This window comes from Bidens hawaiensis, unplaced genomic scaffold (assembly GCF_021521415.1).
Source record: "Bidens hawaiensis isolate Kalapana, Puna unplaced genomic scaffold, B.hawaiensis_p1.1 tig00037899_1, whole genome shotgun sequence".
NCBI classification, from domain to species: domain Eukaryota; kingdom Viridiplantae; phylum Streptophyta; class Magnoliopsida; order Asterales; family Asteraceae; genus Bidens; species Bidens hawaiensis.
This window is the reverse complement of record NW_027505509.1, coordinates 89,729-161,817: the sequence shown is the minus strand read 5'-3', so window position 1 is coordinate 161,817 and position 72,089 is coordinate 89,729. Positions and strand designations below refer to the sequence as shown.

At 35.9% G+C, this 72,089-nt stretch overlaps 1 protein-coding gene and 1 pseudogene across 1 annotated transcript; both read left to right on the top strand.

The window, feature by feature from the left end:
* The first annotated feature begins 26,937 nt into the window (after positions 1-26,937).
* On the top strand, positions 26,938-32,034 carry LOC143613636 (respiratory burst oxidase homolog protein E-like). The gene is given in 14 exon segments (XM_077087291.1): positions 26,938-27,842; positions 27,994-28,153; positions 29,005-29,053; positions 29,132-29,245; positions 29,326-29,748; positions 29,824-30,207; positions 30,307-30,373; positions 30,376-30,401; positions 30,492-30,607; positions 30,685-30,855; positions 30,941-31,292; positions 31,367-31,495; positions 31,591-31,669; positions 31,752-32,034. Coding segments are annotated over 14 exon segments (2,754 nt in total). The 5' UTR covers positions 26,938-27,268; the 3' UTR covers positions 31,862-32,034.
* A 904-nt stretch (positions 32,035-32,938) lies between these two features.
* On the top strand, positions 32,939-33,506 carry LOC143613635 (pectinesterase inhibitor 3 pseudogene; annotated as a pseudogene).
* The last annotated feature ends 38,583 nt before the right edge of the window (positions 33,507-72,089 follow it).

The window sequence follows — 72,089 nt, the reverse complement described above, 5'->3', positions numbered from 1 at the left end:
ATTCCTTAAGTTTCATATTTTTAGAATTCGGATACCGATCATAAATCTAATTCCGAGAGTTTATGAGTTTACTAGTAGGACTCCTTGCCTAGGTAGTTGTTTCCCCTATAGAAGTTTCAACCCGATTTGTTCGTATATAGTTCCGCGTCAGTTTTAGTTTAAGTATCATTTAGTTTATAGTTAATAAAAAAACATAAAAATCAATTAATTCAATATATTAAGTTATTAGTCAAAGTCTAGTTTAGGTGTTGCTAGTGTCCTGTGGGTTTGACATCCGGACTTCATTAGGCTTTACTACAGTCGATAAGTACACTTGCCTATCTAGTGGTCTAGCATTAGGAGAGTCTAAATTTATAAATTTAAAACTAGAGTGTATAAGTTAGGTTAGGTTTTTATAGACCACGTTTTGCACATCACTTCCCAAACATCTTTCGGTCCTGAATACTTAGGCATCTGAAGCATCACGTCTTCAGGTAGGGTTTGGAAGATAACACCTAACGCCATAAACTTCTTTCTTTCTTCAATTTCTACACCCTTTTCTTTATCAATCGCATCATACAAACCATTCGCACCCAAAATAATTTTCACCATAACCGACCATGATGCGTAGTTGGTCGAAGTTAACTTCGGTGCTTGCAAAACAAAACCACTTATTGATTCTTTTACTGTTCCTGAGCTCTCTGCTTCTTTATCACTGGCCATGACTCGATGATTAAACTCAAAAAACTAAACCCGATAACCAGATTTTATTCTTTGATATCTTTCTGATCGAAAAAGGGGGGGAAAACAAAGCAATAATATTGCTTTTGGTCTTCCTGTTGGTCGATAAACACATAAACCAGGTATGGTTTGACTTTGTGTGCTGTACAAGGAAAAACACAATCTGTCTTAATTATTTAAACAAACCAAAAAAACCTTTCTGTGGTGATTTTTGATAGTCCCTAAAAAAATATATATCACTAATTTTAATTCTTGGTCAACAAAAAAGGATAAAAGGAGCCAACCTTTTCCATCTTTGGTGTAATGGGTGTAATTGTTTCTTCCGATGTAACAATTCTTACTTGTGGGTTACGAACGAACTTAATAACAAAACCTCTCAACCAAACAAAGCCATCAAAGATAAACAACACGAAACTTTACGTGAATCCGAGCCGTAGTTCTGATACCAATTGTTGGCCCAGACTGATCAAACAATCAGATCAAACACACAAACAAACAAACGAACATGATATATTCGGGTGACAACCCGAGACTCTTTTCATATAACCAAACGAACTTCACGAACATAACAAACTTACATGGAAAAGAGACTTTTTGATTCACACAAATAAAACTAATAATCTAGACCCTATTTATAGACCTACTAAACTTGCTCTCCAAGCCAAACTTAACTTGGGAAACAAGACAAACTTATTCTAGAACAATCCATATTAAAATAAACTTACAAAACAAGCCCTCAACTTTATTAATAATTCAAGATTATTCTTCAAAAATGTTCTTAGTTAGTTACATAAATGTATAAATTGGATGTGGTTCAATGGTAAAGCACTCACTTTACTAGTGAGAGGTAGGGGGTCAAACCTCACAATCAACAATTTATATGGGAGATATGAGGGATGACCCTGGCTTGCCAGGGTTCGAGTCCTTATCTTACCCAGTTTTACTGGCTCCTCGCTGTTTGGCGGGCGTGGAGGTCGGGTTTTATCCGGGGAATCCCTCAATAGGTAGACTGCTAGGGGCTCCGTCCGTCCGGACTCATGACCGGCTCGGGCTACCTTTAGCTAATGGGGTCCGCGTACGAAATATCCGGCGTTACTTAGTTTGTCGTTCAACAAAAATTACATAAATGTATGACTTTCCAATGGATGAAACTTTTATTGAATTTTTTCCCAAAAGAGTGTTGGTGGGAAAATTATTTACCAATTTGGTGTTGATATATTGGTGAATCAAGCCATATAAAACTTTAAGCTATATAAGCTGTAACAACTCGGGTTTTCCACATACGACCATGCACTTATTACCCGACCCGTTTTACATTCGGGAAATTTTAATAAAAGTATCGCGCTTATCGAGAAATCATTTTACAATTTATATTTATGTAACATATATAAAACTTTGGAAAATGTTCATTTTTAACCCAAAGCTAAACCTTAAACTTATAATGTTCCCACCTCAAAACTTAAAGGACTACAATGCAACTTTTACAAAATCTTTTATAACCCAGTTACCCAGACCCGTATACCCGTATACCGTGACCCGTTTAGTTGCTTGAGCCTCAATTATCGTTGTAAATTAAGAATTGAATCGTGTTTTTGATTCTTCGTGCCATTATCGGCCAAGCTGTCTTAGTTAATTAGGAAACAATATCAAGGGTTACGTATAATCGATATATAATACACCGACTTAACCTAGAATTAAATTATATAACTTAGGTGTGATCATAAATCAATTGTTCATGTCTGCACCTTCTCCGTATCCCGGCGACCTAAACCCCTAACTTTAATTGCAATAAGATTGGCCGCATACGCTCTGTTCGTGATCTTTGACGCCGGCTCTATTAACTACAATTGATCCATGTTTAATCATTGCATCAGATAATAAATCATATGGTTGTGTTCGGATTGATGTGCTGCACAATAGCCCTAACCTTATTAAACAAACATTGAACAGATTAAGCGATTGATGATTCTAGGGTTCTTGGGTATAATGTATGTTCTTTATCAAAAATCTTTTTTAGTGTAATAACAGACAAAACCCCCTAGGGGTGTGTGGTGTTAGACTCTGGACCGGTGACTGGCGCGGGTTCGAGTCCCGGCCAACCTATATTTTTTGGTTGTTTTTATTTTTCTTGTTTTTAATTAGTTTTAATAGTTTATAATATATTCTAATTAATATTTAATATTAAATAAACAATATTTTATCTAAACCGACATCATAAAGTTAATGTTTCGTGTCGACTAGTGTCGTTACAAGTTTTCGTGTGTGTGTGTGTATATACGTATATATATATACACGTATATATACATTTCTTATTAATAATAAATCGTTATTATTTTACTTAAAACCGACACTAATATTGGACTCATCGTTGTTAAAGTGTTTTCATGAATTTGCTCATATTTATTATAAACATATAAAATACGTGCATATATAAATAAATATATATATATATATATGTATGTATTATTTTTAAAACAAAACTATAATAAATGTATTAAACGAATTAAGAGTGTTAACCATATTTTACCATCAAATTACGTTAAGATTTCCAAGATATAAATTTTAAGATAATTATATATTTAAACGTATATTTTTATAGAATATTTTGACTCATATTTATTTAAATTAATTATTTGCAAACCCGGTTTTATGACAAACAATGATTTCTATAATTAAATAATAATAATAATTCGTAGAGATCAATCGTTCAATCCGTAACATACCAATCATAATTGTAACTTAAATCACATCGAAATCTTAAATTCGTTATACATATTATATCATTATAATTCACTCATCATATAATTTAATTAGGATTCTTGTCGGTAATTCTTGAAGATCGTGATTATGGCTTTCTTGTCGTAATCATTCCCGTTTGGCTTAATCGATAAGGTGAGTTTTATCATTCCCCTATTTTACTCGATTTTCATAAACGTTTTGGGGACATATGCGTATATAATACTATATATACATATCTATATATACTTACATATAAAAATAGCAAACGTGTAATTGTGTGTGATTAATCAAATCTACTTGTTATGTGTTATTGTATTGATTCGCTTGACATATCCCCTTCATGCTATTGACCACCACTCGATTCGCTTGGCAACGGTCTTATTCTTATTTGCTCCTGTTTGATTACCGGCGCCCGATTCGCTTGGCAATGGTTTAATCGACAACTTAATTGCTTGTGGTTTGGTTTCATTGTCGCATTTATTACGTTTTGCTTATTTACCATATTATCACTATTTTGGTGTCAAAACGTGGTGGTAAACTCACTCGACATATTTGTTGACAAAACTCCATTTTCTACGCATATGCAGGTTGTTTGAAGTTGAAGTATGGACACTTAGAAAGACCTTAGGGTTATAGTGAAGACAAACTTGAAGTTAAATGATTGTTTATATTTATTTGATTTGTATGGTATTGTTGTACTTGAATATTGTGTTTATTGAATTAAATAATTAATTAGATATTGTCACATTTTATATATGATAGTATCTTCGAGCTGTAAACAATCGGATCACGCACCGGCATTTCCGCTTTAGGTTGGGGTGTGACATAAGCAAGGTTTTAAAAACCGGTATTTTACTCGTACCGGATTTAGTCTAAAAATGATACAACCGGTTGAACCGGAATGTATCGAGAGGTTCAACCGGGTTGAATAATTTACTTTGTAATTCCATATATATACAATTTCAATTCAAAAAATAACCCAAAAGTATATTAATAAACATCACACTTGAACCAAATATCACGCATGAACAATGGTCGAGTTAGATTGAAAGTTTGTACTTTGTATGTGAAATCAGTTAGTTATAAAAGACGTAAATAAACCAACATTGGATTTGCATAAAACAAAATTGGCTGATTAAAGAATTGTCATTTACTATGTTTACTCGTTTCAATTTTATCTCGCTATGTTAAAAGTCATTTTTAAAAAATATTGGCCGCAAAAAATGTAAAAAATCTCTTGGGTTTAAAACCGGTTTGCCGGTTTAAACCAGTATTTTTAAAAAAACCAGCGGTACGATGTTCTAGCAAACCGCCCAAAAATACCGGGCTCTAAATACCGGTCGCCTTACGAAAATCCGGTTTAACCGCCCGGTACGTACCGGTTTTTAAAACATTGTATATAAGTAATTTTATATATGTAATTTTTATATAATGGTGAATCAAGCTATATAAAACTTTAAGCAAAAAAATAATTAGACAAAAATAATTAGGCAATAGATTTCCCTGGAAAACATAACACTATTTTTTTCCTTAAAAAATGTCCACCAATCTAATGGTTAAACTTCTTTTATATACATTTTCTTTTGGCAAGCTTTTTAGAATTTTTTTTAAAATGCGACGTTTATATCTTTTTCACACACAATGCGAAGTGAATAAAAAGCGTCACGGTGCCATTTTTACAATTACATGAATTAATGTGTAATTACGCTACAACATATTCTTCAACTAACATAATTGTACTATGCTAGTTCATTTTGTTGAGTTCTATATTTTTGTAAATAAACTTGAATTATATATTTAATTATTTATTTATTTATATATGTGTGTGAAAAAGATTTGAAAATAACATCTTGATTAAAAAAAACTTATTGAAAGAAAATGTATAAAAAAAAGTTTAATCATTTTTTGTAAAAGCATTAGTGAACGTTTTTTATGAAAAAAAAAAGGTTCCATTTTTTATGTTGTGCTAGGAAATTGATTTGTTTTATGCTTAAATTTTTATATAGCTTTTGAGAATTAAGTTTTCATTTTTTCAGACCCATAAATATTATTGTGGATAAATTTTGATTGACCAAATGTATAAAAACATCTGATTTATTTTACTAATACTAATTTTTATTATTCATGTAAAATTCATATTTGGTTGAAACAAACTAAAAAAAAGGTTTAATGGTATTAGTTATAAAAATACAAGTTACCTAATAAATTTAGGAGAGAGAAAGAAAAAATTTATCTAACAACACTTTTTTAGTAAATAGTTTTGAATAAACACCAAATAAGTAAATATTTTCACCACCCCTTTTTGAGAAAAAAACTCACTTTTATTTGTCCTTTTTAGCAAACCAATAAACAATTCAAACTGATTCAGCCAAATTATTGTTTCTTGATTCCCCCAATGAAAGACACATTCAAACCAATTGAAATGAAGCAATTAGAAAAACAATTAAATCAGTTTAAAACCACATAAAAAATCATCTTGTTGCGTGTTCATGTTCAAACTTCAAGGTTTCCTTCCCTCTCACGCTTTCAAAAAACTGGGTTCGATAATTCCTTCCTTTTAAAATTAAAATTGTCACATTGACCCCTTTTTTGGCCATCCTAATAAAAATTTCTAGATCGAATTGGTGTTTATAAGATTAGTGAAATAAACATTAAATAAAATAACGGTAAATTATATTTAATCTTCATTCAAAAGATGTCGTGTGTTGGTCGACTCATGAATATATATACAAGGCAACTTCCATGACCTCGTTAGCAATAATATTCAAACATTTTACATATATATATTATATATATATATATATATATATATATATATATATATATATATATATATATGTAAAATGTTTGAATATTATTGCTAACGAGGTCATGGAAGTTGCCTTGTATATATATATATATATATATAAATTAGAAATGTGATCATTAATAGGACATTTCTTATTTAACATTAAAACATAATGTTAAAAAGGGGGTTGCGGCGTTTTTAGCAGGATTGGCTTTGCTGTTCAAAAGGGGGTTGCGACGCAGCTTGTTGCCCGTTTGCCTGCCACTTTATTGTAATCGTTTTATAGTAAATTATATAAAACTTCGATTTGATTTAAAAAAAACATAATATATATTACCTTTATTAAAACTTTTCCTAGTTATTATAACATTATAATGTAATGATAACTTATTTAATTGGCAATTTATATTTTTATTTTAGTAAATATATTTATTTATTATAATAAATAACGATGAATGTTGCTTGTTGTCTTAAATAAAGAATTAACCTAAAATATATATCGTATTATTCTGTACTCAATCATTTATTGAATTTCAAAACAATTTGTTGATAGAATACTTTTTTGAAGTTATGATTTATATAGCATGTTACATGATTTAAAATATAGCTCAAACTAAAGATAATATATCCTTTTAAGTGGAATAGAGTAGCTTTACTTGTTATAATTAATTGACACATTATTTGCTCTAAGTTGTCCGCTATTTTTATGTATAATATGTTTTCTGAGGTTTGTTTTTTTCTTTTTCGAAGTCGATCTATTTTTCTTGACCAATTTTACCATCAATTCAAACTGACCCTTAAAACTCAACTTGACAAGGTTTTGTCTGAATATTTTTTTATATCAAGGATATGATACAATGAATATATAAAAGAAAAAAAAGATGACATGTCAAACCAGACTCGATACCTTATATAAAGCATTACGTACCATACCAATTAAAAACATCATCACATCAATATATATATGCAATAAGTTCCTCTCTAGAGAGGCTCATAGCAAGCGAAGGATTAAGAAATTCTTTTACCTCTCTATTATTTTTCAGTCTTCAATTACCCAAGGAACTTTTGATGAGTCGGTTCTCAAAGTTAATTGACTTGATTTTCATAAATAATGTACTGTCTACAAAAAGAAATACACAATAATAATCACGTAAAAATGACCTAACTATCGTGCCACACTTCATTTCTAAATTATCGCGCCACCGTCCGAAAATATGCATATTGATGCCCAGTACTAATCATGTAGATCCGCCATGCATGAATCCAGTTCTCCTTTGATGACCCGATTCAGCTGAATAAAACGTATGAAATAAAAAGTATTTTTCCTATTCAGTTATGACGTTAATAACTAAAACTAACTCAGAAACCAAAATACTTGGTTTTAGTTCAAATGGGATGTCAGTACTTTATAGCCCACTTTATATAGCTTTATCCAATTTATTTGATGGATAATTTGATTTCAAGCCATTTCCAGGCAAGAGTGCAAGACTGAGTTTTAAGCCCTGTGAGGCTCAGCCACACTCTCTAGGCCTAAAGGCCTGTTAAAATTGGCGGTTCTTACTACTTGTAGAACAAAAGGGGTAACTTGTAAGCTTTTAATATTATTAAATGGATCGTTAGAGTCGGCTCGAATGCTTATTTTTTAAATACAATGCATTGATAATATAGAATTCTTTGAAAAAATAACAATTTTAAAACCTTTATGCATTTGCATACACTTGAAATATGATCTATTATCACAACAAAAGAAGTTTAGTTTATTAGTTAAACTTTTTGTGAGCTTTCGCTCGTTAGTTAGTAGCTTGTAGCCCGGCTATATAATTTATTTGTAACAAATTAACTTTAGTGGTCAGTATGAACATCATATCGCTAGATTTTTACATGTATACGTGTGCATTTGTGTTAATTAACAGAGTGGACGCCTAGCCTAGTAACTAAAACGTGCACCCAATATCAAGCTCACATGCGTTCGAGTCTTGTGGGTGATCGATTGTTGAGTTTGTTTTATGCTCTATTTATTGTTAAACTCGTTTTGAAGGATTTTTTAAACTTTCTTATTATTTAACACAAACTTAACAATAGAATTTATGATTTTGTTTATTTTTCTTTTTAATTTTAGTTTTAAGAAATGACAAAAAAAATTTATTCTTTTATAGTTATTCAACTAAATAACTTTCGTCGTTCAAAAATAACTAAATGGCGTCCCAAGTTTTTTTTTTTTTTTTTGGTCATATTACGACTTTGTTTTGAGTTTTTCTCATTCGGTTGCTATAGCAAGTACCTGGCGGTAGCGTACTGGTATATCACCGTTCTCCTAATGATACGAGACACCGATTAAGTGTTTTTCTATGCATAATTATATTTACGCTAGTTCAATAATATTTTAGCTAGCATAGTTACTAATTATGAAATTGCCAATACACTTTCTTCTTCAATTTACTTTATACGATTCCAGTGTTAAGAATACTTGCACAAGATCCAGCATGAGAGAGAGAGAGAGAGAGAGAGAGAGAGATAAGGAGATGTCGAAAGTTATAACCTACAAATAATTAGTTTTGATGGTTTAGAATTAGAGTAGACATTAGATGGAGCAATTTGTTCTTTATTTAGAAATAACTGAGGACCAGAACAAAACTATTTTCTGAAGTCACTTAAAATCTGAAAACAGACATGCCATGATTATGAAATTAATTTCACAAGAAGATCGATGGATGATATGATACAACTTTTTACGTAAATTAGGTGAACATTAGATTCATAATTAGACATATGACTTTTACCATTCCACCACTTCTGTTTCGTTGGTTGAAACTTGGCTTTTATTCCAGACTTTTCTAACCATGATGTCAAAATGAGATGCTTAGGTAGGCACTAATAACCTTTTAGACCTTGAATACATATATTATTATTATTATTATTATTATTATTATTATTATTATTATTATTATTATTATAACATCTAGAATTACCACTACCATCCATCTAGTTTAAGTAGATTGGAAGCAAAATAATACAAGGTTTCAAAAGAAGATGACTGCACATTTACGTAAACCAGATGAAGAATGGATTCACAGTTAAAACATGTAGCACTGCAGTAGTACCATTCGCCCGTCTTTTTCCACCTTTTCATGTCGGTTTAAACTTTACTGTCTTTAATTAATTCCTAAGTAGTTTAAACTCATGCATGCCTCACAAGATCAAGTGCATAATTGTCGTGGGGTTACTCGTGATGCCTTAGATACCACAAAAAGGTTTCTTTGTGGGTTATATTTAATTATAAACATATACATGAATATCCGAATCACATTGACAAAACGGATATTCCGTATCATATATATGCGACTTTCATCACTAGCTGGCTAAGATATTATATTATAGGAATATAGGATATTCCATATCATATACATAGAAATCAGTGGGTGCGTCTGATTTTCCTTCTAGATATAAAGATAGCTTTCGGCTAAGTTTAGTTTTTATTTTATTTTTTCTAACGTTTGGAACTAGCCCAATACCTAAGGGAGCTTTTCTGACTTTTGAGACGAGATATTAACCGTCTATACTGATTTTGACGATTTAGGTCTGACTCACCAGAAATACTAGCAATGACGAAACTCACCAATGTGAGAAAATTCCATTGAGTCAAGTTTTGAACCCGGCATTTCAAGATACCAGGCCTTGACCAACGTTTGGCTAAGATTAGTTGCGTAACTCTTACCTTTGAGTTCTCTTTTAAATTGTTATACGTTTATTAAATTAATTAAAAACATATCTTTTGAGTACTCATCTAGCTTAAATTAAACTCATAAAAGGACGGAAGTAAGAGTAGTACCTGATATGCACCAGATTTTTCATTGCATGTACAATTCGATCGATATGCTCGTACTCCACGAACTCATCATTACGCATCATCATTATCATCATCGTACTCAGTATATCCCACCAATAGCAATCCTATGGTAGGGTCTGAGGAGGGTAAGATGTAGACAGCCTTACCTCTATCCCATAGGGATAGAGAGGCTGCTTCCGGTGAGACCCCCGGCTCGATAGTAGTTTTGAATCAAGCCTTGGACATAAGACACATAACACTCAATCATCGGGACACCGGCTGATTGGTGCATGTGCCCTTGTCTTTCGGCTATCAACGCCACCACATGATGCCTGATTAACCTTCCGCCACTTTTAACGTTATTTTCACGTGATTAGTAAAATAACGTCAAAATTAGTGCAATTTTATTTTTGCCCACCCAAGGGTTCACACATATATACATTATATGTGCGCACCGCAAGCAGGGCGTATCATCATTACGCATGTAACTTTTTATTTTACTTTTATGAAAGCAACTCGCCAACTCTTTTCTTTTGTTTTTTTCTGTTTGAATGCATTGCTTCACAAAATTTTAATGTGTTTATCTATATCTAAGGATGTTTGAATATGTATATTACAGTTTCATTGGTCTTTTAAATTAAATTATATTTAGATAATCATGTGATTGAATTTATGTGTAGTTTATATAATAAAACAAATTTCTGAATATCTTTTTCTTACAACCACTTCTTACCTAGAAGTAGAGGTGCACAAATCGGTTTTTTTGAAAAAAACCGGTTCGGTTATTAACCGGACCGGTTTTTTTTATCCAGAAAAAAACCGGTTCGGTTAATAACCGGACCGGTTATTAACCGGTTTTTGTCAATGAAAACTCAAACCGGCCAAACCGGTTTGGACCGGTTTAGAAACCGGTTAGAACCGGTTATTAAACCGGTTTTTTTACAACCGGTTTTTAATAACCGGTCTAACCGGTTAACCGGTTTTTTTTTTTTTTTTTTTTTTTTTTTTTTTTTTTTTTTTTTTGCTTTAGGGTTTAGGGTTTAGGGTTTCGTTGTTAGCATTCTTTGCTTGGAAGATTAAAAACACATAACTTTCATTTATAGCTTTTACATTAAAAATACAAACATTAAATCGTTATCGCATATTCGTAACTCAAAAATACAAACATTAAAGAATGCTTAGACACGATTACATTAACAAGTTGATGTTTGTTACTCATTTTCTTCGCTACCCGATCCCGAGCTATTCCTTAGGTAATCGTCGTACGCGGCTTCTTCATCGGTCATTGGTTGAGTGTGTCCTTGATTGACCTCGTCTTCATACAAGGCCGCCTCATACTCCATTTCCCCCTCGAGTGAGCGTTGATGTTGTGCCCTATCTAAAGAGTCCAAGTAATCCTTGTAGCAAATCGACATCTCTACAGCTGGTGGAGTGAGTCGAGTCCTCCTAATCGATATAACCCTGCCAGAAACAGAAAAAGCAGACTCCGAAGCTACCGTGGAAGCTTGGACCGTTAGTAAATCTTTGGCCATGGCGGCGAGGATCGGAAACTCATCCTCCTTACCTCTCCACCAAGCCAGCATATCAAGACTTCTAAATTCATCCGGAGTCATGTGTTTCACAAAGTTGGTACCACCATACCTTCCAAGTTCACTGCTTGGGGTGTTTACCCTTTGACGTTTACCGGCGTCTTCCCAAATCATGTAGTACATCCCCATTTCAAGGTCGGTTTGGGATTGGGATTGGGCAACAGCTCTTAACGAGTCATGAATTTGGGAAGACGACCCGTGTTTTGTAAGGTAAACATCATACATGTTTGCCAAGGTGGTGTTGAAAGCATTCTTTAAAGTTTGGTTATAATGGGGGTTTTGATCGTCGTTTAACTCTAGCTCATCACAAATTTTTTCTATTAAAGCTTCAACACCACCAACATTGATGCAAGGGTTTAACGCAGCCGCACAGGTCAAAACAGCGGGTAGTTGTTGAAAATATTTTCTAAATTTTTCTTTCATTTTTGCACCCATATCAAAATAAGGTGCACCCCTACAATGAATTTCAGTCAACTTTGTGCACATGACAGCAATTTTTGGTAAAGCAATGGGGCTTGTTGGATAGTAAACCCCGGATAAACTAGTTGTGCAAGATTTAAAAATTTGAAGAACCTCCGTAACGATCTCAATCAATAACCAGTTTCTAGGATCGTACGGTGCACATTTACCCCTATTTGACAAAATTTGATGAAACGCAATTAACGATTGTTTTTGTTGGATGGCTTTCTCAAACATTTCACAAGTCGAGTTCCATCTTGTTGGACAATCCCAATTAGGCCCCAACCATTGACAGTTAGCTTCTTCACAAAATTTTTTGTATCTTGAAAATGTTGAATTGTTGCTAAAAACATCTCGTAACATTCTTTTAAAATTGTTTCTTTGCGTTTCGATCACGTTTAACCCATCTTGCACGGCCAAGTTGATAATATGTGCAATGCATCGGCTATGAAAAAACGCTCCATCACAGATAGGTTTATACTTTAATTTTAAATGGCCAACCGCGGCCGTATTGTTGGACGCGTTATCAAACGATATTGAAAAGATTTTATCTTCAATCTTGTATTGTCGAATGACTTTATCCAAGAGTTTAAAAATATTTCTACCCGTGTGCGGGTAATCAAACAATTGAAACGCAACGGTTCGTTTCATCATTTGCCACGACCGGGGGTCAACCCAATGAGCCGTCACACAAATGTATGAGTCGGGCGAACCATTAGGTACCGACCACACATCCGTTGTTAAGTTCACACCAGTTTGTAAGTTTGAAAAGTATGAAATTAGTTCGGATTTAGCGTTTTTCCATGCTTTAAGACAATCTCTTCTAAGGGTCGAACGACTTACGTGTTGGTAGCGTGGTTGAACATACTTTTGCATCATCTCCGTGAATTGAGGGTTGTCGAAGTGGTTGAAAGGAAGTGATTGTTGAATCACAAAGTTGCCAAACTGTTGACGTACCGCTTCAAGGTCGTACGTAAACACCGTTCCTTGATTCGTCATCTCCGGCTGCGAACTACTTCCGGATTCGTCCTTCAAGACCTTGCAAGAGGGCTTTTCTACATGAGCTCTTAAACTGGAGTTTGCTTCTTTGTTATAAAACTTCAAACAATGTTTGCATCTAGCTTTTTGGGTTCCGTTAGACATTTCGCATAGGTCGAAATGTTGCCAAATATCTTGGTTTCGTTTCGTGGGGATGACCCGAACGACGGTTTCTCCCGTGTTCGAGGCACCCATGTTGACCGATGAAGCAGCACTTTGGGAGGCCATGATAATCGACTACGAATTAAGAGTGGTATACTCGAGTATGAAATAAACGACTACGAAAGAAGAGCGTTTGGAGTTGTATAATCGCGTATGAAATAAACGTTTAGAGCGTTTGGAGTTGTATAATCAAGTGTGATCTAACCAATACCCAACCTAAACTATATATAGATGTTTGTGGGGGTAAAATGGTAAAAAAACAAAAAAAAAACGGCTAAAAAACGGTCAAAAAAAAAAAAACGGCTATAAAGCCGTTTGGTAACGTTCGAAAACCGGTTTAACCGGTTAACCGTTATTAAAAAACCGGTTAACCGGTTTTTTTTATAACGGTAATAAACCGGTTATTTTAAAAACCGGTTAACCGGTTTTTTAATAACCGGTTATTAAAAAAAACCGGTTATAAAAAAAACCGGTTATAAAACCGGTTTTGGCTCCAAAACGTATAACCGATACGTAAACCGGTTACGTAAACCGGTCAAACCGGTTTTTAAAAAAACCGGTTTTTAAAAAACCGGTTTCCGGTTGAACCGGCCAAACCGGTTCCGTAACCGGTTTTTTTGAACACCTCTACCTAGAACTTCAGATCCGGTTCATTAAATCTTAAAAAGAATATAAATCAGTTTCAAATGCCACTAAGTAATTATAACAATCTAGGGGCGTAACCATGTATTACGTAGCAATTATGAGTGACCAATGAATCGAATTTACTGAATCATAATTGTATTAACCAACTTAGTCAAACTAAATTAACTGAACGGACAATCAAACATGGGCGGATCTAGAGTGGGTTCACCGGATTTACGGGAACCTATTGAGTTTCGGATTTTTAGTAGAACGTATATAAAAAGACTGGAGTGAACCCACATATAAAATATAGAGTGAACTCTTACACGAATTAAACAAATGCTCTAGTGGTTAAATCTCTATTTTATAGTTGGAGATACTTGGGTTTGATTATCTCGTGTTGCATGTTCTCTAATATTTTTTATTCAAAACATATTTAGGGTTATATACATTAACTACAAGATTCAAGCAAAGGCTAAGCCATGTGTCGATTGTTTTTTTTAAAAATATTTAGGGCTAAATTCTTGGTTTAATAATTTATTTGCCGATGCATATGCTTCATATATATATCTAGACTAGATGTGGCCTAATTAAACAAATATGATTGTTCTAAGTGTAAAGGTGTATACAATTGTAGCATTTGTATTTATGTTTATGAAACTTTATCTATTTATAACTTGAGAAATTAAGATGAAATTTAAGCGTAGTTTTAACCGTAGGAAAAAACGCGATCATTAGCCCACTCATATAGTTACACCAATGACAAAGGCATGCGGATTATCCATTGTTTTTTAATGGAGTTGTTTTCTTTTATTACTGTATCGTATTTTTATTATGTGATTAAGTTTACCCGACCCAAACCATTGAATCGACCCGAAAATTTTTATGCCCAATCCTATGAATTCGGAGCACCTAAAAACAGTGAACCCACTGGAAAAAAAACCTGGATCCACCACTACAATCAAATGATGGTTCGGGTAAGTAACGTGGAAGATGGTACAAAGCTGATAAGATTAGAGAGTTAGTGAAGTGCATATATGGGAACTTAAAAGAAATTGATTGTTAAAAATTTCTTATAATCAAATGTTTCAGTTAAGGCCCAAAATCAAATCGAACAGAATTGTTCCATGCATGTCCCTCGCTAGATAGCATGGATAAGGTGACACAAAGAGAATTAATTTCGTGTAATCTATTGTATCGATGATGTTACTTCCTTATATATGAAGATTATTTCCGGATTCGATCATTACATATATTTAAAGGCTGGCTTTTGGTTAAAAAGTCTTGTGCCTTTTGCTCCAGTTAATAACCTTACCTTCCAATTTCTTATCGGAAGCAGCCTCTCTATTCCTACGGGGTATAGGTAAGGCTGTCTACATCTTACCCTTCTCAGACTATACCATAGCTTTGCTATTGGTGGGATATACTAAGTACGATGATGATTTTATGTTTTGGCTCATACTATAAAATTACTACATTTGACTTAATTATATTCGAAAGTACACTTTCACACATTCACAGAATGAAATCTTCATTTGCATTGCACATATGTAATTTAGTTAACCAAGTATTTTTTTATTTTTTTTATAACTTTATAATTTTTATTTGTGAATTAAGAATAACAAAGAAAAAATTACAATTTTTGTTCTTTTGAATTACCTAAATTATGGAATGGGTCCTTTACGAAAATGAGTTTCACTCTTTATCTTTTATTTGCATGTTTGGCCCGGTTTTAGTCCTTTACACTAACAGAGGTTTTTTTAGTTAAGTGGCCTTATGTGTATTGTATATGAGGGCATTTTCGTCTTTTTACCCCTTAAGGACTATTTATGTAATTAATTAAAATTGCAATTCAGTCAAACATTTTAGATGAGGGACTATTTATATAAAATTTTGCAAGTAAGAGTGTGAGACAGACCCCTCCTTTCTCTCTTTCTCATCGTATCTCTTTCCCTCTTTATAATGTTCATCTCCATCACCACCACATGTAACCACCCATTGTTATCATCATGACCACTTACAACCACCCAACCACCACCACCACCACCACCACGACCTCCACAACACCAGCACCTAGCCTTGCAACCATCACCAGAAATACCACCATCCCCGCCTCTCCATCTCCTTCCCCTCTTGGGACCTAGTGTTTCTTCACCATCTCTGCCGACCACCACCACCTCAACCTTCTTGCCCCTTAACCCTAAACCTCGTCCCAAACAATCGGCTTGTCGAGTCGGCCACCGGGCCGAACTCCCGAGACCACACGAGATCTGAATACATACCCGAATTCTCCCCTTTGGATTTCAAATCCTTCATTTGCTTTGTCTTTAATCTTTTAATCAAAATCTCCAAATCATTATTTCGTGGTTCGGAGGCGCCACCCACATCACCGTCACCAGAATCTGCTGCGGCATCGGCGGCGGAGACTTCACCTTCTCATTAACAACCAACAGTTCAGAATCTTCTTCAATTTCATTTTCAGCATTATTATTAATATCGTAGGGTTTGAATTCTAACCCTAAGGCTTCAAAATCGCGATCAACGTCACCGGCGTCGTCGTCGTAAGTCCGTAACAGGCCGTCGTAAGTGAGACCCATATCGGAATTGATGAAATCAAAGTATGTACGGAACACCTCGTTGAGAATGGCGCTAATTTGCTCATCGCTAAATTTAACCCTAGGGTTTACAGCAACGACAAGTGCCGCCATTTCTTGTCTGTTTAAGCCACCGTCATCGTTGGAGTCGAACTGTTGGAAGATCCGCTTCACCTTTTCGGATCTGCTACCTCTGGTCGACATTTTTTTACAGAAATTGATAAAAATGTGGGCTTTAACGGTCAATTTGGGGCAAAGGGATTGATATTGATGCCGAAAATGGAAGAAAAGTGTAGAAATTGAGGGAGAAAGATATTATCTTTTTCCAAACCAATCGGAATCATTTTGATGTCTTTGTTCGAGAATCCAGCCATCACCGATGCCGCCACCATGGACTCTATGTAATTTCCTCGAATCGGCGATTCTGCTGATCGATGACGGTGGTCGGTGCTTCTATTTATGGTGGTCACCGGCGCTTCTGTTGATGGTGGTGGTTGGCTGCACTTTACGGTGGTGGCTGGGGTTGGGAGGAAGGATACTTGGTTAAAATGAAGAAGATACATATGATAGGGGTTAGTGGTGGATCCTATCATACTTTACTATTTTATTAATTTGGGTTTTTCTAATAATTAATGTTTATAGGTAAAATTACCGCAATACCCTCATGTGCATAGCACATGCCAATACTTAACTGAAATAATGGATGACCGTTAGTGTAAAGGACTAAAACCGAGCCAAACATACAAATAAAAAATAAAGAGTGAAACTCATTTTCATAAATGACCCATTCCATAATTTAGGTAATTCAAAAGGACAAAAATTGTAATTTTTTCAATAACAAAACAATTGCAAAATCGTTTAGAGAAATGCTAATTGTTAAGGAGACAAGCTAGGTCCGTCATTGATTCGTAGTGTTTAATGATAATTAGTTGATTCGTAGTGTTTAATGATTAAATTTAACTTAACAGAAAGCACACTGCCAACTTCTTTTGATCATTAAATACAACATAATAGTTGTTATATAACGTCATTAGTTTCCTTTTAATAATAAAATAAATTGTATATTGTTTGGGTATTAAATGCATAACGACTCTTAGAGCATTCTCAATCCGTTCCTCATCTCTATCCCTATAATTACACTAAAAAACACTACATTTCTCTCTCATGCTTAATTAAATAGTATTTTTTATACATTTATTATTACAGTCTTCTCTCTCCTCTACTCACAACCAATCCAACAAATATTAAAAAATAAATAGGGAAAACAATGTATCTCCAAATTTACAAAAAATCACTACATTTCTCTCTCCACCTATAATTTACACTCACAACCACTCATCACCTCACCTTATAATTTACAAACTTCCCTCACATATTTATAGAGAATAGGATGAGAATGCTCTTATTAAATACAAATTTAAGTCTCACGTACATTTTTTTTTCTTCCTTTTTATAGTCGGGATATATTAGAAACCAAAGATTGCGACTAGTAACTAGTAAGGAAGTAAACCAGAAAAAACACTAAAAGCCTTGGTCAAATTATTCTACAAAATGCGGATAAAAACGAAAAGGATTTTTAGCCACAAAAAAAGTTCTTAAAAATACTGAAAAATTAATTAAAAAATGATAACTCAAATTTTAATACAAAAATAAAAAAATGTAAAAACAAAAGAGTGTTTCTACCGTTTTCTCGTTCTCAAATTAATAATAATAATAATAAAAACTAAAAAAACTTGAAAAATACACAATGTTGAGTGAAAAAGATTGTTGTGTCTTTTTGTTTATCATTGTGTTTTGTGTTTATTTTTGTTAATGATTTTGTCTTTTTTTTATATTGTGTATTATCCAACTAGCTTTAGAGCCCGTTTAACACACGAGATAATCTAAATAATAAAGTTATAAATAAAACAAATAAGTACATACTGTATATGAAAAAATGATTACATCTATGCTTATATCTATACTATGTATACATTGATTTAATTTATATCAGAAAATGCTTTTTTTTCAAAAAATCAAAGAACTTAATAATAATAATAATAATAATAATAATGCAAGTGCAAAAACATACCTGAGAACAGTCCATCTATTTGAAATTTGATTGTTCGTATCATATATATATATATATATATATATATAGGCTAAGTATAAAATGAAAACCCACTTGAATTATGAAAACTCTAGAAACCGATTCTCAACCACATGTTTTTAATTAATATTTAAATCTTGTGGTCCACAATTAAAGTGAATAAAAAATATAAATATAAATATAACTTTTTCTCTCTCCTGAAAACATATATAAAAATTATTAAAAAAATGTTAAAAATAGCAAAACATTTTTTTTTATGTTTTGATGTTTTGTATTAAATGTTACAACATATATTACATGTAACAAAAAAAAAACGATGTTACATAGGGTTTTTGTGGGTTTTCACAACTCAAGTGGGTTTTCATTTTAACCTTACCCTATATATATATATATATATAGGGGAGGGATTTTTTGAGAACTATGTTGAGTTTTAAGAACTTAAGAACTCCATTCTAGACCACACATTTAATTAAATGGATTGGAATATGTGGTTGAGATTAAATCTGGCAAAAAAATCAAAGTAGGAGAGAGAATAAAGATGTAACTGATTACACTAACTTTTGCGTCCGTTACACATGTGTAAAAAGTTGACTCGGTGCGTAAAAAATTCTGTAATTTTTTTACGTATATGTGACCTACATATATTACGCATGTGTAAAAAAAATTCGAAAAAAAAATGTTACACTGAGTTCTTTCGAGTTCTTAAAACTCAGAGGGGTTCTCATTTGAAATCTCCCCTACATATATATATATATACCTATATATATATATAATTGAAAGAATTTTGGTTATGAACAAATTCCAAAAATATAATAATAGTTCTGAGCTACACTATGAAAATGATTTTTATAATTTTGAGGGGGCTTATCGACTTTGCCATAAGGACAACACATAAAAATAACACGTTAACATTTTCAATTTTGTGAATGTTTTGCTTCACTTGAGCAAAATTTTGTGTGACATGTTTCACACACTACATTTTAATCACCATTATAGGAAAAGTCAATGCTGACACAAATGTTTCAAATTTGATAAAGTTAGAAGTATTGATTGGCTTGGAGATAGCATGTCGAAAATGTTTGCTGTCTTTTCTTAAATTTTTATAGTTGTGGAAAAAATAGTTAATTAGCCAAATCCTGAATCTTTTCATTATTTCCAAAAATGTCACTAAAAATAAATTCAAAACCTAAATCACGTTTAAAATTCTAACTTTCATTTGTTTCATATTTTCTACTTAAACTTTGAACCCGTAACAAAATTTTGAGTCAATAGTTAACTTGTACTACACAATCTATTTACCAACTTTTAACTCATAACAATCAAATTTAAGTTTCACGAAAAAACTGAAACAATTATTGATAAAAAAAACCAAGAAATTGACTATGATAAATTTTATTATATATAAAAGAGAATGGTATATATTATTACATTTTAACACACACACACATATATATATATATATATAGTTTGTAATTTAACTGAAAAAAATAAATGGATAGATTTAAAGCATGTATTTATAACTAGTTTTAGAGCCCGTGTCACACACAGGATAATTCAAATTATAAGTAAAACAGATAATTACATACCGTATATGAAAAAAATATATTACATCTATGCTTGTATCTATACAATGCGTACATAAATTGATTTTATTTATATCACAAAATGATTTTTTTAAATGAACTTAATACAAAAAATGTCCGTGCAAAATCGTACCCAAGAATGCTTCTTTCTATTGAAAAATTTATTTTCGGTGTTATATATGTTTAATTGAAAGAATTTTGGTTATGAACCAATTTTGAAAATACGACTTCTCATACGATAGTAGTTAGCCTAAATACAAAAGATGCGTTACCTTTATTTATATATTTATCAATTTACCACCCATCAAAGAAAAGTAAGATATTAAATTGTAGCAATGGATGTTCTTCAATAACTATGTTTTTCTGAGCTATACCATAAAAAAGATTATGATAAATTACAGAGAGCTTCTCGAATTTTTCATAATGATAACATAAAAAATAACATGTTAACCCATTCAATTTTGTGAATATTTTGTTTCATTTGAGCATAGTTTTGCATGACATGTTTCTCATACAACGTTCTGATCACCATTGAAGGAAAAATTAATGTTGACATAAATATTTCAAATTTGATAAAAGTTATAAACATTGATAGGCATGGGGATGGCATGGCGAAAGTGTTCGCAATCTTTTCTTAAATTTTAATAGTTGAGGGAAAAATAGTCAATTCGCCAAATCCCAAACCTTTTGATTATTTCAAAAAATGCCCTTATAAATAAACCTGAAACCCGAATCATGTTTAAAATTCTAACTTTCATACTTTTGACATTTTAAAATCAACACTTTGAACCTATAACAAATTTGACGATAAATCTATTTTGCATTCTCAAACTTTTAAAAATACTCAAAATTTTCATTTCTGACTCATAACAAATTTTGACATAAATGTAGTTAATTTGTACCAAACAATCTATTTACCAACTTTTGACCCATAAAATCAAATTTAACTTCCACAAAAAACCCGAAACAAATTTCATTTGAGAAACATGAGTTGTTGTTGTTTTTTGGAATTCACCAAGTATTTTGAAATATATAGTAAAATAGTAGGTTAATATTTATATTTATGAAAATATATAGATATTATATAAATATAGTGTAAAAGGAAAGTGAATAATTATTGATTTATTATATGTATTAGGGTATATTAGTTTTGGAGGGAAAAAATTATGAGAATTAACCAAAACATGACAAGTGTCCATATTTATTTTACTTTATTAGAATAGGTAGATTTATAAGAATATTTATTTTTATAAAAATATATAGTATATATAATAAAATAGAGTTTAAAGGAAAGCGAATAATTTAATCATGTTATAGATATACTATAAATGGAGTGTAAAAGAAAAGTGAATAATTATTGATCTATTTAGTTTGGAGGGAAAAAAGTTATATGGTTTAACCACAAACTAACATGTGCTCACAATTATTTTACTTTATTAGAATAGGTAGATATTGTGTCTTATTTTGTTCGCCATTGTGTTATATTTTGCGATCTATTATGTGTTTTTTGGTTTATCATTGTTGTTTGTTCATTTTCGGCACTGTATTTTTTCACTTGACATTCTGTCTTTTCGTCATTTTTTTTGAAACAGGAATGACGGGGGAACATTTTGGGTTTTAATTTTTTTTTTGTTTTTACTTATATATTGTGTTATGATTTTTTTATTATCTTATTGAACTTTTTAAGAGTTTTTTTGTGTGACCACAAATGCAACTCACACTTCTTATTTTTGTCTCAATTTGCATTTTAACTTTATCAAATCTTATAAAATATAAACTAAATGTTACACCAATTAAATTAATTAATAAATACTATCAGTCCTCATCCTATTCTTGATTCATAAGAAACTCGCACCTTGAGACTAATACAAAAGAAGTTTTTTCTTTAAATACCTTTCCGATACGATCTCTTCAAATATACAAAGGACCTTGTTCGTTCTAGACTCAAAGTTGGAGTTAGTTATCTAGATTATGGCTGTCACTTTTACCCGAATCCTAACCCGAGAAATCACGTACCCGAATACGAACTAGCCCGACTCAAGAAACCTGAACCCGAGAAAATGCTAACCCGAACCAAAGTAATTCGGGTTGGTTCTTGGGTCCGAATTTTAGGTTTCGGTTCAACCCATAAAACCCAAATAACTTTTAGTTTTACAACCATATATATTTTTAGGTATTATACGCTAAGCTTTAACCATTGAAGTTATCGAAATTTAGTAAATCAGTTGTTCTCGTTCCACCTATTATGTATCGATTGTTTATTGTTTATTAAGTTTCAATTTATGACTAAAAGCAATTATAACCCGACACGCTAACCATGTCATACTGAAGACGATTATTATGGTTGAACTTTGTTAAATTGGACTCTTTTAGAATGTTTTATCGGTTTATTTTTGTTTTATTGTTGGTTTATTTGCATTATGAGTAAAGAAGAATGTGCTAGCATTTAAATTTAGCAATGCAGTTTTTTTTCTAGAATACTCGAAACCCGATTAACTCAATCCGAAAAAACCCGAACCCGAAGAAACCGTGAGAGATTTGGGTTGGGTTTCGGGTTTGATTTAAAACTTTGAAACCCGAAGAACCCGATCCGAAAATCTAACCCGAAGAGCACCCTAGTCTAGATGGTTTGGTGTTGTGCACCATCATATTATAGAGCGGATCTCATTAGTATTCCGGACGGCTTTTCTAAGTAAAAGAAAGATTTCTTGATACTTTTTAAAACTCGATTTGTTTTGAAGGGACCCTCTATTACCAAGAATTGTTACGTAATTAAACACACGAGATTTGAAAGAAAAAGTAACACCTGATCATAACTACTAACTTATTAAAAACGTTATTATCTATTCATATAAGCCACAACAGTCTAATCAAATGTTTCATTCATTCCACCCAATAAATCAAATAAAAATACAACATTTACCGAGTGTGTTAACATGTCGACCATGATTTAGCAACAATAATAAAGCTTTTATAATTGGTTTTTTGTATGGTTTCTAGAAAAAAAACAAGAATAAAAGTACAACAACCATGTATTAATTATAATAAACCATGTCATGATTTGGAACTTGGAAGAGTGGGAGACACGACTCCATATGGAAAACTAAAGAATTAAGAAACAATTAATGTTAGTTACCAAATTACCATTTTTATATAAATATTGCTACGTAACATAGCATGGACGTATTAATTACAGCTCATGTATATGTTGCTCTCAAGTGTCAACCCTCCCAGCAAAATTCATTACATCTTACCTTAAGTAATCATATACATTACTTCGGATGCATTAAAAAAAACCACCGTACGAAGCACATATTTTCTAGAGCATATGACACATGTATTTTAGACTAGAGTGTATGTGCATCAAATTTTCTATCATCTATGATAAACTATGCACGCGATTGTAGTGTGCGTTAAAACTTTTACAACAATACATACACAACTACATGTAAGTTATAATTTTACATGTGCCGCTACCTCATTTGTATGATTCATACAATCTCCCCCCTTTTCATTATATATTAACTCCACACACATGTTTGTCTATATACATATAGGGTATCTAAAAAAGATAAAACTTAATGTGTCATTGGATGGAATAATTCAATAGCAAAGATGAAAAGTTAGTCTCATTGATAGGATAAAAATGAATGTGTGTCATTGGATGGAATAATTCACTAGCTAAGATGAAAAGTTAGTCTCATTGATAGGCGTGTTATATTCAGTAAGTGTAGTTTTTGCATCAAAAAGACACTATGGTCTTTCTTGTTATAATCAATTCATATCATTTAGTCTTGATCAATAAAAGCAGGAATCTCTTAATTGCTTTCAAACTTTGTGAGCATAATCACAATGAACAAAAACACAATAACATAGTTACGATAACACTATAATTCATCTAACCAGAGTTACAAAGAACAAAAACACCGTAAATAACATAATTACAATGAACAAAAACATTATAAATAATGAACATAATTACAATAACAAAAAGACTGAATAACAAACATAATTACAATGAACATTTATGTGAACTAAAACATTATAACATATAAAAAATGAGCATTCACAAAATGCCAAAATCTGCAATATTCCTGGATCCAAACTAAGGTTTTGTAGTAGTAATTAACTATTATTTATATTTAGATTGTAACTTAAGGTTGAAATAGTTTGTGTGCCTTATGAAACATTATGGTTAACCCCCACCTAATCGATTTAGGATCAAAATCAAGGTGTTTGTTGCAAATTTTGGGTCTGTAGATGGAGATGATGATCATGTCGTACCGATCATGCAAAAACCTAATTTTACCTATAGATAGGGTAAATCAAGTATTTGAATCTAGAGGAGCATGCAGTCAATGTCATACGCTTGTTTAATTATATTTACAAAACAATTATAGAGAAACAATTATGAATATTTGTCGAGTGTTGTCACACTAGCAGGTTTTGTTTGGAGCAACGAACACTTAAGTGAGTTTAAAAATTAACGAGAACAGAATCACACCTAATATTCAAGCATGCAACTAAACAGTAATCTCATGTTATTTAACACACTAGTTATTTTATGCTTCATTGACCTAAACTAAACAGCAAACCCTATGAAACACATATCACAACATTTGGCAAACTAATCGTTCTGATCAAAATAAACCTAAACCGACTGAATGCTCAAGAATACCAAACATCAATGTTCATATATCATAAATCAATATTTAGAATCATTCAATTCTAATACATGAGAAAATACTGAAAAGTTACAATACTCTACATCCCGGAAATAACTTAAGAGGATTCAGTCGCTCATGATCTTCGATTAGTCTTCGGCTATTGATTTAGGATGATGAACTACGAATCCCGAGGTGATTGGAGGTGATCCGGAGCTCCCGGAATCGCCCCCTGTTTTCCCAAGACGGATGGAAGTCAAGATCTCTGATTAGGGTTTGTAAAGTAGAACATATAGGTCAAAACCCGTTTTTTTTTCACGTTTTTATGTTCATCACGTATCACTATGGACATATACACATTGTATCGTGATATGCAGCCAAAGAAAACCTCATATTCAAATTCCTCTCATTGAGAAATCCAAAATTCATATATTATGAGTCCCGTAACTCATTTTCTAACCCAGGATATGCTCGTTTTACTTCTTGGTTGCTTTTTGTCAACCCATCTTGTTTTTTTTACCATTGGCATATGGTTTCTCATCCAAACTCTTCCCGAGTCCTTCTAACACTTCCCAAGACTCCGAAACATGCTCCGCCCTTCTTGATATATCCTTCCATACTCTTTAAAGTTTCCAATTTAACATCTTTAACGATTAATGATCTGAAATACAAAAGCATGTATGAAGTACCGGAGTTCTAACAATAAAGTCAATAAACTATATAATTAAAGTACTAATATATGAACATAATACCCGATTATCAGGAGATCCCTGATTTTGAAGTTATCACATAACTAGACGATTTCATCGACATGATGAGCAGCGTGGAAAGAGATTTCAAGTTATAAGATATACCGAATCACCTCAAAGTCAAGGTGGGCGCTGTTAACTTGCAAACACATGCGCCTCTACTGTGGGACCACGTCAATAAAAAACGAGCACAAGACGTGAAATCTAAGGTTGAATCGTGGACAGAGATGCATAAGTTATTACAATCTAAGTTTTTTCCATTCAATTATAAAAAAGATGTCTTCCTTGTTGCGCCAAATACCCCTTTTGACGTTCTAGAATACTTGACCTTCAAGATCTTCCCAGGTATGACACAAAAAGGGATATCTGGGTGAAAGAGACATCCAACCAATGGAATTGTGACAACACATCGTTGGTAGTACTACATAGTACAAATGTTACAATCAGTCAACTGTTTTATTCACCAACTCTTCTTAAGCACATGCAAGCCCTATGATTGGTGGATCTCTTGACAACGTAGATGACCCACTCCTTCTCTCCTTTCATCCGGCTATAAATAGCACCCACTTCCAACGGTAAAAAGGTGATTTCTCTCCGCACAAATACTCACTAGTATTTGGGGATTCTTATTATTCGACTAACATATACTAATTCTCATGCCGGAAGGTGGTTACGAGTAGACCCCCACCTCCTTCTCATAACGAGCTCATGGTGTTCTCTTTTGTTGGTCACAACACTCGGATCGACCACGTTGTACATCACCCCGTAGGAAAGATTAAACGTAAACTAAGAATTAAGTGATTAGACCAAGGATTACTTTATTGTTTCTTTATACCTGAGTTTTTCATGCATAGGATTATAGATGAGGACATATCAAGAATCTATATTTCAAATGTTTCTTTTGAATTGTTTTATTATCTTGTATGATGTTTATATTTTACTTTGATTTATTTTGTTACACGACTATCAGCATGTGTGATTGTTAGGATTAAATAACATGGATTTTGTTTTTTATTTAGCCAAGTTTATCATAAGGCTCTTATGTGTTTGAATTACCAGTCTCCTACTCATTTTGTATCACTTTGTGTGATAATTTGTAGATTCATCTAGCATATCGTTTTGATTTTCGTCCCATAAATATTGATGTTCAAACCATGTTTATCCGCAAAATTCACCATTATGACGCTGTATGTTGAATTTTAGTTATTGTAAAATGACAACTAGAGCTTTTCAAAAAGATTTGGTACCATAACCTCAAGGTGATTCACTAAAAAGTACAAACATGGGTTGGTTGTACAAATCACTATACGATCATCAAGTACAAGAAATCTAGATGGGAGGAGAAAGAGTAAACATGAGAAAGTAGAAGGATTAAGTTTGCAAAATAAGCATATTGAAAATTTGAAATGTGAAGGTGGGTGCATATATAGTTATAGTTTATAATAGCAAGGTGGAATTAAGTTGGAAAAGACAGGGGGTTAAAGAAACAAGACTCAACTACTCTCAACACACAAGCGTTGAATTCGTGTGCTCCCATCGCTTCGGTTGAGAGGCCTTTTCCACTCTTTCATCTCATTCCATTCCATTCCTTACATGTTGATGCAAATTCATGTAGCTTAAAAGAAAGAATCATATTCACTAATCATGAGGTCTGAGTCACCGGTGAGTTCCGATGGAATATCCAACTTCAGCCGGATATTGGACCTTGATCATTCCAATTCCAACGACTACGGAATCGGAGGCGCAATGCTTCCTATATTCCTTAACGATTTACATCGAAACAATGATCATGATCAGGATTTAGTTGAAGTCACGTTGGAATTGGAAGATGATTCCATTATATTATGCAGTGTCACTCCCACGGCTAACAATTCGGGTAGTCACCATCTTCCTTCACAGTCTCCGCTTGCTAGAGCCGCCTCGTCCAGGCTTTGTAGGAAATTCTCGTGGTTGACGTCCTCTTCGTCGCGTGCTTCTTCTTCGGATGCGAGTGTGGATCGCGTGGAGCGAGTGCTCGCGTCTAGAGATGCTAGGAAAAAGAAAGCTCAACTAATTCGAACCAAATCGAGCGCGCAAAGAGCTCTAGGAGGTCTCCGGTTTATTAGCAAAACAACATGTACCGATGTTAACGAGCTGTGGAAGAACGTCGAGGCGCGGTTTGCGTGTCTTGCTAAGGAGGATGGATTGTTAGCTCGGGAGGATTTCGCTGAATGCATAGGTGACGGTTAAACTTTAAGAATTTGTTTTTTTTTTAAATACTTTTAAATTACCATTCAAACCATTATAATTATAATAAAGTGACAGGTAAACGGACAACAAGTTGTGCTGCAACCCCGTTAAAACTTTATGGTTTGTTGTTTCTTTTTCAGGAATGGCAGATTCGAAGGAGTTTGCGTTGGGAGTATTCGATGCATTGGCGAGAAGACGACAACAGAAATTGGGGAAGATCACGAAAGCGGAGCTTCATGAATTTTGGTTACAGATTTCAGATCAAAGTTTTGACGCTCGTCTGCAGATCTTCTTCGACATGTATGTCTCTTGTAACTCTCATTTTGTCCATTGGCGTCAACTCGAATATTGAAAATGCTGTCATTACGGTCTTCTGGTTTAGTGGTAGTCCGGTTACTAGAGGTCGCCGGCTTCGAGAAGCGGTTTTACCTAATTACCTGGTTGTTGCGTCTACTGAGTTTTCAAGTCGGACCTGATAGGAAAGAATGGAAAATGCTGTAATGTACAACAGATTTAAGAATTCTGTTTTGCGGCAAATAGGAAGAAAGTCAGAAACAAAAACTAAACATTCAATGGCTCTTCGAGCTTGTTAAAATGTGAAATTACTAGTTAGCCCTTGAGTCTATTCAACAAAATTTATAGTGTTTATGGAGTCAAGGGGTAATTGGGTCATTTGGCATGCTCGGTAGCCAAACCGGCTACAAGGAATATAATAATAATAAAGTCTACCGCATATGAATATATGATTGTTTTTGTGGGCTTAAAAAAATAATGCTATAACCAATATTCTTTCTTATTAAAGAATATTTTTTTTTGTGACAGTTTTCATCTTGACTTGTCTTTGCTTGTTAGCAAGTCACAACCAATACTAGTTATTTTATTAAATCAGACCTCACATTTCTTTTGAGATTATGATATATAATCTAAAACAAAATTACTTAAACCATCCTTTTTTACTGTTAGAACTCTTACCGGTAAATTCACGGATAAAAAAAACATAGTTTGTACCGGAAATGTGACCTTTGTTGACTTGCCACCAAATTCAAGATTTTAAACTATGCTTATATGCCTTGATGATGAAGTTGACCAATTTGCTATTTTTGATCCTTGCTAAGCAAGTTTTCATCATTTTTTCTCTCATATAAATTCAGGGCCGACAGTAACGAAGATGGAAGAATCACGCGGGATGAGATTCAAGAGGTGCATATTTATATCTATTTTGTACACAAGATTCTTTCTAAAATCATTCCTCATACTATATATCATTCATATATGCAGTTGCTAGTGCTTAGCGCTGCAGCTAACAGAATGTCCAAGTTGAAAGAACAAGCCGACGAATACGCTTCTTTGATCATGGAAGAACTAGACCCTGAAAATCTTGGTTATATCGAGGTACAATAGCTTAAAAAATGTTAAAAACTTACTCTTACAACAAATTTATCAAGAAATAGCACGCAACGGTTTCTTTACAGTTATGGCAGTTGGAAACACTTTTACTGCAAAGGGAAGCTTACATGAACTACAGCAGACCTCTGAGCATAGCAAGCGGCGGGTGGAGTCAGAATTTGAATTCCTTGAAGCCTAAAAGCATCGTCCAACGGCTAACTCATTTTGTAAAGTGGATTTTATTAGAAAACTGGCAAAGAACTTGGATTTTACTGCTATGGTTTTTAACCATGGCTTGCTTATTTACATGGAAGTTTAGGCAGTATAAAAACAAGGCTGCTTTTCATGTCATGGGGTATTGTTTAACCACGGCTAAAGGGGCTGCTGAAACACTCAAACTCAATATGGCTCTTATTCTTCTACCCGTTTGTAGAAACATGTTAACTTTCTTAAGGTCTACACGCGCACGACTGTTCATCCCTTTTGATGACAATATCAATTTTCACAAGGTAACTGTTAATATATGATCTTTCGGATGTCTTGTTTGCATGCCATGAACTTGACAAAATCCATTTGGATTGCAGATAATTGCTTTTGCAATAGCCGTTGGAATCGGTTTGCATGCTGGAAATCATATGATATGTGATTTTCCTCGGTTGGTAAACTCTTCACCAGAAAAGTTTGCTCTTATAGCATCAGATTTCCATAACAAGAAGCCGACGTACAAGGAGTTAATAGTCGGGGTTGAAGGCGTGACTGGGATCACAATGTTAATATTAATGTCATTTGCGTTCACTTTAGCTTCACGATATTTTAGAAGAAATGTTTTGAAGCTGCCATCACCATTCAACCGGTTAACCGGATTCAATGCTTTTTGGTTTTCGCATCATCTTTTTGGTTTGGTGTACATATTGCTTTTGGTTCATGGATCATTCTTGTTCTTGGTTCATAACTGGACTCAAAAGACAGTAAGATGTTTCTCTCTTGTTGTAGGATAACAATTACAATATAAAATCTTAAAATTTTCAATGTTTTTCTCACCAAGAACATATGTTTCAATTTCACAGACATGGATGTACATCTCGGTTCCAATCTTAATATATGCGGCTGAGAGAAGTCTAAGAACTGGACGCTCAGAAACTACTCCCCTAAAATCATAAAAGTGAGATTAATTATATACCATAAGTTAAGAAGAATCATTTTTTTATCAAACAATTAACATAAATCCACCGATAACATGTTTATTTCACAGGTTTCCATTCTACCAGGAGATGTATTCAGCATAATTATGTCTAAGCCAAATTGTTTTAAGTACCGGAGTGGGCAGTATATATTTCTGCAATGCCCTTCAATCTCTTCATTCGAATGGTATATCACATACTGTCCACATTATCCATCAATTTCAATAGCTTGCGGATAATTTTTTTTTTTTGACGATGTTTCAGGCATCCCTTTTCAATAACTTCATCACCAGGAGACGATTACTTGAGTGTTCACATCCGGACAGTTGGAGACTGGACCCAGGAGCTGAAGCAAGTATTAACTAACGATCATGGATCTTCTTGCACGATTGGGCGAGCCAAGTTTAGGAAGCTAGGGGACGTTGATTCAAAAGGGTAATTTCATCTGGCATTTACAAACTCTGTTTGTTATATGGATGATTAAAATTAGAAAACTGAAGTGAAAAAACAAATAACGCAGGCTACCGAAGCTACTGTTGGACGGACCTTACGGTGCACCAGCGCAAGACTACAGAAACTATGATGTGTTACTTCTTGTGGGGCTTGGAATTGGAGCTACTCCTTTTATAAGTATTCTTAGAGACTTATTAAACAACAATCGAGCAATAGAAGATCAAACAGATTCAAACACAGAATCGAGTATGTCGGGGGATAGTCTTACGAGTGTGGCATCTTCAAGTATGGCATCATCAAATGAAAAGAAGAAATCAAGAAAGACTAAAAGTGCAAATTTCTATTGGGTCACTAGGGAGCCCGGCTCGTTTGAATGGTTTAAAGGAGTCATGAATGAAGTCGCGGAAATGGATCACAAAGTAATTAATTAATATACTTGTTTAAATGCCATTACAGTCTACGAATTGATATGACTGTGATTCATTTGCAACAGGGTCAAATTGAGATGCACAATTATCTTACAAGTGTTTATGAAGAGGGTGATGCTAGATCAACTTTGATCACTATGGTTCAAGCACTTACTCATGCCAAACATGGAGTTGACATCCTATCTGGCACAAGAGTATGATCATCCTAATAAATAACTAACTAGCTACAATGCTACATTAATCTAATATGCAAGGACAGGACTAATAAAAAGCATAAATGTTGTTGCAGGTAAGGACACATTTTGCTAGGCCGAATTGGAGAGAGGTGTTCAGCAAGGTAGCATCAAAACATCCAAATACAACCATAGGTAAATAAATCTCTAAAATCGCGATTCAATCCGAATGACCAAATAGCGAGTCAAAAGTTTAGAAAAGTTGTTTATCTTTCAGGAGTGTTTTATTGTGGGATGCCAATGCTGGCTAAGGAGCTGAAGAAACTATCATATGAGATGAGTCACAAGACATCGACTCGATTTGAGTTTCACAAGGAGTATTTCTGAATTAAAGCATTGCGTAATGTTATGCGTACTTATACACATATATATTTTTTCATAAATTTGAATTAAAAAAGAATGTAAATTTGTACACCATACAGCAGCTAGTGTAGGTAAACCTGTATAATTAGACCATTGCAATTATGAAAAACCGATGATATATGCTCTCTCCAATTAGTCATAAAAAGATTTTAACAAACTGAGAGTCACACTAATACTTTGTTAGTTCATATGAATTTAGCCTTTTGGAATGCATAATGCATGTGAATTGGACCACAAATGTCCAATGTTCAAACAATTGGGTCCAGTCAAAATCAGGACAGAACACATGATGTGGGGTTAGGTCAAATCATACAACATGGATGACATTCATGTAATGCAACAAGTAAAAATGTGAGTATTTTTTCTTTTTTAACATATTTAACCATTTATATAATAACCAGACTCAAAAAACTCACAAATGTATTTTTGCACATAATATCTGACGTCTTATACCAGCTTGAAAATGCGTTGATGATATTTGAGGCTAGCCATTCTTTTTGGATGAGTATCTCTCATGTGGATGATATAAAACGATCAGATTAATAACAAATTGTTTGCTACTAAGTTATGGCACCTCGTCCCATTCTCACCAACAGCAACATATCTAAATACATATAAAGATACAACTGGCTAAGAATAATAATCCAACTAATATATTGATTATTTAGCTATATCATTTTGAAGTATTACCAACCTAACCATGACCCGACCCATCTTATCTTTAATCAGTCCACTGTTAAATGGCCAACAAATGCAGGTGGGCATTTAAAAGGAGTAAACTCACAGCCTCTCCTATTGTTGCACTTTCCTCTTATTTCATACAACACCACATATCTCCATTTATACAATCATCAATAGTCATTTACTAACCCTTTCTATATCCGGGTTTGGTTCAACTAAGAGTTTATATAGTCTTATATATGTCCAGCACATCACCTTTCTAATAATTTATTATCATTGTCCTGCTATGCTATATTATTTAGTTGCTTCTCAACTACTACACCTTCACACATAACAAGCTTCACTTTGATCAACATCTCAATGGCTGCTTGCATCTTCTTCATTATCATTCTTGCTCTCACTTCCATTGCAACTATCATGGCTTACCCTTCACTGGATCTAGTCCAAACATCATGCATGCATGCCACCTTCCCTAAGGTCTGCAACCACACGCTCTCCATTTACAACGGACACGTCACCACGCCTCGTGAATTGGCATTAGCAGCGATTAGAGTCAGCATATCCCGAGCCACCAAGATGTCAAAATATCTTTTGGGCCTACGAAAATAAACCGACCAGAGGGAGAAAGGCGCGGTGAAGGACTGTGCTAGCCAAATAGCCGACTCGGTTGATGATTTGAGGAAGACGTTAGGTGAACTCAAGGAGCTCAAAAGAGGCACGTTCCGGTGGCAAATGAACAATGCTGAGACATGGGTCAGTGCAGCATTGACGGACGAAGATACATGTCTCGATGGGTTTAAAGAGGTCGAAGGAAGGGTTCGGTCAGATGTTAAACGGAAGGTCATAAATGTGGCTAAAGTCACGAGTAATGCTCTCTATCTCATCAATCGTCTTGATCACCCTTGAGCGCTTCAGGCTTTAGCCATATTCTATTCTCATTTGTATAATTATCATCATCAGTTGATATGTAATGTAATCATGCGAACCAGTGGTTATTATGCTATATATTCTTGCTTGTACTTATATGTACGTATGCAATACAGGTAGTTGCTCTTTATAAATAAAACAATGTGTTTCTATAAAGTAGACGGTTTAATCTGTGTTGACATAGTTACTGATAAACTAAAATAATTTTTCACACCTTGCAACATCTGCAAATTATCATATTACTAGCTTTTAGCTAGCGTGTTACGCGGATTACTTTTAAGTGTTTTTTAGCTATTGATTTAGCCCAGTTTGAGTCATTACCTTATACTATGTTTGTTAGTAAACATTATGAATTCATAAAATTTTATTTATAAAATTGTACTGAATTGAGAAATCATAATATTGTAAGTGATAACAATTAACTTTATTTCAAATAAGAAATTGTACTAAATTGAGAAATCATAATATTGTAATTGATAACAATTAAATTTCAAATAAGAAAAAATTTCCTTGAAAACGACATTTGTCGTTTTGTTAGCCTGTTTGCTATTTTTGTCAAGAATCAATATCTTCAAACCCTTTTTGCTCGTAACTCTTAATAGTGCGACGTACAGTTGTCCGTGTGGTAAGACATCGTTCTTTAAGTACGAACCCACCCTACTTAATGATTGCCCTTGACTTTTGTTAATTGTCATAGCGAAGCAAACTGATAAGGGATATTGCTGTCTTGTAAACGTGAATGCTATGTTCTTATCGGAGGTGTCATGGCGATTCTTGGAATAGAGATCCTCTCACTAGTATTATTCCCCGAAAGAATTTTCACTTCGATTACATGCGTGCCCAAAGAAACAACCTGAAGCCTAGTGACGTTGCATAATCCCTTTTTTTTATCGATATTTCTTAGAAGCATCACGGGTACGCTGAATTTTAGCATAAGCTTGTGGTTTGGCAGACCGGATATTTTAAGACCGTTAAGTATTTCAGTAGAGTATAAAGTTGGATCGACATTTCCATCTATGTAGTCGGACTTAGCTACAGAATCTGAGCTTAAGTACTCGACCGGGTCACCAGGAAATAATTCAAGCAAACGATCATTAATCTCATGAACAACCTCGTTTGTTGGTGCAAGCAACCCCCTCTGTTGAAAGTATGTAGGATCTTGGCTGCTCTTTAGAATGTCCGGATAGACAAACTGAATCAGCTTTATGATAGGTCGTCACATTGTTCAATAAGTAAATCATTTGGTATCTCTATTTTTGCCGTACCCTCATTAGGTCCACCGACTATACCTTCTCCTATGTCTAGTAGCCATTTAGAAAATTTTTTGGTCTCTTCTATATCAGCCGATGGCTGACCAATTGTTAACCTTAGGTTTCTTGTTAACTTAAGAGCACGACAATGATGCCAAATATAGGACGAACACAGAGAAGCGTTTACTATTTGGTGCATGCTTCCTTTCTTTATTACCGGCAGATGCTGTCTGAAGTCGCCTCCAAACACAACCACCTTTCCTCCAAATAATGATTTTAACTTTAAGACGTCTTTGCAGAATTTGTCAAGAGCCTGAAATGCGTGTTTGTAGGTCTTCATCCCAAATTTTTAGCTTTGTTTTTCTAATAATTCGGTCTTATCCGAAACCCATTCCATCACGCAAGATGAGTCCTCGTTTAGATTAATCGGAATATGATATCTAGAATGTGTTGTCCCACCTCCGGAAAACAATAATGATGTGATTCCGCTTGATGTAAAGTTTAAAAATATTTCTTTGGTATCGTATGGCTGAAGATAATGCCTTCCACAAATACCTTTTTCCTGCCCCACCATGACCGTAAACAAAAAACACACCACTTTTATTCTGTTGTACGACTTTCGTTATTGTGACAAAAATTGTTATATGTTCTAAGGTTATCGATCTAAATAAAATTTTAAATTATGTTCTCCAGTTTGTTGATTATTGACGTGAGGTCGAAGACTCAATCAAAGATAAACCAAATACAACTAACTAGATAGCAGTAAGTGGGTATCGAACACAGAGAATTCGTGGAATGCGTGTTTACCAGTAGCTTAACAGAAAATAAAATTAAACTAAAATTGCATAAAAAGTAAATTCAGATTTGGTTTTTTGATTTTTGGATTAACTAAAATGGAATAAAACACTTGCAAAACAACTTTTAAGATTTATAAACTGATTAAACGAAAGCGATCATCTTAGATTTCAGGTTTCAATCAACACTAATATTCATGCTTACTAGAAAGAACCACATAGACATAGTTCATGTTTGATTACTTGTTTGTGATAAAAGGGAACTAAGTACTTGGATTAATATAACGCAAGGTAGTTACCCAATAATCAATTAACTAATATTCAACCCTAATTCCTCCCATGATATCTCGATTGCCTATGGCACCAAGAACATATGGTTTAGGTTATGATCAAATACAAGCAACAATTTACAATCAGTGAATCAAACACCATAATAACCAAACAAACATTGCAAAGTCATTATTCTAGATATCAAAGCATGACATAGTGTATCAATTAACCTTACATCCAAGATGATCACCAATGGAGTTAGCCACTCATGCTTTGATGCATCATCGTAACTTCAATTGTATTGTTCATGAGAATCAAACACCCAATCTAATGATTACAATCACCAAAAACAATGTCTTAGACTCCACAATTCGCCCCCAAACAGTTCCAATTGAAAAGTAAATGAAAAGACAAGAAAAACGGTCTAATATAACACCCAATTTCGGCTGTTACAAGCCGAACCATGGCCTACGGTCAGACCATGGTGCAATTCAAGCCCCACGGTACGGTGGGTTCTGCTCCGTTGTTCCAGTTTGACCGTGGCCCACGGTGTTGACCGTGGACCACGGTGGGTCTCTTTCTCATTTTTTTTGTTTTCTTATCTTTCTCATCCCGGCTCCGTTTTCTTCGCCGTTTTCGCCCATGCTCTTGTAATTCGTCCTTTACCTCCTCATACCTGTATTCATACAAGTAACCGTAGTTAACTAATTCCACGAAATTAAGTTAGTTAAACAAATATATTTATATCCTTTAACTCGGTTAGCCTCCCTACGGGTCACTTGTGAATCGTATGACTGCTCGCCTAGAATAAGGCAATTATTGATAAGAAATAAGGACTCTTCATAAGGGAAAGACATTTTCTCATACCTTGTTAAACTGGAGTTGTTTTGTTTTATGATTTCCGGATTTTGAGTAATGTAAGGTTCTTTATTTGGTCTTCCGTCGGCCGTAAATCTGTAAAAGGTTACAAGTTGTTTTTAGATATTGATGTGTACAAACAGTAGAAAGCCTAACACATATAGTAAAAAAGTAACATATAACTGGTGATTTTAAAAGTTTTCTTTGCCTATAGAGTTGTTTTGAGAATTGACTAATTCTATCTTGGATCATAAAGGCAAACCATTCCCTCATTGTAGTATAAGGTCGTTTGTTATCGTCATTGTCTTCATCTTCTCTATGCTTGATTTTAGTTCGTTAACCATCTTCATCATTAGGAAATAGCAACGGGTACTGAAGAGACGCGTATGAAGGATGCAACTCATTAAGATATTCTAATTTGCCTCCTATTTTGTTGACAAAAATATCACGACGCCTCGATGTATCCTACAATTAATGCTGCAACTTTGAAGTTGTTGGAAGGTTGTATGTTCTGCCATCTTGTTGCATGTTACATATAAGAAGTAACTTCATATTTGTAGCAGGTTGTTGGTTATAAGTAGCTCTTGCCATTCTGTAAGTTTGTACTAAAACATTTTAACGATCAAGCATTTTTTTCAACCATATATCTTATACACAACAGACTGATCTCCATGATCCAAGTAATCTATACTTAAAATTTAAAATTGATATTAGATATGTTTTTATGAATTTCTAAATACATTAGTTATTATACAAACATCACATTAGTGAATCCCCTTTTGAAATCCTATTAAATCTGTTATTCTTAGTTGTACGATGTTCTCTTCTTTTGCTATCACCCATTTTTTTCCTAGTTATATGCTTCTGTTTAGACGCTGAGTTATAATATCAAATCCAGAGAAATAATGATAAGAGGTTTGTCAAGCACATGGTTTATCCACTTCCTTAAGACCCTTGTCAACATAACTGATTTGTCATTAGCATCACCATCATCATTCAACATCTTGAAGTTTTTGGTATCCATTCCATAAATAATCATGTATAAGGAATCATATGTATACTTGCTTATTTATTTTATATTTAAGGTTTACTACTTTATTGGTATCCGTTTCACGCATTAATATTATTAAGATTGTATTGAGCAGAGTGAATATTCGTTATACTGTGATTATGCTTATCCGAATAATCATAGTATAACCGCCGCAAACTACACCAAACGCATTGATTTAAATTTAGTAGTATATATTATACAGTCATTAGACTTGAGTATATCATACAAAAGATCTCCCTAATTTACAAAGTGTATATTGGGGCTTGAATATAATGTATATCTAATATCTATCAGCATCATTGACTGAAACTACTTTAAGAAGCATGATGCACTACCTTAACCAAACTATCAAGAATTAGAAAAACTATAGTGAATTTATCTTTTTTGGTTCAGTGGTATACAAAACATTTTAAACTTTAGTGAATTTATCTTTTTTGGTTCAGTGGTATACAAAACATTTTAGAAGATTTCCTACTATCATTTTTTTCAGGCATTAATTTTTGTATTACTAAATTCTAACTCAGACTCACGAAAAGACCACATTCCAAAAGTTCAAATTACCCTAGAACACATAGAATTGACAACGAATCTAAACAAATCACTTTTGAACTACAATTAAGCAAATCACTTTTGAACTCCAGTCCTAATTAAGCAAATCAATTCTGAAATTTAATCCTAATTAAAAAAATTTATAAAATCTGCTCGTAAGAGCATTCATTCAAGCACAAATTCTTGTAGTTGTATGAATTAAAGTGAGCAGTTTGAAATTCTAGAATACATATCTTTAACATAAACAATATGTAATCATGAATAATACGGGGGTTGTTTTGCATTATTCATTTAATATTTATATATTTTTTTGGATTTTAATTTTATTTATTGTAAGAAAGTTAATAATATATTTATGGTTTGATGATGAAAGGGTTTCACAAATAAATGAGATATTATAACCCGGTTTAAAAGTTATCTGGGTTTGGTGAGACAAAAGACCCGCTTATTTTTTTTACTATAAAATTGTTTCTTAATTATAGATAACACCTTTAAAAAAATCATATACTAATTTTTAGTATATCCCTATTTTATAGGATTTTCACATCAAATATTTAGTGAGATTAATTTTTAATTTAATGAGATGTTATAACCCGTTTAAGGGCTATCTGGGTTTGGTGAGACCCATACCCGTAAATTCGGGTCATTCAACATAAACAATCCATAATCATGAAATCTTTAGTAACTCAGATCCACATGAACCCTAGAACACGCAGAATTGACAACGAATCGCTTAAAAACAATACTTGCATAACTAATGGTGACATCTTATATGCATCATTAAGATCATGGTTCACTTGTTTTTGTTTTTCAAAAAAAAGATTTTGGTTCGGTTTCAGATTTGCTATAAACAGAAACTGAATAAACCAAACCGAATACAAAAAAGTGACTCGTGGTCATACAGATTAACCAATCTCTTTTAATTATAAATATAACTAACAATGCATCCATGAGTTCTAACCTAAAACATACAAAAATAATAATAATAAGAAGATAAAATACCTGCTGTAACTGCGATGGTTAATTCCGCTACGAATGAACAGACAGACAGACAGCAATGGTGAATTTGACCTGAAGAGAATAAAAACAATCAGCGGCTACAGGCTGTATATTTATAATGATTTCCGTATGAGTTGTATTATTTATATAATAGGTAAAGATACATTCTAGATTATATAGGGATTTGAATTCAGTTATTATTATTGTTGAATGAATGTAAATTATTTAAATTATATTTAGCTACAAATTAAATTTAATAGATCTCTTAAATCTGATTTGAGATTTACTTATAAGGATTTCCATATGAGTTGTATTATACATATAATAGGTAAAGATACATCGAAAATCATATAGGGATTTGAATTCAATTATAATAATAATTATTATTATTATTATTGTTGTTGTTGTTGTTGAATGAATAATGATTTTAGATTTACACGGGAATAATGATATTATATAGTGATATATAATCACGTTTTGATATAAACAGTGATATATATATATATAATCAATTCATATATACATTAAAATCCTTTCCATTATGGGGATATAAGTAAATTAATAATATCTATTATTAACATAATCATACCTATATCACCAAATTGATCGTATTTATGTTTAAAATTTAAACTATAATAGGTAAAAAAGAGAGTATATATATTTAAAATTTAAACTATTTAAACATATTTTGACTTTATAAAGTCAAATACCACACGTGTGACTAAGAATCTCAAACATATGTATAGCACCATCTTCACCACCAGTGAAGATAATAAGTTAGGTGTTCGTCCGTTTCACTAAACGATCACAAAACTTTGTTGATATTTATAGAACTGCGAAAACCGCGTACCTTATTCATGGAAGTGAGCACAATCGGGGTAGCGAAAGAGCCACAACTCCGGTTTGCAAAGATCTTGCAGGTTGTTGCAGATCGATGCAAACGTTTTGGATATCCAGAAGGCGATAACTTCTTCGAGTTCAGCAAAAACATGTTGGCAAAAAGATGGGAGGTGTTAAGGGAAACCGTTAAAAAATCCCAAATGTTTATTCTACCAAAATACCCTTTCCAACATTGCAATTATTATGGAGATATCACTCATGCAAGCTTAACAAACGCATTACGCAACTTAAGAACTCATTTTGATATAAAAGAATGAAGGATTTCGAAAACAAAGTATAAGGCGTTTATCATAAACGTGATACATAAGTCGGTAACTCACTTTGTTTTAAACGTGATACATAAGTCGGTTATAGATCTGATCATAGGCGATTATCATAAACATAAATGTAAAACATTAACGAAGATTAAGGCGTTTTTGTAGTTACCTTTTTGTTGGAGTAGGGAACTTGCCATGCTACAAATAATGGTACAGCTTCTTTGTTTCGAAAACGCATTTTTTGCACCGGGTACATGAGTTGTACTAGGGGGTGTTGTTGTTGATGATGAAATCGGTAATGGTTGCTTGGCAGCGAACGATTACCATGAGTGCAAAGGAAAAGACAACTTATTAGTTATTACCACATGCAATCACCAAATAAATAAATTTATTGTCAAACTTAGTAACAGAAACCTTCCTGTAGTGATTATCCAAGTAATGATTATCAAAATCATTAAAATAAATCAAATACAAAATGCATTGATTCATAAGATCTAGAGAATAAAGACATACATTCGCCACGATGATCTTTAACCGCAAAGGCTTCGGTTTCATGAGTCAATACTCGGGCTGCAATTCTGAACTTTCTACTTTGAATCCAGCTTGAGTTATCAGTTGACTCAATATCTCCAAGGGTAACAACATCATCCTTCATGGTAGCACTTATATCATCGGCAAGCAATGGCCTTTTACCTCTTCTTTCCTTCGTAATATTCTTTTCAAACTCATTACTTGTCTAAATGTTAACGTCTGCATCTACTGTTGCAATCAATAAGTTATAAAATCACTATCATCACTACACAAACTGTACGGAAAATAAGCAGCATAATAAAGTAAGTTAGGGCAAAGTAGTAGCAGCAGTAGTAGTAGCAGCAGCAGCAGCAGCGGCAGCGGTAGTAGTAGTAGGGTTCAGGGTTCAGCAGCAGCAGTAGTAGTAGAACAGCAAGATAAATAAAAACATACAATGATTGTATTAGTCAGCGGGTATAAAACGCAATCGAAAAACAACAACTAGGGTTTGTGACTAAGCGAATAACACACAAATACACAACAGATACGATAAACAAACTCAATTAACGAAGAATTATGATAATTGTTTTAATCTTAATTACCTACGATGATTGTAAAGATGAGGAGATGAGAGTTCTAGTAAGGCACTCGTTAGGCAGTGGGTTTAGGGTTAGAGAGACAGAGAGAGAGAGAGATAGAGCCGTGAGGTTGAAATTAGAGATGATTCCGAGTTAGTTATGACCCGTGTAAGAGTTATTTGGATCAAACCGGGTAAAATCAATGAGAATTCACCGTTTAGAAATTAAGCAATCTAGTGGCTTCCATAAAGGGGGGAGGCGACCACATCACGACACGTAGGATTTTAAAGGTTTCATATATATATATATATATATATATATAGATATTGAATAGTTAGAGCATTCTCAATTCATTCTCCATTTTTATCTCTATAGTTACACTAAAAACACCATCTTTTCTTTCTCATTTTCAATTAAATAATACTTTTTATACTTTTATTATTATCTTTTATCTCTCATTCACTCACAACCATTTTCAAAAACATTTAAAAATTATAGAGATGAAAAGAGTATTTCTCCAAATTTAACCATTGCATTTTCTCTCTCCTCATTTCACAACCACTTTTAACTTTATCTAAAATATGAACAACCCCCTCATATAATTTAAAGAATTCATTGAGAATGCTCTAAATAAGTTCTGACCAACAAACGCAAATGAATTCAATAGGGCCTCCTTTATATCACATCTTTCTTTAAGCCCACCAACAAACTCATGTATTGCTTGAAATATAAATGCTAGAATAATTCGTTAACATTACAATCGGAGGTGGAAAGATTGAAACAAGGTAAGTGGTGAAAGTTTAGACGAAAAAGGAAGGGAGAAGGTTCAAAATTTTCAAATGAAAACGGATAAATTTACACTGCTGAGCAGTGGGTGTATGATTTATGGTCACTCAAGTCCTGAATCGATATGAACACAAATAATAACATACACAATTTACCGTATTGGGCTGGTGTAGGGATGAAATTTTTTCTCCAAATACGTGCACCTGCTCAGTACTCGTACCCGTACTCGTCTATTTGGTACAAGTACCGGTACCAAGATTTTAGAGCTTTGGTATTCGATAATAACAAGTATCGGTACGGGTATTTCGGTACTCGGTACCTATTAAAAATATGTAGTTTTTTTTCAAGGTTCAAGGCTTCATACCGGCTTTTCAAAACACGAAGTGCCTTATATCTTCCAATTATTTATCGAAGATTCAAGATTTTAGAGCTTCGGTATTCGATACTAACGGGTATCGGTACGAGTATTTCGGTACTCGGTACCTATTTAAAATATGTAGTTTTTTTTCAAGGTTCAAGGCTTCATGCCGGCTTTTCAAAACACGAATTGCCTTATATCTTCCAATTATTTATCAAAGATTAAACGAATATTAAATTTCTTTGATTTTGCTTATTTTGTTTAAACATTTTGATAAGTTTTTTCTGGAAAGAATCTGTATGTTTTGGTATTCAATATATAGTTGATTATGAATGGGTTTGATATTATGGTTTGTTTATAGTTTTGGTAATATGTTACGATTGTGGTTTACGGTTTTATTGAATGTCGGTGTCGTATTCGTACCATAAAATTCGATACGGGTACGAATAGCCAGTTTTATTGATTTTTGGCAGGTACTTTTGTGTACTTTTACGGGTATGAATACTGTACCAATCTTATCTCTAGGCTGGCGTATGAGTAAATTAAGGTTTTAGAAGGAACGATCTGGAATTCTTGTAGTCTTTTCTTGCTGGGCTATTGATTGGGCTGGTGTATTAGCCCAGTGCCATAGTGGGAAGTGGGTCGTATCATCTATTTTGAATTATGCAATTTGAGTGAGGTCTTTATGTTTGTGTGCCATGTTTGATTGGAGTGTTGTTTACATATTACATTAGAGACCATAAAGATATTTATGAATATTGCTGCCGTTTTAAACTTTTATTATGACCTAAAGAGAACAGCGATCAAAGATTGATTTTAGTATATGAATATTTTGCACATCTTTTGTTCAAACTATTCTATAAAGGGGGATAAAAATGAAAATAATGAGAAAGATTTGTAACCACATATGTGTGAACCCTCGGGTGGGCAAAAGTAAAATTGCACTAATTTTGACGTTATTTTACTAATCTCGTGAAAATAACGTTAAAAGTAGCGGAAGGTTAATCAGGCATCATGTGGTGGCGTTGATAGCCGAAAGACAAGGGCACATGCACCGATCAGCCGGTGTCCCGATGATTGAGTGCCATGTGCCTTATGTCCAAGGCTTGATGCAAAACTACTATCGAGCCGGGGGTCTCACCGGAAGCAGCCTCTCTATCCCTATGGGATAGAGGTAAGGCTGTCTACATCTTACCCTCCTCAGACCCTACCATAGCATTGCTATTGGTGGGATATACTGAGTACGATGATGATGATGATGATGATGATTTGTAACCACATAAAAAAACCCTTAAAAAATAAAAATAAAATTAATAAAAAATCATAACTCAAAATTTAAAAAAAAAACAAAAAAAAAACACAAAAATATTAAAATACTTTCACCGTCTTCCTCGTTCTTAAAAAAAATATTGAGGGAAAAAGATCATTGTGTCTTTTTGTTTATCATTGTGTTTTGTCTTTGTGTTTATTTTCGTCATTGATTATGTCTTTTTTTTCTTGATATTGTGTTACATTACTCAACATTGTGCTGTATTTTGTTCAGCATTGTGTTATATTTAGCGATCTATTGTGTATCTTTTAGTTATAATTGTGTTTTTTGTTCATTTTCGTCATTGTGTCTTTTTTTCGGCGTTTTTTTAACGGGAATAAAAGGGGAGACATTTTAGTTTTTTTAATTTTTTCGTTTTCTATTTATATTTTGAGTTATGATTTTTTTATTATTATTTTTGAACTTTTTTAGTGGTTTTTTATGTTGTCACATATTCGTCTCCCCTTTCGTTTTTTATCCCATTGTATTTTAACTTTTCCCTTCAGCTTTTTACATCAAATAATTATTTTCAAATAATTATTTTCACTTCAACTTATTAACACAGTGACAAATATGAAATAATTGTTTGATATACTTTAGAATGGGTACACTTGACGATATGAATCATATCTATACTTCATCTAATTGTTGGAGTGACGGGCACATGCCTTTTAAAGTCAGAGACGGAGTCAGGAATTTTCGATAGGGTGGGCATAAATGAATAGGGTAAAAACTGGGTAGAGTTAAAGATATCAGGATTTGACTAATAATTATGGAGGCCCAAAGCAAAATGGACTTTCGGGAACCTTATTAAAAGTTTTTATGTATTTTTTTAATATTGAGATAAAACTTTTTTCTTTTTAAGAAATTGCTACTTAATCGAGTTCAACGAGTCATGCATAGTAATGTATGACTCAACAATCTATCAATGCAGTGCTTAAAAGATTGACTTTTTCTAGCCAAAAAGAGCCTGCGGCGTAGTTTGTTGCCCGTTTTTCATCTGTCTTCAGTAAACTCTTTTCATGAAAATTATGATAAATATGATTATCAAAAAAAAATAAAAATAAAAATTAAAGGTTCCGGAATGACAACTAAATATAAATCAATTTAAACAAAACAACACAATCAGTATAATTATATAAAAGGGTTAAAAAAATACACACCTTATTCACTTCCATATCATAATTATTATTTTACCGAATAAGAAGCTGCAAAAAGGGTTGGTATGAGCTCGATTTCTTTCTAAAATATTTTGCAATAAGAAACCATTAAATCATAAAGTTATCATAATTGTATATTTAAATTAAAGTATCAGAAAACTTGAAACAATAAACGATAACAAAATTAACAAAATACTGCGTATACTATTTATAAAAGAAAAACTAAAATAATTTTCTAGTAAGAGCCTCCCACCAATGCTTTCCCTAATAAAGCATTTATTTTTAGATGTTCTTTTCTTGTTTGATTTAAAGTTATGAGGCTATTATTTTTTTGTAATAATTTATTTCTCCTTTCATCTTCCATCTTCAATATTTGCAACTACAACTCTCACCCTTCATCGGAAAATTGCCATTCATATTCTTTACATTATGTTCTTTCCACCACTGGTCTAGGCATTGAGATTGGAGTTTTGGAGGGTGGGCAGTCGAGCTTAAACAGGAAGATTAGGCTATTAACTACGCTAAGAACATGAGCTGGACGGTGGGCATTTGCCGACGATGGGCATTTGCCCGTACTCAATAAGCTCTTCTGTATCCGCCCATGCTTAAAGTACTGATGAGTCAGAGTGACATTTCGGTCCCCTTTTTCAAAAACTTATATTTGTGGAACTATGGAAGTGAATGAAAGGAAATTAAACTGCTTAATTAGTGATTAAAGGAACTGAACACATAATCAAAAGGTTAAACTCTGTTTATGAGTTTACTCGATTTGAGCTAATATTGAGGGACTGATAGTATAACTTTAGTAACAACTAGGATTGAGTCTTTTTGATACATGGATGGTTAAAAAAATATAACAAAAAAGTTAAGTTTAATAAAATACATAATAACATACCTTATGGATTAATAAAATATAAATAATGATAAACAAAATTTTACAATTCATGTCTCTAAAAACATTTTTAAATACAACATTGGATAGTGACCTGTCTGGTTAGAAGAAATGTTAAAATCATTATATTTAAACATATTCAAAGGTTAACTTTTAACATACTAATAGGATATTTATTGAAATTGTATATAAGTGGTTATTCTATTTTGGGTAATAAAGAACTTGTTATTCTTAACTCTTGGGCTCAGGAATTCCTATATAACTTAAGTGACACAATAAAAGCTTTTTCTCTTCTTTTATTAACCGATTTATGTATTGGATTTCATCGCCCCATGGTTGGGAATTGATGATTGGCTTTGTCTACTAGGATTTTGGATTTGTTCATAATGATCAAATTATATCTGGCATTGTTTCAACTTTTCCAGTCATTCTAGATACAATTTTCAAATATTGGATTTTTCGTTATTTAAATCGCGTATCTCCGTCACTTGTAGTGATTTATCATTCAATGAATGACTAAAAAATAGTCTACTTAATCCAATTATAATGTTTCTTACTTTGCAGTTGTACATAAGCAAAACATTGAAAATTGCTTTCTATTTCTACCCATCCCGGATATATTCATTCATCTAGAATATTTTTATAACTTATTTATTGGGATTTCCAAATAAAACATAATTGATTGGCTTGATAAAATATGAAATTATTCACATGACATCTACGTAACATCATATATGGAGGCCCTAGATTGATGCCATGTGAAAAGATCATTTTTTTTAATAGTATAGTAGATTAATAAACTTTGCTTTAGTTGAAAGATAACTCTTTTTTTTACCAGCAACTTCAATTAAAAAACACTCTTACTGGTTAGAAAAGCCTAACCGGAAGGGAAAAAACAAAACCAAGGTCACATACTAAGTAACGGGTTTCTTAACCACATTACCCAATTCCAATTAAAATTACAATTACGAGAAGAAAGCCATAAATAAGAAACCGAAACATAATAATTGAAAAGAAAATCTTTCTTATCAAGTTTCATACCAAAAATCGTCTTGTTTCGAGCATTCCGAATAAGCCACCAAGCAGTGAAAATAATCACCTCAATCGCATCATTTTTCTTCTTCACCCATCTAGACGAATGCAACCAACTAATGATGTTTTTCGACCCAAAACTGGTAGGAAAATCTAATTCCAACCAACAACCTATCGCTTTGCATAACCTGGACGCAATGAGAAACCCACCAAAAACACGATCCAAAACCTCCATCGAGTTCGAACAAACAGGACAAAGAATGGAAGGAATATCCATACCTATAATCGAAAGTTTTTATCTAGTTGGTAATCGATCCATTAACAACCGCCAGCTTAAGATGTTAACCTTTTAGGAACAAATTTATTCCATCTTGTACAACAGGACGCATCTGGTAACTCTCACCGATCAAGAAACATTCAAACACTTTTAACCGAAAAATTATCATCGTGGACTAATTCCCACACCCAATGGTCTTTTGAGTTTGATAAAGAAACTACATACAAAACGTCGACCAAGTCATTTAGTTGCTCCGACTCCACCCCGCCTCTTGGATCTCTCCTCCAATTCCAAACCCAAGAAGAATTAACCAACCTCTCATTTTAAAAGCAATCTTTGTTGACCTCTAAGTTGAAGATTCTTGGAAATCTCGAAGATAAAGAGGATTCTCCAATCCAAATGTCTTTCCAAAACAATGTTTTATTTCTGTTTCCCATCTTTTTTCGAGAGACAGAGGGGCAAAAGGGTATTATCATATAACTTATTAACCGCTTTAATAATACGAGACCAAATACCATTCCTTTTTATGTTACAAGACATGCCATCTTGCTACTTTTCGAGCCAAAAATCGCCTTTAAAATCCTCACCCATAAGGAATTTGGATTGTTAACAAATCTCCATCTCCATTTATATAACAAGGCAAGATTAAATTTCTTGAAACTACCTATGTCCAAACCTCCTTTAGATTTAGCGGCCAAAACAGAATTCCATTTAACCCAATGCCATCTTCGTTTTCCTTATCCCCTCCCCATAAAACCTCGCCAGCAAAGACTCTAATTTTTTTCTAACAACACCAACCGGTAACATGAAAAGAGATACATAGTAAATCCCCAATGATACAAGCATAGAAGTGATTAAGGTCAATCCCCCCCTATTGTAGCATCTGGCTTTCTAAAAATAATATAAAGAAATTTTGTTATTTAATTTCTTGTTATTAATTGTTGGCAATTAAATAATAAGATAATATAATGGATGATAGACTTAAATAAATATGGATCTAGAGTAATTATGGACTTAGTGAGCAAGTAGGCCTAAAGTTCATGGGCTTAAAGTATAGTATACCTTAAACTAGAGGTGCATAAAAAACCCGAACCCGGAACCGGTTTTTTTATACCCGGGTTTTTAATACCCGAACCCTTACCCGACCCTACCCGTAGGGTACGGATAGGATATGCACTTCAGTACCAAAACCCGTACCCAGAGCCGGACCCGATTTATACCCGGTATACCCGAAAACCGGAACAGGTTCCATACCCGGAACCGGGTTTTTCCAATACCCGAAACCGGGTTTTTCAAATACCCGATCTATACAGGAAAACTAACTGAAAATACCCCTAAAAATTATAACCCCTTAAAAAAATCCAATTTATACCCCAAAAAAGCCCCAAAAAAACCCAAAAATGGGGTTTTTTCAATACCCGAAAATAGGGTATTCGAATACCCGGTTCGATACCTGACCCGAAACCCGATGCATAGGGTATGGTTTTTAGAGAAAACACCTGGACCCGGACCCGACCCGAGTATTGCTAATACCCGATTTTCCAATACCAGGTCATACCCGAACCCAGTTCCATTTTAAAAACACACAATCAAAACGCACATAACTCTTGAATCTAAGAATTTTGCAAGAACAAGTTCAACATGTTTCAAGAAAAACAAGAAGAACAACGCTCAAGATCTAAATAGATTCTAGGTATGTTTTAAGCTATAAGCTCGGTCGTTTGAGTTCAGTTTGTTTATGATTTCTAGATCTAACTAAAATCGGGTTCTTTTATAAAATAAGATAAAGATTAGAACTTAAACTTAACCAAGTTAGATCTTTGGTTCACAACAATAACAATATAGGTTGTTTGGTAAATAGGATTAATAATAATAATAATAATAATAATAATAATAATAATAAAAGTAAGAAAATAATATTAATAACAAACGGTAGCAGCGGCAACATGGTGATTATAATAATAATATTAATTATAATAATAGTGTAAACAAAAAAAAGAATTAGAAATAGGCAGCAGCAAATCTGTATATAAATATGTTAAATGAAATATTAAACGTAACGTCTTTTTGGTTGAGTGGTTGATCAGTGAGATAGTGAGTGGGAGGTCTCGAGTTTGAATCCCGTCCCATTATAAGCTTAGTGAAAGCGAATCTTAAACATACTACTTGGTAGTGCTAGTGGTTGCATACTACTTGGTAGTGCAAGTGGTCCCAGCATGGGATGACAAATTGGGTTGTGCGAGTTCGAATTCCACCCTCAAAACATTATTTTTTAAAATGATAGAATTACAAATTTTGTCCTTTAAAATAAGACGAATTTCGGTTCGTGTCATTTTCTAAGTTTCCTTGCAGGCGGTGTACTTTAAACATTTTTTTCCTGCAAGTTTTGTCCTTTACGCTAACTGGGTTAGAAAAAGTCAATTAAATGCCCTCACGTGAGACGCATGTGAGGGCATTTTTGTCATTTCGTATATCTCTGCAACTAAGCCCTCTGTATCACTCTTCCCCCTCCCTCTCAGTCGAATCAATTCCCGTCGATTAAAAACCTTAAACCCTCGTGTCCGACGCGACTCAATTAGGGCTTCAATCAATTGCACATCATTCTCAGAACTTAAACACGTAAGATGGATGATCCTCCTCATCCTCGATTCTACATTCGTGAAGCTGATGAACAATCAAATGCTGATGCGTTTTATGGTAAGTTAAAACTTTAGGGTTTATAATTGGGTTTATTTAACTAACAGCTGTTTAATCTTGTTTGTATAGTAAATAATCCACATTTGTTCACGATCAAGATGCACCATGGTGGCAGTTTCACTAAATTTCTAGGACGGGTTTATAAGAGAGCCGTTGTCCATTTTGTTGACATGCTAGATATTAACAAGTTTTCAATTCACGAGCTTGATCGAATCTTGCTTGAATTATCCTATCCTACAGATAAGGTTAGATTCTACCATTATGTAGTACCGGGTTCAGAATTGGATTGGGGGCTTAGAGCTTTGGGAAGTGATGATGATGTTAGGGGATTTGCTAAGTATATTGGAGCTTTTAATCAGTTAATGAATGTGTATGTTGAGCATGAGTTCACCTCTGTACACACATACTTCTGCTTAACCTCAAAGTTTACCATTGAAGAGATAACAAATGAGGAGTTTCTTGCAAGCGAGGTCGTACTAGATAAAGCAAACTCAGTTAAGAAAATGTTGTTGTTGGAATGGCAAGATAGCACAAATGAGGTAGTTGTGGAACAAGACAAACAGGATGCAAATGTGAATGTTCAAGAAGAGAATAATGTTGGTGTTGTTGAACAACAAGACCAGATTGATATATGTCATGAGGATCCAGAATTTGACCCTATGTTTGGAGAGGATGCTTTTGGTGTGCAACCTACAAATGAGGTGGAGATTGATTACAATGGTGATGTAGATGGAGGTGGGGATGGAGGTGGATATGGTGTGCAGCCTACAAATGAGGTGGATATGGATTACAATGGAGGTGGGGATGGAGGTGGGGATGAAGATAGTGAAGATTCTTCAATTTCAGATGAAGAAAGTGGAGATGAGTCTTCAAGTTCAGATGAAAGTGGAACTGATGATAGTAGGGATTCTAACTATGAAATGAGAGATGAGAGTTCTGATGATGATGAACATCTAGAGGGTTGTCCAGTTAAGAAACCAAAGAATGTGAAGAAATCTAAGAACAAAAAGAAATCTAAAAATGTTAAGAAAACTAGGGATGGTGATGAAGATTCAGAAAGTGATTCAGATAGTGACTTCAACTATGAAGATGGTGAAATACATGATGTAGATGTAGATATGAGGGATTTCAGACTGCATACTGATTTTGAAGTTGAACAGCAGGATGCAAATTGTAGTTTAGAGGTTTTGGACATAGAAATGGATGATGTGATGTTGGATAATGATAGGATGTATAATGAGAAACAAAGAAATGAGGGGGACATGGATTATCTTTTCCATGTGGGACAAGTTTTTGGTACAAAAGCAGAGGTGAAGGATATGATCAAGGCACATGCAGTTGAAACAAGAAGACAAATTAGGATAAGAAAAGATGATTTGGTAAGGGTCAGGGCTGTGTGTGAAGGAGATATGGAAGTGCAGGGGGGTGGATCTAGCAGTGCTAATAAAGATGAGGGACCAGTCCAGAAAAGTATTGGGGGTAGGGGAAAAAGGAAAGACCCACTTGCTATTAGATGCCCTTGGGTACTGTTGTTGTCATACCAAAAGAGAACAGCTTCATGGAAAATTACAAGGTTGATAAATGAACATAAATGCCTTCAATCTAGGGAAATTTATGCTTGCACAGCCGGGTTCCTCTCAAACCATTTGGTTACTGATCTTCAAGATGACCCAAAGCTGAAAGTTAAATCCATCAAAGAAAGGTTTCAAAGGAGGTTTGAAGTTGGTGTGTCTGAGATGAAAGCTTATAGGGCAAAGATGTTGGCCAGGGAACATATAATTGGAAATTTCAGAGGCCAATATGGGTTATTGAGGGATTATATTGAAGAGTTGAAGAGGACTAATCCAGATACAACAGTGAAGCTTGAATTAGAAGAATGCTCAGATCCAACATCTGAGACAAGACAATTCAAGAGGATATACATCTGTTTGGGGTCTTTGAAAAAGGGGTTCAAAGCAATAGGTAGGGATCTGTTGGGACTGGATGGGGCTTTCCTTAAAAGTGCTTGGCCTGGTCAACTTTTAACAGCAGTTGCTCTAGATCCAAACAATGGATACTACCCTGTTGCATATGCTGTAGTTGAAGCTGAAACATTGAACTCTTGGGAATGGTTCTTGGAATGCCTTGGTGATGACTTGGATATAAACAACAGATCCAAGTTTACCTTTATGAGTGACAGGCAAAAGGGTCTTATACAGGCTGTAGATAAGTTGTTTCCTTCTGCAGAGCATAGGTTTTGTGTGAGGCACATTGAAGATAACCTAAGATCACTCTTCAGAGGAAAGCTTTTAAGGGATGCTCTTTGGAAGCTGGCTAGATGTACATCACCTACACAATATGAGAGAGAGATGAACAACCTAAAAAACTTGAACAAAAGGTGTCATCTTTGGGTATCTAAGATCCCACCAGAAACATGGTCAAGGTCACACTTCTCTGGTAAGTTTTTAATTTTGTATCCTTTATTCTCTCATAACTTTCAAGTTTTGTCCTTTATCTGTTGTGTTTTGTTATAATAGGTAGAGCAATGTCTGATATGTTGACCAACAACATGTGTGAATGTTTCAATTCAAAGCTGGTAGATGGAAGGGACAAGCCTATTATCACATTGCTGGAATACATCAGAGAATATGTGATGAGGAAGATTGTTACTGTGTTGAAGGTAATTGATAGGTCATCAGGGTTACTAACACCATATGCTACACAAATTATGGAGTCAGTGAAGAAGGAAGCAAGCAGGTGAGTTGTATGTGAATATTTACTTGTCTTGTAAATGATGTGAATGGTTTACATATTTGGATGATAGGTACTCTGTGCATTGGAACGGTGAGGATCATTATCAGGTAACAGGTCCATATGGTGATCAGTGTGTAGTGAACATGAGCACAAGTACATGTGCATGTAGGAGATAGGAGATAACTGGGATACCTTGTAGACATGTGGTGGCATGTATTTGGGTGAAGGGTGCACATGACAGATCTGTTGGCAGGCCAGAAACATTTGTCAAACCAATTTACACAATGGATAGGTGGAAGGCAGTGTATAGCTACAAGGTGTATCCCATCAATGGTATGAGTATGTGGCCCACATCACAAGTCCCAATCCAGATCACAGCTCCTAAATTAAAAAAGCAAAATGGAAGGCCAAAGAAATCAAGGAAAAAGTCAGCAGTGGAAAGGGAAGATGGTGGTTCAAGGAAAAAGTCAAAGGTTGATGCAAAGGGTAAGGGAAAGGCTGTGGAGGGTGAAGGCCAGAAAGTGAAGGCAGTGAGAAAGACAAAGCCAAAAGGATCAAACACTTGTGGGACATGTGGTCAAAAGGGTCACAACAAGAGATCATGCATGAAAAATTTTGCAGATTAATGTGCCTACTGTTTGACTGTTTTTGTAGTTTTTATGACTTTATGGTATGGATATTTTTATGACTGTTTTTGCAGATTAAGTTGTTAGACTTTTTTTGAAGTTTTTCATGGTATGGATGTATTAAGTTGTTGTCTGGACTTATTTTAAGTTTTTCAAACACTTGTATGGATGTATTAAGTTGTTATGGATGTATTAAGTTTTTCATGTTTTTGAAGTTTTTCATGGTATGGTAATGGTTGTGCATAACTACAGATGGATGGATCAGATGTTACTTATTTTAAGGGTTTGGACATATTTGCCCTTGGATCAGATTTTACTTAATTTAATGGTTTGGCAGTTTTTACTTATTTGCCCTTGGATCAGATCAGATCATATTATGCAGTATCATCTCTTGGTTTATGGATGTTGTAGATGGATGTGCAGATAGTGCACAATGTGCAGATTGTGCATGATGTGCAGATTGTGCATGATGTGCAGATTCTGCATAATGTGTAGATAGTGCACAATGTGCAGATTGTGCATCATGTGTAGATAGTGCACAATGTGCAGATTGTGTATACAATCCATCCAAAAGTCCAAAATAAACTAACCAAAGATCCAAATTAAATCCAAAATAAACTGATGATACATTGCTTAAAAGGGATCCAAAATTACATCCAAAATAAAGTCAAAATACATAATACTTAAACTGCATAAAGTCCTAAATTAACTAATAAAGTCAAAATACAAATAGTCAACAACTTCATATTCAGTCAACTAGTTACATTTTCATTGCAATTACAATTGCAATGAAAATGATCCAACTAATGACCAATCTGTTCTTCATCTTCCTTGCTTGTTCTTTATAACTCTCTAAACTTTGTTCAACCATGTTTTTCGATTTCAATAAGCCCGGGATAATCTCCAATGCCCGTTCACACATTGGTGGGTCACGCCATCCAAGAAAGGGGCAATCCGATGTCTGGAAAAGAGGAGAAACATGAAGTATAAACAATTGACTGGAACTTAAATCGAATTACACACTTACCATGTCCGGACAAGAGAAAAACCGACGACCTGGATTTCTATCAGTCCATGAAGTTCGAACAACTGCTACCTTGCCACAAACACAGTAAGCCATCATCAATTGAGCCCTGGTATTTGAATTTCGCATCGAGCCCTAATTGATTGAAGCCCTAATTGAGTCGCGTCGGACACGAGCCCTAATTGAAGCCCTGATTGAAGCCCTAATTGATTCGCGTCGCCGAAGAATTGAATCGATTGAAGGTGGGGTTGGGTTAAAAAGAGGGGGAAGAGTGATACAGAGGGCTTAGTTGCAGAGATATACGAAATGACAAAAATGCCCTCACATGCGTCTCACGTGAGGGCATTTAACTGACTTTTTCTAACCCAGTTAGCGTAAAGGACAAAACTTGCAGGAAAAAAATGTTTAAAGTACACCGCCTGCAAGAAAACTTAGAAAAGGACACGAACCGAAATTCGTCTTATTTTAAAGGACAAAATTTGTAATTCTGTCTTTTAAAATAATGCGATTGGGCCTATCCATGCGATTTGGCAACAAGTTCCACCATCCTAACATTACCAATCACCACAATCATCCTTACTTTCATCCTTTCACACCATACCCTAATCATCTTGTTTTTTATTAGAGCACGACATCTACATTAGAAAGTAAATATGTATGTATGAAAGAAAGAAACATTAACAGGTTAAATAAGTAATGTGTATCTCCGGATACGAAAGTGTAAGTATGTGAATGTACGGTATGTTGCCTGTTAAATTAGAACTCACTCAGTGTAACTGACTTTTAGTATGCACGCAAATAAATAGGATGAAACAGCTGGCTTGAGGAACACACATGACAGAAGAATAAAGACGCCGGCATCTGAAGATTGGAAGTTATGATGTTTTGTGATATTTGAACTTAAAAGACATGTTTGAATGTTTTGTTTAAATTTAAGATTATGTAAGTATGGTTGAAGTTTTAATTATTCCGAGAAAGTTTTAATTAATTTTGATATTTAGAACTGTGTTTATGAGTTCATCCAACGACAATGTAGGGCACCTGAGCTCGGGGCCTTACATTAAGACATAGGGCCGTCTCTGAGAATTATTTAAATATTTTGGGCCGAAGGCGAAAAATATATTGGGCCTTACGTAAAAGGAGTATTTTGTTGGATTTAAATAATTTAATTTTTAAATGGGCATGCATGGTTATGATTTGGACGGTATAAAAAACTTTTGTATAAAAGCAAGCTTAAACATGTCTCAAATGAGACTAGAATTCATGATCTTTTGGTTGAGTTATACCCATTTACCTCTAGACCAAGCTAGTTACTATGTAATTGAGTTTGAACATTAAATATATATATATATATATATATATATATATTGTTTTTTCACAAAAATACATATAATCTTTTTTAAAAATTTCGGGTCTAAGCGGTGTGTTGGGCCGGGGTCCGTCGACCACCCAGCCCACCTAGGGCCGACCGTGTTATGACATATGAGGCACGGAAACGCATGAAAGAGGTGAGTCCCCGTCTCGGGGACGATATGGGGACGGAAACGCCGGAGAAACGCCGCCGTTTCCTGGACGATTCCGGTAATTGGGGACGGGTCGTAAAACGCATCTGGAAAACGGGGACGACAACTAAAGGTTTCAGGGACGGCCTTTACCAGATTGATTTGGATGAGTTTTAGCGGCCACTTAGTGAACTTTGGCGACGAACTCCGGCGCCAGAGCTGTAGTGTTTGCTGGGAACAAGAAAGAAGAAGGAAAAAAAGAATTGTGGTGGCTGGTAACATTGCTTTAAGGTTTTTCAGGTTTAAATAAGTTTACATCTTCTAACATTTAACCCCCTTATCTTTTAATTGTTTGTATTTAATCTCTAAAACTTATAAATTTTAGCATAAAAAGTTTGAAATTAGTTTGTGTATTTTAATATTTAACCCCTCTATTATTATTAGTTACATTTAGTCTTTAAATTTTTAAAAGTATATTTAACATTTAACAAAACCTAACCTAAAAAAAAGTAAAAATCTATTACCGGGCCTTTTGTTTGTTTACTGCTTTTATTTTATTTAATTTTTTATTTTTAAAACATTTTGTAATTTGACGTAGAGACGTATATTTTATTAAATTTATTACATTTTTGGTCGTACCCTTACCGTATCCGTATCTTGAATTTTTGATTTTTGCCGTTTTTCGTACCCGTAACGTCCCCGTATCCTGATCCCGTACCTGTTCCCGTGCTACTTAGGTTATGACAACATTGAAAACGGTAGAAATAACAAAAATGAAAGAAAAATTATATGAAGTTGTTCATGATTTTACTTGGAATGAGTTTGGCTCCAGTTTTAGCTCTTCCAAATTTTAAGAAAAAAAAATATACCTTAAATGTAGTGGGGCTGTTATACGCAGAACAATTACTTTCTTTTTATGTCAAGGAGTTACTTGCAATTGTTTTAGTGGTCAAGCATTGGCGCCGTTATTTTGTTCTAAATGGATTCACTATTAAGAATGAATGATTAACATAGCTTGAAGCATTTACTGCATCAGAAAGTATCCAAGAAAGAAGTGAAAAGTGTAGTTGCAGATGCTTTATCTCATGTTCACTAGCTGTCGTTATTTACTATGTTTCTTAAATCTTTTGATCCATATCAATTGTCATCGGATAGAATCAAAGTCTTGGGTAAGTGATGCACCCCTACAGGCCATAACTTAGGGGCTGTTTGTTTTTCCTCAAAAGCTCTTCCAGACCACTTTCCTCTTCGTCGCGCAGAACACGCGCAGAGCTTTTGGTCTGCAGTGTGTTTGTTTTCCCGAAGACATTTCATTAAAAAACCTCTTCGCGCCCTCTTCTCCTAGAAGTGTTGTTCAACCCACTTCCCACCTCTTCACATCTTCATTCTTATTTTTTCATCAGACAAGCTCCTCTCAAACCCTAGCCAAGCTCCACCCTCTCTTCTCCTTCTCTTCGCCTCCTCCACCCTCCACCCCCACCGCCGGCTAGCCTCCGGCCGCTGCACCCCACCCCCACCTCCGCCCCAACCTCAACCTCCGGACGCCGCACCCCAGCCCCACATCCGACCGTCAAGCTCAAGATCTGCCACCACCTGTCCACCACCGTCAAGCTCAAGATCTGCCACCACCGGGCACCACCTGTTCATCCGTTCGTCAAGATCCAAGCTCCAAGATCTAAGCTAAATATATGTAAACATTATAATTTATTTTTCAATATATACCTACATATAACAAATGTGTGGCTAATAATCTATATCTACATGTCTGAGGCAACACATCATAACACTTAATTTATGTGTAAGTAAAGACAATTACAAACACATAATAGCCTTTTACCAACACATACTATATGTGGCTAATGACCCAAATTTCTTGTAGTGACCATGTTTTAGATCTGTAATCTTGTAATTTGCCCGATTTTAATGAGAAATTACATGTGTTTGTTTCAATTTTGAGTTTAATTTGATTAATTATTGTGTTTTGTTGTGTTAAAAAGTGTGAGAATTATTCTCCGGAAAGTTTTCCGGCATAGTCTCCGGCAACCCCTTAGCGGCGACGACATGGTGTTTTCCGGCATTTATATGTTAAACGACTTTTTTATTGAAATTTCATCTTATTTAAAAATTTCGGTTATATTTTAGAAGTCTGCAGACGTTAAAAAACAAACAATCTTCTTCTTGCAAACTGCAGAGGTTTGGCCCACCTCTTCTGCTACAGATGCTTGCAGATGTGGTCCGCAGACTGCAGACATTTTACATTTTACAGACTACAGACATTTTACATCTTAAAAAACAAACAGCACCTTAATAAATGGCCAGGGTCAATCATTAAATAAGCATGCTTGGGATGGTAGTCTTTTAAAACTAAAGCAAAAGTTGGTAACTAGTGGTGATGAGGAACTTTGAATGAATATTATTCGTCTTTTTTATTCTTCAGTGGGGTCATTAAACAATTTATTATATTGGAGATGCAATATTAAACAACATAGTTTGGGAAAACACAATGGGTGGTACCGTTGATCTTAAATTCGCGGTTTGGAGTGCATCATTAGTTAAGGACTAGTTTTTGGCGTTTAAGTTATTTTGTTTATGGAGTTTATTTTATTTAGAGTTAGAGTTTGTTTAAGTTTCCTAATTCTAGTTTTTTCTTATTCTTTAATTTTAGTGTTAGGCTTGTTTTCTTTTCATTGTAAGTTTTAATTTGATTATTCATAAAGAAACGAGTAACTCCCGTGTTTGAGCATCGTTTTCGTGTTAGGAGCAGAAGTGGGTGTTGTAGTTGGTTTGTTTCAATCTCTAATAAATGGTATCAGAGCCTTTAAAGTTCGTAATAGCATTGGTTGAAGTGGTTGTTGGTACAGACGGATCAAACAATAAGATCAAACAAATGATCACGAGATATTGGTGTGACAACCCTTGACTTTTCCATGTAATCAAACGAACTTCACAAACATACAAAGAAAGAGACTTAAAAATAATAATCTCGATCCCTATTTATAGATTTACTTAACTTCCTCTTCAGGACATACCTTTCCTAAACCTATTGCAATTCAATTAATTGAAATAAATAAACTTTAATAAAGCTTAACAAACTAAACCCTTAACTTTACTAATAATCAAGATTAACATTCATTCACCCTTTTAATCTTGAATTGTTCATCTCTTTTGTACTGCCAAGGTCTTGAATTCCTAATAGCACTCTTAACTCTTCAATTTTAAACATTGGTTCATCTTTATCGTTTCTTTTTAGTTGTTTGTAACAAACCTGCTTAAAAGGTTCTTCACGCTCATCGTTCTAACCATACACATTCATCTTAGATACGAATTCATTCTCGGTGATCTTCTTTCTCTCTTTATCTGGCTCACGTTGGTCTTTTCTTTCTGACTATTCTTTTAAACATTTCATTTGGTTCTAACTTTTCATCAACAAATGCTCGATTGTTGACTTTTACACACGATTCTAGATCTGCAGATTTGTGAGCTCCACCATTCCTTTCATTCAGTAGAAGATCCTTTCTCTCATCCTTATAATTAGTGGCAGATTTCTTGCTTCGTTTCTGCTCACTTATCTTAACAATCTTCTCATCTTCAAGGTTGTTTAAGTCAGAAAAAAAATACCTAAAGATTTACCATGTTATATTCTTCTGAAGAATAATTTCTCTCTATTCGATCTTTCTTTTTCTTCACTTTCTAAAATAGTTTGCAAAGCTTCTTCTTTCTCTTCAAATTCTTGAGCTTCCTTCTTACATGGTTGTTCTTCTTGAACAATCACATCCTATTTTTCTTCTCAGCGATCTCATTCAATCTTTCTTTCTCAATGGCTTCTTGAGTTGCTTTTCCATCTCTACCTTTCGTACATAGTGAATTCCAAGAAATTAAATATGTAAGCCATACTTCCTTAGCATTCATGAGTATGCCAACTTGTACCAAGATGTCTTCTAGTAGGGTTTGACATAAGTACCCCAGTGCTGTGTACACCTTCCTTTCATCTATAGCTACGCCGACTGTAGGTTCAATAACGCCCCAAAATGTAAGGCCCCACACCTGGGTATCCTACATTTGGTGCTGGATTTACTCATAAAAACAGTTCTAAAATCAGAGTTAGTTAAAACTTTTGCGAAAATATAAAAGTCAACCATTTCTTACAAACCATAAGGTACTTGTCTCAAAACAACATAACAAATAGTCTCAACAATAAACATAAAATGACAAATGATTCTTTCTTTCTTCGATGCTAGTCTTTCCTTGAATGCCATGTGTCCCTCCTCAAGCTACCTGTCTCATCCTACTTATCTGCGTGCATACTAAAAGTCAACTATGCTGAGTGAGTTCTAGTTTAACAAGTTACAGGTTAGTCTTATGTATTTACTTACATATTCGTACCCGTAGGTACCATTCTTACTTTTATCCTGTACATGTTTTCTTTCGCCTTACATATTTATTATTTTATTCTTTCATATACATTTATTTATTCTTATTTGTTCTTTCACATTCGTACGAACATTACTTTGTACTGTTCTTGCATTATTCTTACACTTTCTTATATAATATATAATTATTCTTACATTATTGCACATATATTATAAGGGTCTATCACCCGACCTTTTGCACAGATATTATAAGGGTCTGCCAACTCACCTATTGCACAGATATTATAAGGGTCTCCCGCTCGACCTCTTGCACAGATATTATAGGGTCTGCCGCCCGACCTCTTGCACCGATATCGTAAAGTCGGTCACTTTATTCTTGCCCAATTATTAGAAGGGCCTGTATTTATACTTATATCTTTCTAGTCTTACAATTAATTCTGTCAGTCCTGTAATAATTATCACATTCTTCATATATATATATATATATTCATATCTTTCTAGTCTTACAATATTTCTTTCATATTATATGCACATGTATATATTTATATCTTTCTAGTCTTACAGGTATGCACACAGCCCCGAAAACATTTTCAAAGAGGAATAGGGCTAGAACTCACCTGGAGTTGGCTCCTTTCAGAGTTTATGGTCACCCCTCTTTTTAGCTCAGCACGGCTAATAGTGTAACAATTACAAGTGTCAATCATCTAGGTCTAACTACCCCGAACTTTTAAGTTAACGAAACCCTTAACGAACCGGGGGGGGTGTTCGCTCGAAAACAACCTCTGCTCTACTCGGATTAAACGAGTCGAGCCTGTGCACTCGGCTCGAATGGAATCTATTCCAGTCGAGTGCCTCGGCTCGAATGATTTTCCATTCGAGTCTGGTGACTCGGCTCGTGTTGGTCCAGCTCGGCTCGATTCGGGACCTTCCATTTTGTCACTTTTCACATCTCGTTACACCCATTTAACGTTAGCGTAAGTTTCAGGTCATAACAACTTCATTTCCTTGCTCAATACGGCCTGAACACCACTTGTTCAAACCGACTAAAACCCAAGTAACTTTCTTACCACAAATTTTACACTTTTCTTGCTTAACAAAACCCGATTCACCTTAGCCTTTAAATCTTAACACAAACCGACCTTAAAAACCTATTCTTTCATCTAATACATACCTTTTTAGATATTTGTTAGGTTTGGATCTTGGACCTCAAAGGAATCCAGACGGGTTTTCTTTGCTTGATGTTGCTTGAATAGGAGTCCACCTTTCTTACTTGAATCTTGAATGAAATGAGGGAAGAAGAGAGAGTTTATGTGTGTACAGAGAGGGTGTCTGGAGGTTGAAGATGATGAATGAGAATGTTTTAGGGTTTAAGGGAGGTTTATGAGTTTAAATACTTCAAGTCCATGGACCTTAGGCCCGCAACCATTCTCAAATCCGTTAACATATCATAAGCCTACCATTCCATCCCATTATTATTTAACATAATTAAATAACAACACATAAGAAACAATAAAAACTTCTTTTATTTAATATTCTAAAAATACGGATGTTACAAGTCTTCCCTCCTTAAAAAGGTTTCATCCCTGAAACCTAACTATTACTTAAACAAATCTAGGTAAAACTTGCACAACTCTTCTTCAACTTCCCAAGTAGCATCCGATCCCTTACGGTGCTTCCATAATACCTTTACCAACAGAATAACCTTGCAACGAAGCTGCCTTTCCTTAAGATCAACTATCTCCACAAGCTGCTCGATGTAGTTTAACTGACCATCAACCTCAATGTCTAGAAGAGGTACGTGAGACGTATCATCAGCTAGGCATTTTCTCAAATGGGAAACATCGAAGGTAGAGTGGATTCCTTCCAGTTCCTCAGGTAGATCTAGCTTATAAGCCACTTCTCCCACACGGGCTATGATTCTGAACGGTCCGATGTACCTCGGACTCAGTTTTCTCCTCTTTCTAAAATAAATAATTCCTTTCCAAGGCGAGACCTTGAGAATCACGTTATCACCAACGTTAAACTCAATCGGTCATCCCCGCTTATCGGCATATGACTTCTGACGATCTTGAGCATCTTTCATCCTTGTCTTAATCTTATTAAACCTTGAAGAGCTTTCTTGCATGAATTCCAAGCTTCCGAGCTCTTTCTGACCACTTTCTCCCCAACATAAAGGAGTTCTACAGCGTCTACCATACAACATCTCAAACGAAGACATTCCAATACTCGAATGGTAGCTATTGTTGTAAGAGAATTCTACCAAGTGCAGATGATCATCCCAACTTCCTCCAAAGTCTAACACACATGCACGTAGCATATCCTCAAGGGTTTGGATAGTCCGTTCGGACTGCCCATCTGTTTGAGGATGATATGACGTGCTGATGTTCAGTCTTGTTCCCATCGCTTCATGGAACTTCTTCCAAAATCTTGAAGTAAAGCGGGTATCTCTATCGGACACGATTGACAACGGCACCCCATGCTTTGTTACGACTTCCTTAATGAACACGTTCGCTAACGTTTCTGACGAGATAGCCTCTTGTACAGGCAGAAAGTGAGCACTTTTCGTCAAACGGTCCACAATCACCCAGATGGTATTATGATTTCTAGTTTACGTGGTAGTTTAGTTACAAAATCCATGGTGATGTGTTCCCATTTCCATTCGGGTATCTCCAAAGGCTGCATCTTTCCATATGGTTTCTGGTGCTATGCTTATTACCAACTGAAATGTAGTAGTTTTGAGGCTCCTACCGGTGGCCGGGTATGAAGAATGAAGTAGCAGATTATGTCAGTAAGTGCTTAACTTGCTTGCAAGTCAAGGGAGAACACTAGAAACCATATGGAAAGATGCAGCCATTGGAGATACTCAAATGGAAATGGGACACATTACCATGGTTTCATAATCAAGCTACCGTGTATAGCTATGAATCATGATACCATTTGGGTGATTATGGACCGATTGACGAAAAGTGCTGTGAACTCCGCTAAACAGGCCAATTTTCGTACAATGCTTAATTTTAATTTCTTTACGTTAATTCCCACTTGATTAAATTTTGTTAAGTTTAATCCCAATTAGCATAGCATAAGCCCACGTGCACGATACACTGCATCTAAGTAATTTTTTTTTATATAAAAATTACTCAAACTTTCGGATTTATCTGACAAATACGGGCGTTGGTGATCATTTTTTAAACGACTCGAATGTATTTAACGAACCAATAAGTTTTGATTCTATATTTACGAATATATTTTTACCGACAACGAATATGAGACAAACTACAAGTGCTTATTATTTATTTAAAACCTTACGATATGCCGGTACGTAAACATGTGCAACATCTAATTAAGTAAGGCTTGATTAAACTTGTAATAAATCTAAAACTAACAAATATTTTCCAATGGAAATTAACTAATTAATAGACTTATTCTTGTTGCTCAAAAAATCATGTCCCAAACGTTTGAATTATAAACATGTACACATTTCACAAGTTTGAATAATTCAAAGCCTTGAATTATTGTCTGTTGCAAGATATACACACACATACCACCAATATGAATTACAAACAGATAAATGTATATTCATAGCAATATAGTACATGTACATAAGTCAAGGTCTTGTTACCAACTTTATCATTTCAATCCTTCTTTGTCTACCCACCCAAGGTTCCAGCCAACTTACCATTCCCAAATCTTTCATTTTGTTAAACTTTACCATGTTGTCATATACACCACACATTCTCCATGAGTTGATAGATAATATCTATGGCATATTATATTAAAGCCTACAAATACCTATAAGTCAAAGTTCACAGTATTAAAACTAATCATACCATATCTATCCCATGCTTCACCAAACCACCACCCTCATCTCCTTAAATCTCGGGCATCACATCCCAACCCCACCTCCAATACCTGTAGCATTAATATGCCTTTGAAGAAACACTAATCAACCCCAGGCAGATTACAGATAATCTGAGGGTTAAGTAATGTTTCCCACGGGGATTAGGTCCGGCAAAGAAGGATGTTCTTCAGATGACCTGCAAAACAGACACCGTGAGCTCGTCACTGAGAAGGGGGGGGGGGGTTCCTTCTTGTGACCACCCTCCGGCGTGAGAATCAGACTAGATTGCTCTGAATATAAGCGTATATTGAGAGAAATAGCTAGTGAAGGTAAAATACCAGATGATCCTACCGTTCCAAGGTGTTGGAGTATTTATAGCCGAAGGTAGGTTTCCAAGCAGGTACGGCCAGCTGTATAATATTCCTGTTCTACCAACTATGGGCTACGCACGTGCCATGCTGGTTGGTGGGTAGGCAGCGGCTGATAGTGACCAGGCCGGCTGTGTACTATTCCTTTTCCACCAACTGCAGGCTATGTGCGTGCCACGACAAGGGTTGGTGAGTAGGCAGCGGCTAATAGTGACAAACAGTACTAGAGCATGCTCCTCGTACTGTTTTTCGGTGAGCTGTCACCCTGTGATTGGTTCATGGGCTGCTTTGGTCAGATCTTGTCTATTTTGTCCATACCTTGGCAGGTATAGTACAAAAGATCTTCCAGAAGCATACGGACTGGCTCATTTAGGCGGGAGTATTCCCGCCTTGCTCATTCCTTCAGGTGACACTGAATTATTGAGTGCCTTGTGCGTGTAGCCTTGCTATTAGTGTGGGTAGCCTTCCCTGATGGCTTGTATCCGCAGCTGCGGGGACAGGCGGGGTACTTCACCATTGGGAGGCTTTCCCTGCGTGAACAGCTGGCGTACTGCGCGTAAGGTCTTCATCTCTGAGCATGGTGGGTCCTGCGGAACCAGTTGGTCCTTGCGCAGACGTCCCTCTTCAAGGTGAGTCTTGCGAGTCCAACTGGGCTCTGCTGGGACCTACCTCTTCAAGTCCCCCCAGTCCAATGTTCTTCTCATGAATTGTTAATAAGTGAGGTGAACTTTTGGACTTGAGCAAGAGGTTTTGAAAAGGGTTTTTGTAGTTTTAAGGTTTTCCGTGGGGATTCTTCCCGCGGTTTTCCTAATGTCACGTGCAGAAATTCCCGACTTTTCTGCTTGATCTTTGGGTCTGATGCGGGTAGGTGTGTAACCTCCTCGCAAGTCAGGAGCGTTGAGTTCCACTTGTGTAGATTCTCCATGAGGTTTTAGTAGTTTTGAACATAGTGATCAATTATGTTAAAACCACCAATTCCATCTTGGAGCTTCAAACAATCTAGTTCTCGACGTTCCCGCTATGCGGGGATGTTAGTCTCGTTTCCGCAAGCATGGCCCAGAAGATCCTTCTTGGTTTCAATTCCCTGCGGAGTGCTAGGTATGTGAAGGGTTTCGCCTTGACACTGTACCCGCACTCGTCTTATAGTTACTTTACTTCCAAGGTATTGCTGGCTTCAATTCCCTGCGGGTGCTAAGTATGTGAAGGGTTTTGCCTTGACACTGTACCCGCACCCGTCTTACAGTTACTTGGTTGCCGAGGTAAGGGGTATAGTCCCGCTTACTTTTGAATCTTTTTGAAATTCGAAGAGTTGGTGAAAGGATAAGAACAGTCCAAACTGTTGAAACGTCGTCCGACGGTTTCTTCTGACAGTGTCAGGACGTGCAGGAAGTTATGGCGACGTGACAGTATATGGTCATTCCAGACGCTTTTTCAGGCGCGTGGGCGCGGTTTTTCGGGCGCGTGGGTGCGGATTTTACGGCGCGCGTCCCGTCAACAGCTGTTGCCAGCTTGCTTTTTCCACGTGTCATAGTTTCATTGCACCAGCTCTTTTCTCTCTCCTCCGCATTAAATTCATCGCATTCATTGCGATGAGTATATAAAGGGGGAGAGGGTTCATCTTAATCCACACTTTCACTTCTCTTCTTCCTCTATGCGATTTCCGGCGAATACTCAAACTTTCTGTCGAGCATTCTCCTGAAATCGTTCTTCCTTACCACCAAAACATGTCTACTCATGATCCAGAAGCTATCGTCGAGGAGTCTGACTTGTATGTCGAGAACCCGACGTCTACGTCCGATAAGGACGATAAGAGCACTGCCGGCGAATGCCAGTGTGCTCTTCCTATCGAGCTTTACCGGTACATCGTCCGGAAGTTCATGCTCGAGCCGTTCGAGCCTGAGTTTCCGGAGACACACCAGACGGTGTACGATGCCCCCAAAGGCAAAATAGGGGTATATGCCGCCTTCTTCGTCTATGGGAATCTTAGGTTCCCATTGACGAAGTTTGTATACCGTATTCTGGATAGACACGGTGTGCACCTGACGGAGGTACACCCAATGGCGATCGCCAAGATCCGCCATTTTGAGTGGGTGTGCCTCATTCTTGGCGTGGATCCCCACGTCGACCGCCTGACCTTCTACACCTGGAGGTGCATCCAAGGCTGGTTCACCCTGGTCACCCGGATCAAGGGTTTGAAGATCTGCGCTACCGAGAGCAGTCTTCGGTCTTGGAAGCGGGAGTTCTTTTACATCTCTGCCCGTGTCGTCCCTATAGCGATGACATTTAAGAACGGGAGAGCTCTCCCCAGCCTTCACGCCTCCAACTACCAGGAGGCGGAATGGTTCTCCAAGATTTCCCAGATCCAGACTCCGGTTTACCGCTTTCCGGAGTCCGGGATGGTGATGCTCGGTATGAGCAGGGTGTGGAAGGATGCTGGGGCGGATGCGCCACAGATTCCCATCGTACTTGAATACGGTTTGAACTTTATCCTTTACGGTATGCTCCGTCTTCTTTGTTGATTTAAGGTTTTTTCTAACTGTTTCTTTTTATTTCAGAGGGAAATGACTTGCAGTCCCTCCTGCATCCGCGGGAAGCTGACGGTCCCGCTCGGTTGGGTACTCGGGCTCTTGATGAGAACGATTTGCCCATCCTTGCGCAGACTGCGGATCGGTTTGTGGAGGCCTATTCGCCAGGTCACGAAATACTGAGCGCCACGCGGCCAGGTAAAAGACTATTTAACCCTCGCCCTCTGAATGCTGAAACCTCTGCTGGAATTCCTCTAATCTTGTCATCTTCTGATGAGGAATCCGCAGATGGTCCTTTTCTTGCGCGGAAGAAGAAGGCTGCTGGCGGGAAGGGCAAGGCGAAGGTAGCCTCCACTGCCGACCAGGTGAACCGGTCTGAGTCGGAGACCGAGATTGAAGAGGCGGCGGGGAACCCAGGTGGTGTTGAGACCACTGCTCCGGAGGCTGAGACGACTGTCACCTCCGAGCAGCCCAGGACGATTACGGTGACCGGTATGAAGAGGCCGGCTCCATCGGGTTCGTCCCCGCCCGTTCGCACCTTCAAGCTCAAAAGGACCCGTAAGTACAAACTTCCTTTACTTTTAATTTCATATCTTTCCGCCATTATACTTATATATCTTTTTTGTGCAGGCGTGGATGCTACCGCATTCCAGGGTGGAGCGGGGAGGAGCACCTCCGGACCCATGACGGTAGGCTCGGTCAACATACCTGAGGCGATGACCCAGGCGACTGCGCCTGCTTCAGTTGGTTCAGTTGCTCACCCAGTTGAGCCAACTGTTCCAACTGTGACAAAATCTCCGCCGGCTGTCAGTGTCATATTCACTGATTCCTTCACTGGACCGGCGGTGAATGTTTCTGTGGATTCTTCCGCAGCCGCGGCCACGGTTGTGAGTTCACCTCCGTTGGTTTCCGCCGCGGCAGCCTCCACCACGCCTCCTCCGGCGCCGGCGACTACGGCCGGTCCTTCAGGTATGCACGAGGTTGGGGCGTCTAGCCAATCCTTGCCTCCTTCCCATCTCCCCGACCTTTTGGATGGATATCCCTTAAGTTTAGGTGATGGGTTTGGTGGCTATCGGCCTGTTGTCGACCCTACAGGTGCGTAGGGTTAATTTGGCCTATATTCCTTATCATTTCTTTTGCTAACTCTTTTGCTTTATTGCAGTTCGTGACTCCAACAAGGTGTACGCTCCTCGGTGGAGTATCCGCCGGGGAACGACCCTCCGGACTGCTGAGGATTGTGTCGAGTGGACACGCCACGCCGCCCCCACTGGTGCGCTGGGGGAAGCCATGGCCAGCTACCAGGAGGGTAGGCTGTCCAACGAGCTTCGGATTCTCGTTGCCCGGATGCAGCCGCGCGTCGAGCTGCTTTGTCGTGAAAACGACAAGTTAAAGGCAGCTCGTAACCTGGAAGTGGCTCAGGCGCGGGCTATCCGAGAGGAGAATACGAAGCTTGCCGCCGTTGAGTATTCCCGCCTTGCTCATTTGGGCGGGAGTATTCCCGCCTTGCTCATTCCTTCAGGTGACACTGAATTATTGAGTGCCTTCAAGGCCCTCGAGGTTGAAGTTCAGGCCCGGCTTGAGGCCCGTTCTAAGGCTGCCCAAGCTGTTAACGAACAGCTTCGGCTGGCCAAGGAAACTGCATGGAACGCAACCGAGAGGGCCACCAAGGCTGAAGCTGTTGCTGAGCCTCTACGCATCGAAAATGAGGAACTTAAAGCCAGATTAGAGAGGCTCCAGCAGGCTCATGATGCCTTGGCCATGGAAGATGCTAAGAAGCTCCAAGAGATCTTGGACCAGAGGGGGGTGCTTGACCATACTGAGCGTAAGCTAAAGGGTGTCGAAGAGGCTGCAGCCAAAGATGTGTTGTTTGCCAACCTCACAAAGAACGAAGCCGAACGCGCCCGTAATGAAGCTCAAGCTGCCCTCCAGGAGGCTCTGGTTGCCAAGGAATGGCTTCTTCGAGAAGCGTTGTCGCAGGTATGCGCAGCTTCCTAACTTCTAACTTCTTTACGCTTTTCCTTACTCTTGAGTTTGACAAACTTCTGTTTTGTAGGTTGTGCATCGGGTGTTCACGAATACATCATATGACGATGCGATGAGCGCAGCCCTCAACGCTTCTCATGAGGACGGGGAAAAGGCTGGCTTCCTGCTTGGTCCAGGGTTTGTTGAACAAGGCATCCCGCCTTCCAACTTCCCTCTTTACAATGTGGATACTGAAGCTGCGTATGACCAAGCAGTGAATCAGTATGCTGCCTTCCCGCATCCGGTGGTGGAGAAGGTGAACGAGATTGCTGCTGCTGATGATGGGCTAGCTATCCTTAAAGCTTTCCTTGAACCGCCACACTCTACTGATGGTGCGGGTCCAAGTGGAAGTGGTCATGAAGCTTGATCCTTTAGATCCCTTTCCATCATTAGAGTAGATTTTTATTTTTGTATAGCTTCGTTTGTATGCGGGTATGTACCCAGCAATCTTTGTAATATTTGAATTTCGCTGGAATAAAGATTATTTGCTAATGCCTTGCCTTGTTTATTTCACGCATATTTTGATTTAACTTAGCAATTTCTTTAGTACTCAGATAAGTTGACTTTTCAACGTGGCTGATAATAAGTTAAAGTTTTGCTTCCTCTTTCGTAATTGTGCGGATAAGACCGTCACTTTCACTTAGTAGGATGGCTAAACTTTACCTATATCTGACATGCGTGGAAGTTTTCCTCATCTTTTCCTTTGAAATTTTCTAAGTGTTTTGAATAAGTTAACCTTTCGACGCGCGGTTGCCAATAGGTCAATGTTCAGTTTCCTATATCATGATTGTGCGGGTAGGACCGTTACTTTCATTTATTGGGATGACCAAACTTCACCTATAGCTGACCTGCGTGAAGGTTTTCCTTAGAAATTTTTACCGTTTTGTGTTTATGCGGGTTTTGCCGCCTTCCACACGCAACGACTTACTTCTTCCCACATTTATGCGGTGAATACCGGCATATCAGCATGGGAAGTTCATAAGTATAAAGGTAAGGCTATTAACACAATGTGAAAGGAGAATCATTTCCATTAGAAGTGGCTCTAGGCCTTTACAAGTTTGGAATTGATCTACATGTAACATTTGCGTAATTGAGCTCCATTCCATGTTCTTGGGATGGGGGTGCCATCGAGCCTTTCGAGCCGGTATGCGCCCTTTCCCAAAACTTCTTTGATAATGTACGGTCCTTCCCAGACCGGTGCCAGTTTTCCCGGGCGCTCTTGGTTTGAAGCCTCGTTGTTACGCAAGATGTAGTCTCCTACATTGAAGTTGCAGAGTTTTACCCGCGTGTTGTAGTACTTTTGCATTTGTCGCTTGTAGTTTTCTTCACGCGCTGCGGCTAAGTCTCTGCGTTCTTCGGTTAGCATAAGGTATAACCGTCTTTCCGCATCATTGTCTTCTGGCTGAATCAAGACCCTTGGTGAGGGCAAACCAATTTCGACTGGGACCATGGCTTCAGTGCCATAAGTGAGGCTGAACGGGGTTTCTCCCGTACTGGCCTTTTTCAGCGTTCTGTTTGCCCAAAGGACGTGTGGAACTTCGTCTACCCAGCCGGATATGTGTTCCAGGAGTCTTTTCTTTATGCCTTCGATGATGCTTTTATTTGCTCTTTCCACCTCACCGTTACCTTGCGGGTGTGCCACTGAGGTAAAGGTGTGGGTTATTTGAAGTTCTTCTAGCCACTTTTGTAGCTTCTTGTCAGCAAAGTTGGTGCCATTATCACTCACCAAAGTCTGTGGAAGTCCAAAACGACAAATAATAAATTCCCAAATAAATTTTTTAATATGTTTTGCGGTTGTTTAGGCTAAGGGTTTTGCTTCTATCCACTTGGTGAAGTAGTCGATGGCTACCACTAGGAACTGAACGTTTCCTGCTGCTGTAGGAAATGGGCCGGTCACATCGATGGCCTACTTCTAAAATGACCATGAAGAGGTGACTGGAACAAGTTCATTCTTCGGGCGATGTGTGTTAGGTACGTAGAGCTGGCAAGACCTACACTTTCTGATGTATGCCAGCGCATCCATATGCATCCCCGGCCAAAAGTATCCCGCGTTGTTTAGCTTAGCTACAACAGCGCGTGGACCTGCGTGTACTCCACAGATGCCTTCATGTACTTCCCTTAGGAGGTAGTCAGCATCTTGGTTGTCCACGCATCTTAAGAGTGGGCCAAGAAAGTTACGTCTGTAAAGGATGTCATCGATGAGTTTATAGTTTAATGCTTTACAACGTATTTTTCTTGCCTGTTTTTTTGACTCTGGTAGTATACCCGCTGCAAGGTAATTTATTATTGGTGTCATCCACTTTTCTGTACCGGTTTGGATGACACAAATTTCCTTGTGCGGGACTGATGGTGCTTCAAGGAGTTCGTTGCGGATGTCCTTTCCCAAGTGGGTGAAGGCTAGTGATGCAAGCTTGCTTAACGCATCCGCAGATTTGTTTTCGCTACGCTTGACGTGTATGACTTTACAATCATTAAAATCGCGCATAAGGGTTTTTGCTTGCGCGAGGTACAGGGCCATTGTGTCGTTCACGGCCGTGTACGTCCCGTTTATTTGGTTGGCTACTAGCATGGAATCCACGTGGGCTTCCAAGTTTTTCACTCCCATCTTACGCGCAATTCTCAGCCCGGCCAAGAATGCTTCATACTCGGCTTCGTTATTCGTACTTGGAAAATCCAGTCAAATAGCGTAAGTGTATTCTTGGCCTGCTGGGTTGGTTAATTTTAACCCTGCACCTGAACCCTCGTTGCTGGCTGCTCCATCAGTGTAGAGTCGCCAGACATCATTGACATCCTGTGCTGGGGAGGGTTGAGCCTCCTCCTGGCACTCTTTCTCCCGCGAAGCGGGGACTTCTGCAATAAAGTCGGCCAGGACCTGGCCTTTTATAGATGGTATTGGCTTGTACTTAATCGCATATTCCCCCAACTCAATTGCCCATTTGGCTAGACGTCCCGATAATTCGGGTTTGCCTAGAACGTTTGCGAGTTTGAAGTTGGTGAGAATGGTGATTGGGTGACCCTGGAAATATCGTCTTAGTCTGCGTGAAGCTTG